General features: G+C 41.1%; 1 protein-coding gene across 2 annotated transcripts; it reads left to right on the forward strand.

Annotated features, from left to right (window-relative positions):
• The first annotated feature begins 5,588 nt into the window (after positions 1 to 5,588).
• AP3S1 (adaptor related protein complex 3 subunit sigma 1) lies at positions 5,589 to 51,637 on the forward strand. Of its 2 annotated transcripts, XM_072140960.1 has the most exons (7): positions 5,589 to 5,855; positions 9,628 to 9,719; positions 13,936 to 14,047; positions 27,931 to 28,002; positions 33,613 to 33,720; positions 41,966 to 42,007; positions 50,843 to 50,982. In XM_072140960.1, exons 1-6 carry the CDS (start codon positions 5,787 to 5,789, stop codon positions 41,999 to 42,001), a joined length of 489 nt encoding a protein of 162 aa, XP_071997061.1. In that variant the 5' UTR covers positions 5,589 to 5,786; the 3' UTR covers positions 42,002 to 42,007; positions 50,843 to 50,982. The 2 variants fall into 2 exon arrangements, with proteins under 2 accessions (XP_071997061.1, XP_071997050.1); XM_072140949.1 differs by lacking the exon at positions 41,966 to 42,007 and having other exon boundaries at positions 5,591 to 5,855; positions 50,843 to 51,637.
• Positions 51,638 to 72,089: the final 20,452 nt, after the last annotated feature.

A 72,089-nucleotide genomic window follows, 5' to 3' on the forward strand; every position in this document is an offset into this window, starting at 1 on the left:
TGACATGTCTACTTAATTCTTTGGGTCGGTATGATTACGGGGATACCACATTTGTATAGGTTTTATAATGTTTTCATACATTTAAAAAAATTAAAACCTCCTGTACAAAATTTTTTGGGGGGATTTTGCCATCTTCTGGCGCTAATAACTTTTTTATACTTTGGTGTACAGAGCTGTGGGTGGTGTCGTTTTTTTGCGGATTTTGATGACGTTTACAATGTTATCATTTTTAGGACTGTACGACCTTTTGATCACTTTTTATAGAATTTTCAAATCTTTTTTTAAAATGGCAAAAAAGTGCAATTTTCGACTTTGGGCGCGATTTTCCGTTACGGGGTTAAACGCAGTGAAAAACCGTTATCATATTTTGATAGATAGGGCATTTTCGGACGCGGCGATACCTAATGTGTTTATGATTTTTACTGTTTATATATATTTATATCAGTTCTAGGGAAAGGGGGTGATTTGAATTTTTAGGTTTTTTTATTATAACTTTTTTTTTTTATTTTAATTTTTATTATTTTTCAGTCTCCCTAGGGTACTTTAACTCTAGGGTGTCTGTACGATCCTATCATATACTGCCATACTACAGTATGGCAGTATATGGGGATTTTACTACTCATACATTACAATGTGCTGATAGCACATTGTAATGAATGGGTTAACCCGAAGTAGCTTTGTCACCGCCGCCATCTTTTTGAAGCCGCCGGCACCTTTGCCGGCGGCGATCAGCAGTAAAACGCCGTAAAATCAGCAGTAATAGTAGTAAACGTACTATTACGTCACATGTCGGGAAGGGGTTAAAAACAGACAAAAAATGGATGCATTTTCAAAAAAGCTAAAAACGGACTAAAAAGGGGTTCAAAACGCCACGTGTGACACCACCCATAGGTGCACATTTACTTACCCAGTCCTGCAGAGTTCACGAAAGTGCATTGTCCAACAATCATGCACAGTGCCACGACTCACTAAGATCGTGCGTCTGATATCCTGCATGTGTCGCTTCCCCGCTCAGGTCCAACGGAGTTCTCCTTCTTCTTCCTGGTGCATGTAAGTGCTTGAGCTTGCGACACACTTTGAAAGTTAAATCCAGCGCTCAGTCCGAATTAGTCAGATCGTCTGACGGCACGCCCCATAATTTCTGTCGCATGAAAGCCAGCTAAAACAATCCCCAGTTAAATACCTGTCCAGCAGCGCAAATCCCGAAAACGTCAAAAAAACCAACGGGAAGTCGTGATCCCTCCATGATTGTCAGCCAACAAAACACAACTGCAAAGAGTCCAAATTTGATTGAGGGTACATGGCCTTGTGAAAATGGGACATAGGTTTTTATTTGCAAATGTCAAAACTGTGAAATTTGTGCTGGTTACTCGAGTTGCGAAATTCCAGAAGTAGCAGAGAATGAATAAAGCTTTTATTGCTCACAAAACGGATGATTGTTGCTCTTCTGACATCATGTGGCCATCCCCAGCATTACATTCTTTTTGACAATCATATTAAACATAATATAATCACAATGTAACACATGTACAGGTGTAGATTTTTATCTTTGACAGTGTTTGACTATGAAATAAGCATTTAGTCCACACATTAGCCCTGGGAAGGCATTGTGTGCAAACAGCCTCACTCAACAAAATAGTATACCACCCGCCCTCCTTTAATTTCAATTACCGTATTACCGTTTTTAATGTTGCTTTGCAATACAGTGGGGTGTTCTGTAGTTAAATATGGGTGGACTGTGTTCTTTTAGGATTATGGACTTTATAATAATAATATATTTATGTTTTGAGCTGTTAAAAGTGAGCCTTATGTTTATCGGGTTATATTGATTTATGTATAAACTACATAGCTGTAAGGTAACCCAGAATAAAGTACCACTGCCTTATTTGTCCAAGATATTGTAATTTTTTTGGACAATAGATTTCTTTTGGACCAAAAATTTAACATTCACAATGGATTAAATGACAAAAACTCCACAAATTTTGAGACCCAATTTCTCCCGAGTTTACCGATATCCTATATGTGGCGATAAACTGCTGTATGGGCGCACGACAGGGCATTCAAGGGAAGGAGCGCCATTCAGAGCAGATTTGCATTGTCATATTGTACAGCCTTTTTTTTTTTTTAATGTGGCTTATTTTTTGCTATATAACATGCACTTTTTGGGTTCATCATTTTGATGAGATTGATGAAATTTTATTACTGTTTATTTTATTAATTCTTTCTTGGTGGAGGAACTGAAAATCATCACCGATAATTTTTTTGGCCGTGCACAATACAATAAAAATAATATGTTATTGAATGGGTAACTACAGTTAAGGCAATATGTCATTTATATAGCTTTTTTGTTTTTGGCTCAAGTGTACTGAATAACAACTCATTGGGGCAGATTTACTTACCCGGTCCTGTCGCGATCCAGCGGCGCGTTCTCCGTTGAGGATTCGGGTCTTCCGGCGATTTACTAAGGTAGTGCACCCGGTGTCCACCAGGTGTCGCTGCTGCGCTGAAGTACGTTGGAGTTCACTGGAGGTCACCATCCGTTGCTGGGTGCAGGTAAGTCAAGCAACACATATTTTTTTCAAAAAATAAGGCGGATTTTCCGATTTCCGTCGTGTGCATGCCGTCGCGAATGTGCCACAATCTGATCGCGTGCACTATAACCCGGGGCAATTCGGCGCAAAATGGTAATTTTCAGGAAACGCGCCGACAAATAGCGTTTCGGGCCCTTAGTAAATGACCCCCATTATTTCTATTTGCTGTATATGGTAAACTAAGAAAACTAATAAAATGTTTTTTTTTTTTTTTTTAAAGAACTAATTTGGGGATAATCTGGTTTATTTTAGCCATGTTTTCAGAGGCATATTTTTTTATTGTTTTGCTTCACAAATCTGGTTAAGGGTTATTTTTTAAAACCTGGTTAAGGGTTATTTTTTGTGAGAAGAGTTTTTAGAGTTTTTCGGGGGACGTAACTTTTTTTAAATAACTTTTTAGAGCATTTTTTGTGAAGAGCATTAATGAAAAATCATCATTATTCTGTTCAATAATGATTCTGTCTTATTTTGCAGATTGTTACAGATGCAACAATACTATATAAGTGGGAATTTTGTGTATTTGTGTTTTTTATACTTTATTAGGTTTTTCAATGTCTTTTTTTTTAAATGTTTTTCACTGACTACAGCAGTGATCAGGCAGTCCAGGGCACTCGTCAGACCTTGAGACTGCCCTGAAGAGGATCCCCTGGTAAGCGGCACATGGGGGTCCGATCCCCAAGGGGAAGGGAGTGGGGCGTGGGAAGTGCTCCTTGCAGTATAACAGCCTATGAATCTGCAGTATAGAGGGGCTTTGGTAATGCCCTTTGGGCTCATTAACATAATTCTAACAGTTTATTTAAGAAGGAAGGAGGCCATGAATGACAAATATAAGATTATCACAGTCACAGTACCTGGATATATGACTAAGTGCCCCTGACTTATCCATGCTTCATATTTATGGTAGATTTCCTTTTATATGTGTTATTATTGTGTGTATTGACACATATGATTCAATGACAAAATACGTGTATAAGTATACAACTTATACTGTTCTGATGTACTCATTGTCAGATAAAACTATTGTCATGATAAAACTAGTAATATTCTCACCTGAGCCATCTATCTCCCAAGGACAGTTAGTTAATGTGATGAGAAACCGTGGACACTTCTTTAAGAATTATGTTTATAAATGTTTGAGTTTGATAGATGTAAAATGACGCAATCCGCCATTTATTTATGTAATGTATCAGCCGGGGGAAGGGCCTTCCTGACACTCGATGTATGACAGGTGTATTAGACTGCAGTGGAGAAATCACATTTTGGTGTTTACCCAAAGCCTCTTACTATATTCAGCAGGGCAGGTAACACCGTGTGCCAGCTATTGATAACTTCCCTCATAATTAGAAATGCAAAAAAATCTATTTATCACCTAGTTAACTGCCTGTATCTCTGATTCTTTAGCTTAGAGAACTATAAGCCTGAAGTGATTTGGAAGATGAGATTCTTAACATGCATAGGTACTAAAATTCCAAATCTTTGGGCATCTGAAGTTACACCCTGCAACCTCTATACTTTTTTCTGCTCATTTGCATAGGAATTAAGAGGTGACTTTTATAGGTAAATGGGTGAGATTTCACATAATAAGGACATTTCAAACCCTACATGAAGGGTCTAGTAGTTTAATGGGGTTACAATCTGGTCACAGCTCTGCACTCCTAAACTACTTCCTTCATGCTGCTAGCATAGTATATAGCATATATGGGAGATTGCACCTCAAGAACAGAATCGTTAGGTGAACGTTGGAATTCCTTTTCATGTCCTAATTGGTTTGAAGCCAGTGTTTTTTTTTCTCTACATATTAGGCCGAATTTACATGAATGTACTGTATGCGGCCATTGCCTTCTAGGGGGCACATACGGCCGTGTGAATGCGGCCTTACATCCACATGAATGTAACCAACGGCAATTATCATAATTCACTATATAAAAAAAGGAAACCTTTCACCAGATTTTCCCCTTTTAAAGGGAACCTACCACCACAAATCTACCTATAAAGGTAGATTGGGTGGTAGGTGGATCAATGGGACGCGAGGATAGCACTTTTAAGCCGCATAAGTAAATTTGCATAAATGTCTAATAAAAGTTAACAAAAAAGTGTGGGGATGTGAGGATTAGCCCTTAAAAGGGCTATCCTCACGTCCTATTGATCCACCTACCACCCGATCTACCTTTATAGGTAGATTTGTGGTGGTAGGTTCCCTTTAAAACTACTTATACCTCATGTAATGAAATGTCCTTTCTAGAATTTCCTCTTTTTAATGTGAAATGTTACCAATTTACATAAAAAATATCTCCAATAAAATCATGTGAAAATGAGCAGAGAAGAGTCATATCTGCTGTGGATTAGTCAAGTTTAGAGGCTGGATGGGGAGTTTCACTTCAGACGCCCCTATCATTGGTTCCATAGTATCAAGATTGCTTTTGGTGGCATATCTTTCAGACTGCATCGTTCTTGTGGTTATATGAGATACTGTATCTCTGGTTTTGTACATCACAAACCTGAAGCCACCTGAAAGATGAGAATCAGATTTTTAACCCCATAAAGCAAGTTTCTAGGTACTAGAGAACCAAAGATAATTGGTGTCTTAAGTGACACCCCTTGCAGTCTCTAAACTTGACTCATTTCAGGCAAAATATGACTCTTTTATGCTCATTTTCATATGGCTTTGGAGATTTTTTTTGGAGAGAACATACAAACACAACTACAGTATTAGTATGCTCCTGTGAATTCGGGTGGGCAATTCACTGGTAAAATTGCACAGAATGCACAAAGTGTGAACATGAACTAAAAGTTGACATAAACATTTAAAGAGCTCGATTAAATTGTCTTAGACGCCCAACAACGAGGGACTACCCTACGCAGAAGAAGCTTCCATTCATCCTGTCATTCATTCATTCATTCTTATCGCCGAGGCTGAACCTCTTACACATCCGTCGCTTCATTAATGACGTCACGAAGCTGTCTTGGCCATTCTGCTTATCCCAAGCTCTTGCCAGTAGCTCTCTGATTGGCTCGCCTCGTCGTCACATGATTCGAGTGACGTGTCCCGGGAAGTGGCTGATGTAGATGTGCTGAACCGATCCGTAAATTGTAACGTGCAGCGCTGGAGACCCGGGCGGCGATCAGCAGATTGAAGATCCGTCCTGGGGCGACATCCCGGTCCTTTCTGCTGGCAGATCAGCCTCCAGCGCCATCATGATTAAAGCCATTCTCATCTTCAATAACCACGGCAAGCCCCGGCTGTGCAAGTTCTACCAGCACTACGTAAGTGACGTCACACCGAGCCTGACACCTGCAGGAGGCGGGTGAGAGGTCTGGGGATGACCGGCAGCAACGTCCACATCATGTTCTGCTACCGGTGACAGCTGTCACTATCCACTGACATCATAGTGGTGGAATTACAAGTCCCAGCAGGGCAGATGTCAGCCCTTTATCTGTGTGATGGGCTATGGTTTCTACATGTGGCAGCTCTGGTGCTAGTACTGCTGTCATATGAAGGGTTCTGTGGCAACCAGTGCATACATAGAAGCCAGCACTCAAGTGTGAACAGCTCCCTAAGGAAGCATCAGATCAGATCTTTTAATGGCGGTTCCATAGAATGTACATGTCACAAGACCCATGTTTTCTCAGCCGTGGTCTAAGCACATGATTTTATATTTATCATTTCACCTGAATATCAATGTTTTAGTGCAAATAAACTTAAATAACTTTGTGACTACCAGGAAAATACTATGTACAAAACTTTATTCCAAAATGTCTTTGTTCCAAGGAGCATTGACTGATACCAGAGAACAAAACCTTGTCTTCGGCTGCTTAGTATAGTTAATCTGACTTGTGAATTTTGTGTGTTGGTGGTAGGCAGCCTGCTAATGATTGTGGCCTGCAAAAAGCAAACAAACATCGGACATGTAGTCTTTTGTTTGCGTCCAATTTAGCATCATTGTTTGAGCAGACAGTAGCAATGGCTGTCTGAGCTGCTGCTGGAATAGGACCTGCTCTGGCAGTTACCTCATACTCAGGGCTGTGAAAACCAAAGACAGAATCAGGTGGGAGAAAGAATTGATGCAACATTGCTTCCTGAATTTTAAAGCACCCCCCCCCCCCCTCCATTCACCAGGACTTGTGTGAAGCTACTGGCAGGGAGGCAGGTAATGTAATAATGTATAATATTCTAAAACTACAATATATTTGAGAAAAGCGTTTTTTATAATGAGCAACTGTACTGCAACCTGCCATTATTAAAATGACGTTTGTGCTGACAGGTTCCCTTTAAAATCCGTTTTGTCACAGTGACTCTGGTATTATGATATATTTGACACATAGACTGCCTGTAAGTTTCTATTTGTTTTATTGGCATATTTGGCTACAAAATTTTATAGAATTTAATTCACACTTATAAAAGCACCAGAGAACTTACCTTCTATCATTGTGTCTACTCGAAGTCTGTGACTTTCTCCACCAGTCTCATACAGAACAAATGAAGCAGTAGGGCACATACACCACCTCCTGCTCCTTATGATAAGAGATAAGTTGTACATTGTCCAACCATGGAGACCACAACCAATCACAAGAACAAGGGTCCCTTATACCTCATTCTTCTGCGCAAACGCTATTCCTCTCCATTCATTTCTATGGGATGTGTATTTTGTCATAAATGCCCCATTTCCCTATATTTCTGTATATGCAGCTGGAAGCATTGGGTTAATGGAGGGATTTTCTATTATGTTAGTAATCACATTGGGGCTTATTTGCTTAGTGTTGCGCTGCTCACTCTTGTCGCACTTTGCAACATTTTCAATTATTGCACGGCTTTGACAGGTATTTAACAGGTGTATGCTCTGGGATTGTGTCGCACGCAATTAGTTTCAGTCGCTGCTTCACTGGCTTCCATGCAACACAAATTGGGGGTCATGCCGTCGGAGATCCGACTGATTCGCACTGGGTGTGGGATTTAACTTTCAAATTGTGTCGGAAGCCAGTGCACTTACATGCACCATGAAGAAGAAGGTGAACTCCGGGGGACCTGAGCGGGGAAGCTACACATGCAGGATATTGGGTGCACGATCTTGGTGAATAGCGGCATTATCGTTGGACAATGCACTTTCGGTGAACTCCGCGGACAGGTAAGTAAATGTGCCCTATTGTGTAATACTTCTTTCTTCACATGCTGTAGAGTGCATATTATTTACTCTGGGAAAGGGGAAGTGTGGTCTGTTAAGTAGTAGATTTATCCATACTGTGGAGTGATTTTATCTACAGTTACCCGGCAGGGGATGTAACTGGAAAACATTTTCTCTAACTCTTAATCCAATATGTATCTGGATAAATACACAAATACATTCCAAAATGGCTTACGCCTGCCTGCTGTCTCTCACATGACCCCGTGTAATGTGATTTAGTGACGGATGGTAACAAAGGCTGCGTTACATAATGAGGAGGCCAGGAATGCTTCTCGCTAGATGATGACTCTGTAGTCTATTGATCAGTGAAGAGCAGCGAGCTTGTCCCTCATTTGCACGTCTATTCATTGTACAAAGATGAAAGGTTGCCTTGTATGCCCTGGAATCATAGACCAGACATTATTATCATACTCCCTTCATTAAAGGCATTTTATGGGATCTTCTAGGTCAGTGATGGCGAACCTTTTAGAGACAGAGATCCCAAATTACAACAAAGGCCCACTTATTTATCGATGAGTGGCAACACAGGAATGTAATTAGTAATTTGGATGAAATTTGGATGATCATTGTAGCTTCCCTCCGGGATCCCATAAACAGGAAAAATTGTCAGGGCTGGAGCTACAATGATAATCCAGATCTGTCCACACCTTCCCACTCCTCCAGTAGTCCCAGGTAGCACTGTTTCTTTAAAATAGCTCTGTGCACAGCAAGTCTTGGGCTGTCTGGGACTGCAGGAAGATATTTGGAGTCATCTCTGGTGATGGCCTGGGTGCCCACAAAGAGGGCTCTGAGTGCCACCTCTGGCACCCGTGCCATAGGTTCGCCACCACTGTTCTAGGTAAAACTATAAAGCTCAGCTCTGGTGCATCTTTAGTTGTCTATTAGAAAACTGAATATACATTCATTTTATATAGACTTATGACCTGTATAAAGAAGAAAGAATAGACTTCAGGAATGAAGCTACACACAATTGCCCTGAATAATATCTGCAGAATTTTGGTTGTATTCAAAGGATTTCATTGTGGACTAAAATGCCAAATTTTTTTTTCTAGCGTAGATTTGCAGCGTAAAATTCAATCGTGTGGAAATTCCTATTAGGCAGTGGTGGCTAACCTATGGCACAGGTGCCCTCTCTGTGGGCACCCAGATTACCCCAGCACAGGGTTCGTCATGCAGGACCTCCTACTACAGTCCCAGGCTGCGTGGGATGTGCGTTGTTCAGTGCTATTTTAAAGTGACTCCTGCCTGTAACTGCAGGAGGTGTGGATAGAGCTGGGGTATCATTGGTGCTGCTGCTATTCTACCTGCTAAGAGGACTCTGGAGGGAAGCTTCAATGATGATCCAAATTTCCCCTCCTTACTTCTACTTTATGGTCTCCTCTGGTCACCTATACAATTGAAAGCTGTGACAAAGCAGGGTGCAATTAGTTGCTGCTTTAATTACTGGTTTGTTACTTTGCGAAATATAAATGTGTTTTTGTTGTCGTTTTGCTTTACTGTTCTACAAGCGGTATATAGTCGCTGCTCTGGTGAATGCACATGGGGCTGGTGGGACCTAGTCACCAGGGACAGGTACCAGCAGTTGTTATGCTGTGAGTTGAAGACTACTATTAGTCATCTATGGTAATTGTATCAGAGTGCACATAGAATAAGTCATTTCTAGGACGTCTTATACATCACTGCACATTTTGTAGATCTCAGATCTGCGCCTCTGTGGGGTTTTGGCTGCTAACAGGAAGCTTCTCCTCTTCTGAAGAGAACGTGTGACGGGTCACCATTGGTAACGCTGCTCTGTTTTCTGCCTCTGACCTAGTTTTTATCATGCAATGTTAATTTCTATTCATTTTTCTTTTTAGAGTGAAGATATACAGCAGCAGATTATCCGAGAAACATTCCATTTAGTGTCTAAAAGAGATGAGAACGTCTGCAACTTCTTAGAAGGAGGATTGTAAGTATATAAAAACTTGTGGCATTGGTAAAAGCTTAAAGGGAACCTATCATCAGGGACCTCATTTTCACTAAAGACAGGTTACAGAAACCCATTACAGCTGTAGTGCAAATCTGCCTTTCTGCTTTTTCTAAGCATTTACAATATATCTGTATTTTATAACGTACATTGCACCCTGACAGAATCAACTGTGTAGTCCCAGTGGTTGGGCTTTCATTTGGATGCATTTCAAAAAAACAAAACGGGACTTGTCTGTGCTGCAGTCTGCTCAGCTCTTGTCCCCGACCTTTGGTCCTGTGCAGCTCCTCCCTACCCTACTGATGTCAGCTCACCAGGCTGTGAGCTCTGTGAAGAAGCAGGAGGGAGGAGCTGTACAGGAGTACAAAGGTGGGGGGCTGAGAGCCGAGCAGTCTGCAGCACAGACAAGTCTCATGTTGTTTTTTGAAATACATCCAAACCAAAGCCCAACCGCTGTGACTACATAGAGGATTCTGTCAGGGTGCAAGGCATATTTGCAATGCAGCTGTAATGTTACCTGTCTTTATTGAAAATTAGGTCCCTGGTGACAGTTTCCCTTTAAAGAAAATTCACCATCAAAATCCATCATGATAAACCAGGGACACTAACTCATAGCTACAAACATATTTGTTATCCATGGCTTCATTCCTTCTAAAATAAACTTTTGAAATAATGGTAATGGACCTGAGGGACTCTGATGGGTGTTACCAGTGATGAATTTTCTCTGGTTGCTACAATAAACAGAGCGGTTATCCCCTCACCCCTGTACTTCCAGCTGCTGCTAAATTACACAGGCAGAAGGAGAAAGCAGGGGAGGGGAGACATGTTCTGCTCATTGTAACAACCAGTGTTGGCTAATGGCCCACTAGAGCCCCTCAGGCTTATTCGCATATTGTTCAAAGTTGATTTTAGAAGAAAGAAGGAGTTCCAGGCTCTGTGACATCTCCCTCATTGTGTCTTTTTATACATCTCTCCTCTTGCGTTATTCCCAGATATGGAATGCCCTGTCACTATAAGGCTGGCAGCACATGACTGAACAGTCAGTCAGTGCAACACAGTTCGTTTTTCACACACTGACCACTTTTGTGTACCACCAGCCTTATAGTGACAGGACATAACATTTCTACCACAGTGCAAGGTGTGGGCATGGTCTGGTAATGGGGTGGCAACGCTCGGCCAAGGACTGTGGCTTTTTTATTGTTTACACTGGCCTCCGTTTAGTAACAGTGGTTAAGGTTATTGCAGCTTTGTCTATTTCACTGGACACAGCTCCTGCATTTAAACCTTGATACTTGTGCGATACTTTTATACTCCAAATCCCTGTCTATCCTGGTATTGAACCATTTTAACTCACAACCTCCACTCTCTACCTGCCGTAGAGATGGATCTTCTCGGAGATCTCTCTATATATCACTACGTTGTCCTTTTTTTACCATATAATTAAGTTGGATTAATAAAATAATAAAAATAAGCCGTAATTTTAGCACAAAAACTGGAAAAACCTATTGACTCTAGTATAAGCCGGGGGTGGGGAATGCTTGGGTCACAGCCCTGTAGTATATAGCCTGCCAGCCCCCTGTAGTATATGGCCCCATGTATTGGTATCAAGTATCGTGATACTTCTCCGGGTATTGGTGTCACATCCAAAATTCTGGTATCAGTGCAACCCTACCTAGAAGTTAGATGGCCTCCTTCATAATGTGGTTTCACTGCTGGCACCTTTAAGAAAAAGCTTAATATGCAGGGAATGCCATATCCAGCCATACAGCAGACACAGGCAAACATCCCTATTACAGGCAGTCCCCAGGTTACGTACAAGGTAGGTTTGTTTAAGTGTAACCCCAGCCAAATTTTTTTGGGTCTCTGTGACAATTGGATTTTAAAAATGTTGGATTGTCATAAGAACCAGGACTAACACTAAAGCTTCATTACAGACACCTTTGATGACTGTTATAGTTGTTTATTGTAGCCTAAGGCTAAAGTACAGTAACTTTCCAACATCCAGAGGTCCGTCATCTGTAAGTCGGGTGTTCTTAAGTCTGTATAGCCGGACCACAAAGTGGGGGGCCATTATTGTAGAACAGATAATAGGACATATGGACGGGGGGGGGGTTTCTCTTAGGACACTTGGGAGAATTAGTCAAGAATGGCGACATACTCATTTCTTATTTTTGACTTCTATTGATGTACATGATCTATTGATCTACTGTGAGATGGGGCCTTATTAGTTGAAAGAAACAGGGATCTTAATACTTACACTCCATATGACATCTGTTTTAGATTTTATATTTTCATCATAGACGGACCCTAATGGACCACATTAAGTAAACAATAATCCATCTTTATTTTACTTAATATCACTTTCACATTGTGTAGCAGCCAGGAACTTGTGCCAGACAAGCACTTTAGATCTCTGCATTTTTTATTTTTTTTTAATATTGTCACCTTTTTCAAGGATGACTGTATCTAAACATCAGTATGATATATTTTCACATCACGGACACTCTGATTGAATTGCAGAACAAGGACTTGTTTGCAGATTATATCTTGTTGATGCCTCCATATTTGTGGAAATATTGTAAAGTTGTTGTGGAAGGAAACTAATGAGACGTGTTCTGCAAACTTTGCGAAGTTGGGGATACATGGATGCTCTTTATAAACCAGACATACTCTGATATACATGCTTTTATAGCAATTTTTTAAATATATACTGTATATCAAGTATAACCGAGGCAAGTTATTTGACCTCAAACTGGGAAAACAAAATGTATTGACTTGAGTAAATGCCTGCGGTGAGAAATGGATTGGACGCAGCCTTCCCTCGCTAATGCAATTTCCAGCAGCCTTCCCTCGCTAATGCAATTCCCAGCAGCCTTCCCTCGCTAATGCAATTCCCAGCAGCCTTCCCTCGCTAATGCAATTCCCAGCAGCCTCCCCTCGCTAATGCAATTCCCAGCAGCCTCCCCTCGCTAATGCAATTCCCAGCAGCCTCCCCTCGCTAATGCAATTCCCAGCAGCCTCCCCTCGCTAATGCAATTCCCAGCAGCCTCCCCTCGCTAATGCAATTCCCAGCAGCCTCCCCTCGCTAATGCAATTCCCAGCAGCCTCCCCCCGCTAACAGGAATGCCCAGCAGCCTCCCCCCGCTAATAGAAAAGGAGCAGTGGGGGGTGCTGAAGGTAAGTACTAAGTTCATTTTTTTTATATACAAAAGTTTAAGCCAAGTGGGGCTTTTTATAGGGGTTAGCCCCTATAATTGATTAGATTGTGAGCCCCATGGGGACAGGGACCAATTTGGCAAACTGTGTGCAGCGCTGGGTAATCTGTGTGCACTATATAAATAAAGGAATTTTAAATTATTATTTATCTGAACTTTCTACTAGTATCTGACACATAGAGAATGAGAGGTGAGACAGATCAGAGATGAGATCCACGAAATGCATATAACACACAATGACATACTTCAGCAAACATTGTCAGCTCTACTGCATCTGACCTAAAACACACAGAGTGCCTCCCCCACCCCTGGATAAAGACCTTATTTTATCTGTAGCTTGTAGTGTAAGGCCGTCGGGAAGTGCATGTGTCTGAGCTCGTCTTGTAATGCAGGCGGGAGGTTCTGGAGGCAGAGAGGAGAAGCTATTCATTATAACAATCTGTCATACCTGACCATAATCGTCCGATTTACAGTCCGCTCCCAGGGCAAGTGAATACACGAGGACTGGTAGAGACCGGTTGTGAAATGCTGTATTTTTGTTAACACATTCCCTAATTCAATGTTATTATTTTGTTATTCTGATTATATTTAAGAATCTTGCAAGAAAACCCCTTTAAACACAAAACATGTGCTGAAAAAAAGTAGCTTGTGCTTGAATACAGGCGGTCCCCTACTTAAAGGGGTATTCCCATCTGTGCATTTACATGTAATTGAATTTCCCATATGTAAACATTTCTTCAATTGGATGTTATTAAAAAAATGTTGAAACTCCAATTGTCAGTGGGGCAAGAAAATTTTTTGTCTGGATCTACAATTCTAAAATATACAGTTTCGACTTGCATACAAATTCAACTTAAGAACAGGGACTGCCTGTATATATGGTAACTTGGAAAAGGCTTACTAAAGTAATGGTTATCTCTGATTATATAGAAATAATAGTATTTTTATATTCCTGATTTGACTTATGTGAAATGTATTTTTAGGTTAATAGGAGGATCTGACAACAAGCTCATATACCGACACTATGCAACATTGTACTTCGTCTTTTGTGTGGATTCTTCAGAAAGTGAACTTGGAATTTTAGATCTTATTCAGGTAAGTGAGGTTTTCATTTAAATTTCATCTAACACCATGATCAAGGATTGTAAGCCAAGCACACTTACATACCGGTGTGTTCTCCCTCTGGCAGGATCTACTCTTCTTTTAGCTCCGAATGACCTGGGTTTTGCTGTAAAATGCCTGTAAAATGATGCAAATGAGCCAGAGGGGCTCTAGGCTCCATAGCTGTTAATGTAGCCTGGAGCCCCTCAGACTCATTTGCATCATTTTTAAAGTCTTTTTTTTTTTCTTAAAAACAAGGGCATAGGAAGGGCATTAAAGAGAGAAGATCCTGCCACTGGGTGTATACACCAGTATGTCAGTGTGCTTGGTTTACAATCTTTGATCCTGTTGGTATAAGGAAATCGCATAGGAGATGTCCATATATCCATGTGCAATGACAACCATTTTCCCATCACCCCTCGCAGCTTGACATTATTCTAAAGCTGCAGCAAGGAGGAGCTTTGGAAACGCCTCTTGGAGCCCTTTGGGCTCAGTAGCATAATTTTAAAAGTTGATTTTATAAGGAAGGAGGCCATGGATAACAAATATAACCTCAGCCACAGTGCCTGGATTTATGATTATGTTTCCCTAGTTTATCCAAGCTTGATTTTGATGGTAAAAAAAAAATTAAGAAACATTTCTGTGTCATCCAGTGTCTGGTATCTTATGAGCTTCATATGTGAATTCTGTGATAGTAGAGGAGTGCATTCAGGACCGAAAAAAGTGAGTTATACCTCATGGTAAATGCATTACCAGAACCTCTCCGTGCTTTGGCTTCAGAGTTTTTTACACGGTGCGGAGGCATGTCACCCCTCTCACTGTGAGATTACATTAGGAAGAGGGAGGAGGGTGAGACAGCCTGTTACAGCCTCCGTACATACATCCCCCATAGACCGGCAATGACCGCACAGAGTGATACAGTGCCACACACATGCGGCACCTTACCGCTCCATACATGGGGAAAAGATATCTTTCCCCGTGTTACGGGCCTTACGTAATGCATTGCAATGTTGAGGAGGGGTCACCCCTCCTGCTCTCCATCGCGGTTGATGTACGCCTGTCCAGCCGTAGTCATGCAGGCAATCGTCAGTGTGCTTGCGGCCACACAGTGCCCGAATCTATGAGTAAGTGGGTATATATCTCCTCACCTTGTGGGCCCATCTCAGAATACCACTTTAAGACCAAAAAGTTTTATAGCATAAATGTTGCAAATGAAAGGGACTTCTCAGAACCCTCATAATGAAGAGACCATGGTCCGCATGTAACATGTCCTCCCCTGCACATAGTACTGCGCCTTTTCCTGGAGTTTTTCCATCACTATTGGGTTATATTGGGAAGCTGGATTACATGGTGGCGTTAATACAGTCAGTAGAAGCCGCACTCTGGATATTCTGTCTATTACTGTTGAAGGTAATTATGTTGTATAAATGGCATTCAGAAGCCGGGTATTGATCCCAGGTTGTCATATCAATTTACTTGAGACGGCAAGGCTGAAATATTCATGGAATAATAGAAGACGGACATGAAATATTCATGTAGGTCTGACCTAGTTATTTAAATATTCTCACTGATAGCGCACTGTATGGCGGGCCCTTCCTGCAGCATTACATTGGTGATGGATGATTAACTTACCTCATCTGACACTCAACACAATGTTGTATGTAATGATGTACCTGTGCTAGCATGGATACTAAAGTGTTAACCAAATATGCAAATGTACCTCAAGGCTAATGTAGTCAGCTCTCTTCTATAGCAGTATCAATAAAGCGACAAAATAGTATCTCACCTTTCCTCACCTGGACGGTTTTACACCTACATCCCTATATTCACTTCTATCGTACCTAGAAACATGCTTTTGGTGCCATATTATAGGTAAAAAAAAATCTCATCTCATCTTTGTAGTTCTGGGAGCTCCAGAATGGAGTAATGGGTGGGAACTGGATCTCTATCTGCAGTTCATATTTCCAACTATGTCTTTTAAAGGGTTTTTCTCATCTGGATATTCACATTAAAGGGGTATTCTCGTCTGGGCATTCACAATCAGTTTCATTAAACTGCCATATATAAACATTTCTTAAATTAGATTACATTAAAAAATTACATTTATGAGAAATTATCGTCACACAGGTAGTCATATGGTCCCTTAGAAACAAGACTGTCCTTGGATACGGCCACCTCTGCTGGAGGGATTGCCAAAAGACACAAATGGTGTTTGTATATAAAATGTCTGGGAGTTATTGCAGATCTTACAGCCGTCCTGTGGTTATGAACGCTGAATCCAAGTGGCAAGGTAGGGCTCAATAGCGCATGTCTGGCAACTGCTGCCAAAATGTGAGGTGGTCGTATCCGAGGAAAGCCATCTCGTTTAGGGACAACATCCAATTGAAGAAATGCTTACATATGGCAAATTAATTTAATAAAATGGGAATGCCCAGATGGGTATACCCCTTTAAATTTAAAGGACATCTACCACCGGGATGAAAGACTGTGTGCAAATGAGCCCAAGGGGCTCCATGCTCTATTAACACCTATGATTCCTGGAGCCCCTCAGGCTCGTTTGCATTCAGTCCTTCATCCTGGTGGTAGATGCCCCTTAATTCATCTGCCTGAACAAACATTGTTTTCAAATGGATGTTATTTAAAAAAGCGTACCTGTGTGAAGATAACTTCCCATGAATAAGACCACCACCGCACTCTTCCAGAAGTGGTGACATATGCACTATTGAGATTCCTGACCACATGGATTTCACATGCATTACTACAGGATGATTGTGGGACATAAAGTAACTCCCGGCCAATCAATTTGCAAAACCAATTTTGTTTCTTTGCAGGGGAGGCCGCTGCCGGGACATGTTATCAGTGAGGGGAGGCCGCTGCCGGGACATGTTATCAGTGAGGGGAGGCCGCTGCCGGGACATGTTATCAGTGAGGGGAGGCCGCTGCCGGGACATGTTATCAGTGAGGGGAGGCCGCTGCCGGGACATGTTATCAGTGAGGGGAGGCCGCTGCCGGGACATGTTATTAAAGAGCAGCAGCTTAATTTCTCACTCTAGGCCTATACTAGATATATACTGGTAAATTTTTTCCATTTTTTTTTTTTGTGGTAAAATTAGGTACATTGCTTTACACTTTATAGGGGACATTATAGGTGTGTGAGGGTTGCTATAGAAAAGGTTTTATAACTTCCCCTTTTCTGTAGCCTTCTTCTTATCAAGACTGTAAAAGGAGGCTAAAGAAAAAAAGGCAGCTGCAGGAAAAGGGGCATTTTAGACCAGTGGCTGCAGGAAATGGGACATTGTATGGGTTGGGGTTAGATAATGGACTATTTGTGGGGCACACAATTTTATTTTCCAGGGACCATGGTAAGAAGTTTACCCGGCCTGGTCCCTGGTAAAAAAAAATTTTGGGTGCAGCTGGCCCCTCGATAGAAGAAGGTTGGGGAACACTGTTGTAGACTCTTTTTAGGGATGTATTCTTATATGTCCTGTTGAATTCTACGTTATGAACAGTAGATGGAGCCAGAAACCCTGGTAATTACATCCTGCATCACGTTTTCTTGCTTATTTTAGACGCAATGTGAATTCTAGAAGACCGGTACTTTTCTTTCTTTTTTTTTTTTTTGGGAATCACACCTTTGATGTGTTTATTTAGGGATGTACTGATTCTGAAAGCATGCGTCACATCCTTGTGTTATAGGTTTACTAGCACATTTACTAATGGTAAATGTAAAGCAAGGAATGAGAAGGTGGTATCGCGGGTGTTACAACACAGATCATTAGTATGGAGTCGTTGAAAGAAATCCCTTTTTTTCACATTCGTCTTATAGAGAATAATTGACCTATGATGTACTTTTAGTTCACTGATTATAACAATATTCCGACACGTATCCAGGGTTGGATTTCACACACAGTTTTTTTTATGTGTCCGATTCATGGAGAATGAGAGCATGTCCTAGTTTGGGCTGTTTTGGGATGAGTAAAAAAATGCAATTATACCCAGGTGCAGAGGTTGCACTAACATTTTTCCAGAAGGGTAATAATACTCCTTTCACCATTTTTGAGGAGTATTTTTACCCGAGGAAGAGTATGGAATTTTCAGTAATACAAAAATATAACTCCTAGTCGCATACATTGTTAATAGCCAGTCCCAAACCCCCTACCTCCCCACGCTGAGCAGGCTGGGGCTGCCACCTCTAAATTTATTTCATTTATTTTTGGGGTGTTGAGGGTATAACCCTTTTTTTTTTTTTTTACACTGTTTATTTTTTACTAAAGTGTATCTAGCGATAGTCCTTCCGAAAAACATAAGCCTTCTGAACACTTGCGTTCACTAACTAGCAAGATATGTTTGGCCGCAATAAAGTTACTACTTACTGAGCACAAGTGTTTTGGTTCGGGGAGGATTTTGTTCAATAGAATGAGTTTCAATACAATGTGAACACAGCCTTAGGGTCTTTGAGATATTTATTTTATACCTTACTTGAAATGCCTGGATCATTGTACAAGCACCATCACCTCCTGTGTCCCCTCCTACTTCTCATAGATTGTAAGCTCTTGTGACCATTGTACAAGCACTGTCACATCCTGTGTCTCCTCCTCATAGATTGTAAGCTCTTGTGACCATTGTGCAAGCACTGTCACATCCTGTGTCTCCTCCTCATAGATTGTAAGCTCTTGTGACCATTGTGCAAGCACTGTCACCTCCTGTGTCCCCCTCCTCCTTATAAATTGTTAGCTCCTGTAACAATTGTACAAGCACTGTCACCTCCTATGTTCTCCTCCTCCTTCTCATAGATTGTAAGCTCTTGTCGCCATTGTACAAGCACTGTCACCTCCTGTGTCCCATGCAGTCCACCCATGCTTAGAACCTCAATCATAACCATTTTGTTCATTACAGGCAGTCCCCGGGTTACGTACAAGATAGGGTCTGGAGGTTTGTTCTTAAGTTGAATTTGTATGTAAGTCGAAACTGTATATTTTATAATTGTAGATCCAGAAAAAAAAATTTTGGCCCCAGTTACAATTGGAGTTAAAACATTTTTTGCTTTAATGGGACCAAGGATTATCAGTAAAGCTTCATTACAGACACCTTACAGCTGATTATTGCAATCTGGGACTATAGTAGAGCATCCAGAGACTTCACCAGAGGTCAGAGGGGTCTGTCTGTAACTATGGGTTGTCTGTAAGTCGGGTGTCCTTAAGTAGGGGACCGTCTGTATTGAATACGTATGAATCTTATATCAGGCTCCTGTTAATTACCACTGTTAATTAATTGAACTCCCTGGGAATAGGTCAGCCACACAAACCTGTGAGAACACCAGAGCAGGCACAGGACCACCACACCAGATGACAACAAACACCTTTGGAATCAAACGCTCCTCCACTCTCCTTCTGCTAGTGCACATGTGCAGCTGTATCTATTAGAACTAGAGAGACGGGTCAGGAGGGGAGGAGGAGCAGAGACCCCAGTAGTGGTCACATGTCCTGTCCTCCTGCCTGTGCTTGCCCCGCCCTTCTTTCGTGTAATCTAATTCTCCGGCTGCTCCCTATATGCTAGTGACACTGGACACAGAGCAGCTGGGAGAAGACAGTGACAGCTCTGTGCTGAGGGGGGCGTGGCCTGAGCTCCTCTTCTGTGGGGGAGGAGCAGATACATCTCTGCAGTGTAGTGGTCAGTGTGCAGTGCACGCTCTGTGTCTACTCTGTGTCTGAGCTCCGCTGGCAGCTCTGTCCCTTACACACTAACAGGCGGCAGCTGCACATCACTACTGCCGGGAGCCAGACACAATTACACAGCGCTTACACAATTACATCACCAAGCGTGGTTTTTTTGAAGAGTAACTCAGCCTCTGCATGCGTCATAGATGCTTGTAGAGGCGTTATCGCGATCTCTGCCCAGGTGCATATTGTCCGTGAAGTTATATGCCTGAAACATACCCCTACTTTTACACATGGGGGTTATTTATCAGGGCTTAAACATCAGAAAATTGGCATAAAGCCCTGAAATGTTTGCAAATGCCTGGCGATCCCCCAGCACTTGTGGTTATTTCCCCCTTTTTGTCAGCTCTCTGCTATTGAAGGAGGCATGAAGGGGTGGGGGAGGGGGTGAGTGAGGCTTGCAGTACAGTGGACTGATGCAGAGTGTTGCATTGTGTCTAGTAGGCATCTCATGGATCTCATCATGTCTGATCTGTCACATCTCTCTTTCTATGTGTCGGATACGAGTGAATGTTCAGAAGGTAAATAAAAGTGTACATAAACCTGTACCCTGATCTAACCACATTGTCAGCACACAGAACTAGGTGGACCATAAAATGTCTGCTGAGAGAGTCCACGTCCACACCCTAGGATTTTGCACTGAGCAGCCTAGATAGTGATAGGAGCTAAAACTGCAATAAAACTGAGTAAAATTGTGAAGTAAAGGGTTAAACATGATCTTTATTGTGTTACTATCACTTGGGAATTGAAATTTGAAATTTTTCATGGGAAAACGACTTTAATTAAGCCAAAGTTCAGTGTGACAAAGGCCCTCTAGGGTACAGCTCCAGGTTAGCATGTGTAGCAATTTGTTCAATAATGACTTTCTCTCTGGCATGTTATCACCAATATCCTAGACTTCCATAAGCCAAGATTGCTATACTACTTTTTTATACTAGGTTAGGACACACTAGGTTAGGAAACACTAAAAGTGAAGCTGTTGCTGTGCTAAACGTTTTAACTTCATACACTGGATTAGTGGAGGTCACCTGGGCACCTACCAGTAAAAAGTGCTGAAATATTACATCACTGTATGGAATGACGTTCATGTGGTCTGCATGTAGAGAAATCCATTGTCATTGTCCTGATGGATAATGGACCTGGAAGTGACATGGAAGTGAATGAAGAGGAACTGCCACATTAACATGGGACACTCCTAGCAGCAATCTATAGGGGTGTAAAGGAACCTGTTAGCAGAAAATGATATAATAAACCTGTAAACATCTAAACATCTTCCAGATCATGTTTTCATGACCCAGAGTTGTGGCATCATCCAAAAAAGTCTATTTTGATTATAAGATGTAAATTTAAAGTATCATGTCAGAGGATTTAAAACTGAAGTGAAGCTCTCCCCTCCTTAGAAAATACCCTTCACTGTGATTGACTGCCCTGTGTCCAGAGATGTTAGTAACCGGATTTTCCAAAGTCTTGTGCATGATATCCATCATAGAGGAGGGGTCGTTTTGAGGTAAGAGAGCTTGACATTAGCACTTACCTCTCTGCCTCAGTCACTTTATACAACTAATTTACATCTCACTTGAAAGTTGATTTTCTAGATGATGCCACTACGCTGGGCCATGAAAGAAACATCATCTGGGAGATGGTAACCTCCTAACATAGTGGTAGTGGTTTATTAGGTAATTTTCTACAGACAGGTTCCCGTTGAGTGTCTGTTGTGCCGAAAACCCCATTAAAACTAAAACCTTTGTAAATGTGAAGCAGGATTCAAATGTGGTCTGCAGTTTGCTGTAAATTCCTCACAAGGGGTCATCGTTTTTTTAGGCACCTCCTGTAAAACGATCATAACAACCAATTTATTTCACATACAGCGATTGGTTTCTATGAGCAAAGGGGGCAATGGTGTAGAGCATTTTGATAATTGAGTAACTTCTCTGCAGAGTATGTGAATGGGATAGTTCCGGGTTTGGCTTTGTGCTAAGATCTTCCATTAAGAACTGAAGGTTCTTAACACTGACATTAAAGGACATCTACCATCAGTTTACTTTATAGAGTTATAAAAGTTACGTCACCTGGGCACCTCGGGGGAGCCATATATTTAAATTTATTTACTCCCCCCTTTGCGCTATTGGTCCTGCCTACCTCCCCTAACATTGCATAGAGCAGGGTGACGTAGCCTGAGTGTCCCCAGGGTAATTAGCTTAACTTTTATAATGATATAGATAGATGGATTGAGAGTCATAATAAAAGAAGTCCTGAGGAACTTCTTACTAGGACACATCTACCATCGATGTCTAAACTCCTCCCAAAATATAGTCTTGGCCATCACAAATGTGCAGCTTCAAAAATGAACACAGAATTTCCTAAGTGCTTTTCATCTTTAAAACAACACATTCCATTAATGGAGACTGTCACAATATGATGAAGTGCTTTACATTTTCTGTGTAACTGGTGAAGTTCTGAACTACAATTTTCAGTCTACCTCTTGGATATGTGTCAGAAACCTCCATAACTCTGGCAGGTAAATGTTGTAGCTTGAATCTTTGTTAATAGGAAACTTCAGTCTTCAGTGCTTCAGAGCATTGGACATTTTCACCACTTGTAAGGAGAAGAATAAAAAATTGTACAGCACATCTGGATGCCCCTTGTCCAGGGACTCATGCACAATGGCACCGAGCCTGTAGAAATTGGTGATTACATACTCCCTAGGTTGGGGTCAGTAAAAATAAAAATACATGAAATAGAAAACGCTGCACTCAAAAGAAAGATCCTTGATGCAAAGATTTACAGATTTAGAAGAAGATGATGGACACTCCAGCGTGGACAAAAATAGAATAATATCAAAAAATATTTGGGGAGAACATATTAAAACCTAACGTTTAATCACACGATTAAAAGGCCATGTGCACATGGAGGAGAGAAAGCCATTAAATGGTTTTAATATGTTCTCCCCAAATATTTTTTGATATTATTCTATTTTTGTCCACGCTGGAGTGTCCATCTTCTTCTTAGTTTTACTTGGAGCGGCCCGACTCCTTTACTCCGTGCGACTGGCTAGATACGGCAACGCTTCCATTGTTGGTGAGCTGAAATTTTTCTCTTTTTTTGTTTTTGTCAATATTTACAGATTTACTTTGGTACATAATTATAATTCCTTTATTTATATAGCGCACAAAGATTAAGCAGTGCTGCACAGAACTTGCCAAATCAGTCCCTGTCCCCATGGGGCTCACAATCTTATCAACCTACCAGTATGTTTTGTGAGTGTGGGAGGAAACCGGAGGACCCGGAGGAAACCCACACAAACTCAGAGCGAACATACAAACTCTTTGCAGATGTTCACCCCGGGACATGAACCCAGGTCCCCAGCGCTGCAAGGCGGTATTTCTAACCACTAAGCCACCGTGCTGCCAGTCGCTGTATAGGCTCATTGCACTGCCTTGTAGGGTCAGATGCTTCTATGGAGGAATACCTCTAGACATGCATAGTCCAAATAAGCATACCACATCTTTTATGCAGTCCTTCCTTTAAAGTGTAATCCACTTTCTACAAAATTTTATGTAACTGATAATACTGTACTTTATTAAAGAAATATGTTCCTTTTCCTTTCTTTTTTTCCACTGCATTTTTTTTCTGTATTTAAACAGTTTGTGTAAATCGGCTTTCTGTCCTGCAGCCACTGACAGTTGAGAGATAAAGGCCCACATTTACCAAAGCCTCTGCGCCAATTTTCTGTCGGACTTTGGACGTTCTTTCTAGTGCAAACTGCTTGCACATGTATTTAAGAAGCGGCTCATTTGTGGCGCACTCTGCATTATCCCCGACCCAAAACAAAATTCTGCATTGAAATCGGCATTCCGCTGCATACAGTATTTTTCGGACTATAAGGCGCACCGGAGTATAAAGCGCACCATCAATAAATGCCTGCTAAAACGTCTAGGTTCATATATAAGGCGCACTCGACTATAAGGCGCATCTGATTATAAGGATGAATGACCAGCAGGTGGCAGACCTGTGCACAGTTTAAGGCAGCTGTTGTCTGTAAGTACGGTTCATATACAAGGCGCACTGGACTATAAGACGCACCTTTGATTTCTGAGAAAATCAAACGTTTTTTTGTGCACCTTATAGTCCGAAAAATACGGTAATTGGACCGTGCAACACATTTATTATGCAGAGTACGACAGGATTGTGCCTCACGCCCCTTGTTAAAGGTGCACCAAAAGAAATTTTGTGCACCCTGTCGGAGCAGTGCAGGGAGCACAAGATTCTTGAAGGATGTGCGCCACAATGCATCTGGTGCACCCTGCACACTGCACAGGCAAACTATAGTTTGCACTGCTTTTGATAGATGTGGACCAAAGTGTCTAATGACTCTTTACAGAGAGTCCCTGGAAGGTGTAACCTCCTTACAGAGCTGAATCATCAAGGACAAAATATTCTCTAGGTATGGAAAGAATTCAATATTAGCCTTCTTATCTATCTGCAAAGGACAAACCTCAGATGGCTTTCGGATGCACTGCTAACTACAGGAAGAAGAACAGAAAAATGAAATATATTACAAAAGTTTACTATGATCACCTACTTTACTAATTTTTGAAAAGTTTTAGTGACACTTAAAGATTCTTATTAATCATTACCCTGCATATGAGATTGTATAAAATATATTACCGGTACATACAGAGCTACAGAAGACATGTCACCTATACACCTTTAATGGCTTCAAACTTTAATGGCAACATATGGACCCCATAATACCATCTAGATGTAACTGTATGGCACCTTATTCTTTCCTTAGGAGTAACAACACACGTGGATATCCAGTCTTAACACACACTTGTAATGCAGTTATGTTCACGGGACATGGAGATCACACATTTCTAATTAAAAGAGCTTTAAAAGAAAAAAACCACAGGCCGTCTGTCTCTGCAAATACACAGATGTCATACATTACATGCCGACTATCTTATCTTTCATTTTTCTGAAGAAAACAAACCCCACGGTTTCTCAAATCTTAGCAAGTGGCTTAAAATGCAGAGTGTCTTCAGCAGATGATTCATTCACATAGCAGATAAGCCTTTCTTCTCCGCCCATGGCTTGTTTGTTGGGATCTGTCTGTTTTTACATCTGTTCTGAATTCTATTTGGATTCCATTTTACTATTACAACAAGCTGAGATGTTTTACATTTTTGTGGGGAATTGATATTCTAGTAATTCTCCGCGCTGATGGTTACTTTTCTTCTGGTTACTTTTCTCTTGGCTGTTACCAAAAGAATTGTAAATGTATCCATCATAACAGGTCATTATCATGCTGAAAAAGCCATGCTAAAATATATATTTGTTAAAGTGACATCACCTTTTAATGTAGTTAGCAATTATACAACCAGCATTTTTAGGGGAAAGATTCAATGTAAACTGTATGTTGTCCCTTTAAACCCCTGTATCTTTTATGCTTACAAATCACGTGGACAGACCCATAGGCACAGTTGTACAGAGAAGGCAGTAGGACCACCCACTGGACTCTTAAGCATAAAAAGTGCTGGGAAGAAAACTTTTCCAACAAAACTATTTATTATAACTCTTCTAAAGAAAAGTTCTGTTCGGGTTAAAATAAGCTCAGTAATATGCCAAACCCTTAAGTAGTCTTCTTTCCATCTCGTAAGCTAATGCTATATGACCTGTGCAGTTACTAAATTATCAGTGAGGGTTTAACCTCTGTGTCCCCGACTAAGGCCTCATGCGCACAACTTTGGACGTGAGCGAAGACGAGCTGCGACTACCCTGTTGCCTCATTTACTTAGTGTCAGACTGGAGTTCCTTGGGCCTCCCAGATAAAATTATCCTGGGGGCCCACCGTTTACCAACCCTAAAACATAAACCCTAGTAGCCTTCAAATTTGGTTGTCCTCTGCCAGACCTCAAGGGTCCTGTATTGGGTTGGAGTCTGGGGCCCACCGGAGGATACTCTGATTCTCTGGTGGGCCAGTCCAACACTGTTTACTTACATTGGGCACACTCACGGTTCGTTGCTTGTGAGGCTCCATGCCTCACCGCCCAGGTGCTTTTTGACTGCCTCCTACTCTAAGAGATCTGATAACTTGATCAAGTGTCTAATGACGTAACACTTAAGTCTTTGGCTAGATTTCTGAATCCTCAAGTTTATTATTCTCTAGATATGCGGGTATATGCACACAAAGTTCTCATGGGAGATTTATTAGAAATGTAGAAATGTTGAGACCACAACTGTTCTAGTAACCCATGGCAACCAATCAGAGCTTAGCTTTCATTTTATAAAGGGCTCTGGGAACAGCTCTGATTGGTTGCCTTTGGCAACTAGAAAAGTTCTGCTCCCAGACACTTCTGATAAATCGCCCCCCTTATCTGTGTAAAGGACTGCAGGAGAAAGAAGAGCAGAAAAGCGGCAGAGCGAAGCCGTATATTGCAAAGTTTACAAAATTAACCCACTCATTAATTTCTGGGAAAAAATGCTTTCACTGTTGCTAGCACTTTACTTGCAGTGTCTAGGGCTAGTTCTAGTCCTCTACTGAGCTGAGTGACCAGAAGCACAATATACAGGTGTCCACACTTCTCACAAGGATTTACCATAACTGTGAGATTGAAATAGCATTTTTATGGAAGTTTTTTTTTTACTTGTAAATCAATGTGTTTTAGTTCAGAAAATAAACAAAATATTTAATTTGTAATACAATTTTTAATTGTATTGTGCTCCATTGCCAGCAAGAATGTGAACAATGGATGTTTTCATTCTGGTCTTCATGACTGAATCTGGGAACAAAGCCCAGTCACAAAAAAACACCATTATGTACCCAGAGCATTTAATAGAGACATAATAAGTGTGATATAAAGAACGGCTACATGAGAGCCATTGCTACACTTGGCAGAGAGGTAGGAGAAACTGTTATAGAAGTGATACCAGAAAAAAGGGGTTAAACATGATACGTTTATTGGGTAAAATTATTATACTTTTACATAATTTATAAATTATCTAGATGTTTATCGTGGGTTTGGATTCTAGTTGTTTTCCCCCATAGATGATCTGAATAGTTTCACACTCAGTTGTACTTGGCTAGGAGTTAAGTAATTCTGTTATCATATTTATTTCATTGCAAAAAAATGTATCAGATTGGGTGAGGCAATTCTCTTTTTATTTGGAGTGGTTTTATTCCCTTTTTACGAATAGTATAAAAGACTTCCTTGTAATAAAATCCACCTTGGCCTTGTGTTATCCAGCTCATCTCCCTGACCCTATGCTGCGCTAGTCAGGAGAGCAATACAGGACTTTGGATACTCACCTTTTCCTGGTCCCCAAAGCAGCAGCAGAGTGCTGCTGTTTCGAGGGAGGGGGGGAAGGGTCCCTCATACTTTTGCACATACATCGGGGGAGGAAGTGGGAGGCATCGGGGGCACCGCGACTAGTGGCTGCCGGGTGGGGGCACCGCGACTAGTGGCTGCCGCGTGGGGGCACCGCGACTAGTGGCTGCCGCGTGGGGGCACCGCGACTAGTGGCTGCCGCGTGGGGGCACCGCGACTAGTGGCTGCCGCGTGGGGGCACCGCGACTAGTGGCTGCCGCGTGGGGGCACTATTGCACATATTGGCCATCAAGGTTATTAAACAATAAATAATGTTCAGCTTTGCGGTTGCCCTCAAATAGCTGATTGTAATGGTAATACTGTACAAATGTAACTACCAAACAGCTCAAGCAGAAATATGTATACATTAATAAAATGTCATACGGCCCTTTTAGGGCAACCACGAGGTTGATGTGGCCCCTGATGGAAATTAGTTTGACACCTCTAGTGTACATAAACACCTAGGTTATAGCTGATTAACTTGTCTGACAATGTATTGGTAGGTTGTTATTTTGGATATCTAGCCATTTTCTTGCAGCACAGGGGCAGCATGTGTTTGCATGAGGGGAGAGGGAGGAGGAAGTGGAGTTTTAAGGGCAGTTTGAAGATAATAATAGAGCCCGGTATACTTTTATATACTTTTAGAAGTGAGTGGAAGCAGTAATGTAAATTATAAAAGCACATTGGGAAGTAGTATTAAACAGGCTATGGGAACCTGTGATTAGGTGACAACATAAAAACCTGATTGACCCATAAATATCTCCCCAATTTCATATTCATTCATATTTTACAGGTATTTGTGGAAACCCTGGACAAGTGCTTTGAAAACGTCTGTGAATTGGATTTAATATTCCATGTGGATAAGGTATTTATACTATAAGTATTATAAAATCTAATGGGGGGCTTATTGTATCACTTTAGCTATTCCTTAATATATTATTTGGGAAAATGCAAATATATTATCCAGGCGGGGACAAGGAAAACATTGCCTCTTGGTTACCTTACAAAGCAGCACCCTTAACATCAAGCTTGACTTTTTCAGGAAGACTAATGACATGATGCAGAATTAAAGCCAATCCAGTATAACTACTCCAGAAGGAACTGATTCCCAACTGATTCCCAACAGCAGAGGCGTGACTACAGCCGTAGCAGTAATAGCAACTGTTATGGGGCCCAAAGGGGCAGGGGGCACCGGCATCAGTACAGAGTAGGGAACTGGTGTAGCTGAGTGAGAGGCTTTTGACTAGGTCGGGAAGTACGAAGACTCCTAAGGGAGACCTTGCCAGTATATTTTTGAGATGGCAGTCAAAAAACATTTGTCCGGGCTTTTTAATTGTCAGTGTGTGGCCCTAATCCAGGCGATGGTGGCTAGATTGTTATAAAGGGGTTAGCAGTGTTTCTCCGGCCCAGACTGGACAGTGTAGGGGAATTTCTATTTTATGACCTGTCTTTTGCTTTGTTATAAAACTACACAATGGAATGTCTACCTTGTTCCTATGATTTGTTCTCCATTGGGATGACTATGCTGTTATCAGTACCAGCAAGTACTAACCCCTTCCAGAAGTGCGTCTTAATAGTATGGCGCGCGTCAGGTGCGGGTGCATGGAGAGGGTTCACGGCGGTGTGGTGCTGCTCATATTGCAGCAAAGACTTACCGATAACACTTACCGATCGCAGGTGTTATCCCGTTGATTCAAGAAGATCGTCAGGGTGTGGCGATCCGTTGCCATAACAGCCTCGGGTCTTCCGATGACCTGAGGCTGTCCTGTTTTAACCCATTCATTACAATGTGCGATTTGCACTAATGAAAATCTTAAACACATTAGCTATCACAGCATCACAGCTCCGTACACCAAAGTATAAAATAGTCATTAGCGCCAGAAGATGACAAAATCAAGAAAAAAAAATGTGTACATAAGGTTTTAATACATTAATTTCATACAATTTATGAAAACATTATAAAACCTATACAAATTTGTTATCCCCGTGATTGTACCAACCCAAAGAATAAAGTAGTCATTTTGGGCGCACACAGTGAATGCCATAAAATCCAAACCCACAAAAAAACGGCGCAAATGTGGTTTTTTTTTCACCATTTACACTGCATTTGGAATTTTTTTCTCCCAGGACACGGCATGGAATATTCAATACTGTCGCTATGAAGTGTAAATTGTTACGCAGAAAACAAGCCGTCACAGAGCTCTTTACGTGTAAAAATAAAAAAAGTTATAGATTTTTGATTGTGGGGAGTGAAAAATCGAAAAAGGGCCCCGGTCGTTAATATTTGGAGAGGAAAAAAAGTTATTGCAAGTTAGACATTCAAATCAATAGTGCAGATCGCTCCTCCAAAGGGATATTCTTTATAGCAGCTCTCAACTCCTCCTTCATCACAATAGGATATATTAACCTCATGACGTCCAGGCCTTTTTTGATTTGGCATTTCCCTTTTTTCACTTCCCACCTTCCTATAACTTTTTTTTTTTTTTTCCATGAGAGCTGTGTGAGGGCTTGTTTCCTGCATAAGAAATTGCACTTCATAGTGATGGTATTGAATATTCCATGCCGTGTACTGGGAATCAGGGAAAAAATTCCAAATGCAGTGAAATTGTTGAAAAAACACATTTGTGCTATTTTCTTTTGGGCTCGGATTTTATGGCTTTCACTGTATTACATGTCTCCTTTATTTTTCGGTCAGTACAATCACAGGGATACAAAATGTAAAATATAGGTTTTATAATGTTTTCATAGATTTACAAAAATCAAAACTTCCTGTTCCTAGCCTTCATTTGACACTAATAACTTTTTTTCATACTTCAGTGTACGAAGCTGTGTATGGTGTTTTTGTGAGATCAGATGATGTTTTCAATACTATCATTTTGAGGAATGTACTGCCTTTTGATAACTTTTTATTACGTTTTTTATATGTTGCTAAATAGTGAAAAAGTGGCATTTTCAACTTTGGGTGCTATTTTCCGTTATGGGTCAAACACCGGTAATAACCGTTATTATATGTTGATAGATCGGACAATTTGGGGCTCAACGATGCCTAACATGTTTATGATTTTACTTTTTACTTTATATAAAATTCTAAGGATGAGGATTGGCGATTTAAATTTCTTCATTTTAATTTATTTTTTTAACATTTTTTTGCAACATGTGGCAAACACTCAGTGTATACAGAGGGCTCAGCCGTGAGCCCTCTCCATAGACCTGAGCCGACATATGACGTACATAAGTCACATGTTGGTAAGGGGTTAAAAGCTTTTATCCACACAGATATATTTGTATTAGAGATCTTTTTTTTGTATATAACATTGTGCACAAGACCCCAATCAATTTTCTAATCTTTAATCGGGGTAATATGCAAATTTTCTAAAGAGGCTACTGGGGCGTGGAGTAGTGAGAGCTGAGGCTACGCGGTGCGGCTACTCCACGTCCCAGTAGCCTTTTTGATCCTCCTACCCAGACATGTTCAGCACTCCGCTACAAGGAGCTGTGCACACTTGTCTGCAAAGCCGGAGTTCTGCGCATGCCCAGAACACAGGCCAGCGGCTGCGTAATCTCTGCTCCAAAGACGAAGCTACTGCGCATGCGCAGAACTCCTGCTTCGCGGACGAGTAGTGGCACGCTGAAGATGTCTGGGTAGGAGGATCAAAGAGGCTACTAGATAGATCCGTAGTGGTAGGTTTCCTTTAACATCCAGATATTTTATAAGAATGGATTGTTGTGTTTTGTTTTTCGCAATATAAGTTCTGCAAAATACTATATCACACAGATCAAATCTTTCCCTCACTTCCGCTTGACTTTCCTGTCTATCGTGCTGCCTCTTGTGACACAGATGTGAAATTCTTGTTTATAGTATAACTTTCCACCAGTTGTCGGTGGAGCCAGTAGTTGAATGTAAATGAACAGATGCCAGATGGCTCTATTTAACTCGGATGTGCAGGAATGAAGTATAATATTGTTCTCTTTCTTTGTTCTGCTCTTGAATCTTTAATTTGTTTTTCTACAATGAACTCAAACGCTTTACATACATTCTGCTTATTGGGAAGAACACTGGTGACAATCCTGCCCTCCCAAAAGGAAATATTTATATCTTGCTACAATAAACAAGTGAACTTTTAAAGTGAAATTACAGTAAATTAAAAAACACTTTCCCATTGTCGGTATGTCCAGAAACCAGCTGGAAAGACTGTTATATAATATACTGGCCATAAGTCAGATCACTCACATGTATGAGAAACCAAACGTATTGCTTACACATTTATCTATAATAAATAATCTATATAAATAAAGATTATTATTATTATTGTGCCATCCAACAATTTGCCCTTTAAACCTTACAAAAATGAAAACTGTGTTGGCTAGTAGCCCCGGAGATCTGTGTTTTAGCAGGAGGACTGTGAACAAGGCATGTATATTCCAGGATTGTCGCTAGAGCATTCTGATGCACTAGGACAGTGATGGCGAACCTTTTAGAGACAGAGTGCCCGAACTGCAACCAAAATCCACTTATTTACCGTTAAGTGCCAACGTGGCTTTTTAAGCAGTAACTTGCTGCTACCTGTTCTTCCACTTCTTTCAATTGTATCGGCTGCCTGAGGCCACCAATACAGTTGAAATAAGGAGGGCAATTTCAGACTTTCATTATAGCTTCTCTCCAAGTTGCCTGGGACAGCAGGAAGATTTGATGGATTTGGTCTTGTTTGGTGAACTCTGTCCTGGTGTGATGGCCTGAGGGCCCACAGAAAGGGCTCGGAGTGCCACCTCTGGCACCCGTGCCATAGGTTCGCCACCACTGCACTAGGATGTGAGATCTCATAGTACCTGTTCTGAGTCAGATTAGTGGCAGCCTTCTGTTTCAATATTACAAATCTGATGTAAATACTTTTATGGAAAAACTACAAAAGTGCTTAAAGGGAACCTGTCACCAGGGACCTCATTTTCATTAAAGACAGGTTGCAGAAGCTTATTACACGTGCAGTACAAATCTGCCTTACTGCCTTTTATAAGCATTTGCATTACATTATAATTGTGTGTTATAACTTATCTTGCACCCTGACAAAATCCTGGGGTAGTCACAAGGGCTAGTCTTTGGTTTGGATGCATTTCAAAAAACAACATGTGGCTTGTCTGTGTTACTCACTCCTCAGATCTTAGCCCCCACCTTTGTGCTCCTGTATAGCTCCTCCTCCTGCTCCTTCTCAGAGGTCACAGCCTGGTCAGCCTGACATAAGTGGGGGAGGGACAAGCTGTACAGGAGCACAAAGATGGAGGCAGTCTGCCGCTCAGACAAGTCACATGTTTTTTTCTGAAATGCATCCAAACCAAGGCCCAGCCTCTGTGACTACCCCAGGATTTTGTCAGGATGCAAGAGTTAGTTATAACACCCAATTATATTGTAATGCAAATGCTTAGAAAAGGCAGAGAGGCATTTTTGCACTGCAGGTGTCGTGGGCTTTTACAATCAGTTTTTAATGAAAAAAATCTGTTTAAGGAATAAGACCTTTAATGGCTTACTAGAATAATTATATGCTTCCAGGGCACACAATATCTCATAAATATAGGCATGTTGTCCCTTAGAAACAAGATGGCTTCCTCAGATACGACCACCCTGCACTGACCGCCTGGATTCTCCCAGACATTTCATATGTACAATTTTTTTTATTTCTTTGTGCAATCCCTCCAGTAGTGGTGGTCGTATCCAATGACATAGTCTTATGACCATATGACTACATTTATGCTAAATTATCTCAATACAGGTAAAACATTTTTAATAACATCTGAAGAAATGTATTTTAATTAAATGAATTGTGAAGGCCCAGACAAGAATTGCCCCTATAAGTTACCAGGACATAAAGGTTTAAAATAACCAACTCCAGATGGATTTTCACAAGAAAAAACACTATAGGCGGCCCCTATACAAACCTATAAGCAGTACAAAATTATGTACAAAACCTCAACAGATGACTCCTAGTTACAAATGACTCCTAGTTACAGATGACTCCTAGTTACAGATGACTCCTAGTTACAGATGAACCTCCTGATGCTGATATTTTACCCTCAGTCTGCAGAGTTATCAAATGAGGTTTTATTATTAATCCTTATTCTAATGGCAACTCTGCCTTTTATACAAATGCAATTTAAGACAAACCTATAGAACATATCCTGTATGTAACATGGGGACTGCCTCTATTAATCTCCTCTTGCTCTATAATATGCTCCTTGCAGACTCACTGCAATTTCCATGTGTTAGGTTCCCTTTCGAGTAACCAGAGTCCTTTAGTGATGAGGAGCAAAATCTGTGTGTACGTGTTTGAAGGCTCCTTCATGGGACCTTGGGCTTTCAGAGCAGTTACCTATTCAGCCTCTGTGGACAAATCTACTACAGATGTGTACTGTATAAGGGGGAATAGGGGAATCAACATCCTGCAAGAGACCTTTGTTCCTAAATTTACTTCTGTTTTTCTGCTAGGTACACAACATACTTGCAGAAATGGTGATGGGAGGTATGGTTCTAGAAACCAATATGAATGAAATAGTAACTCAGATCGATGCTCAGACCAAACTGGAAAAATCTGAGGTAAGAATTTACCATTGTATTGGACTTCAAAAATGATATTATTGAATTATTACCAGACTCCACCAATTATTGCTTTAAAGTTTTATAGCCTTCATCTAAAACAGGTCACAGTGATGAGCTACTGCGTCCTGGTGCATCTGATGTAGTGCCACCTGCTGCCCTCCATAGTCATAGGATCAGATCACTATGAGAACACTCTGCCGTCGTTCTCTGCTCTGGTTCACTAGAGTACTAGTGTCCTAACGTAAAGATATTAATCTGCTTTGCAGTAAGTACAATTTAAAATCATTTTGTTAAAGGGGTATTCTGGGAGAATGAGCATCTGATACAAAAACCCATTGTGCTATAAATAATTGAATATAATGTTATTAGTCACAAAATGGAGCTTAAATAGTTTGATTTTATGTTTCACAAAATGTTAGGGCCTCTCTTAAGTAGGCAGAGTTATCACCAAGATGGCTGCCACTGGAAACTACAAGTCCCATGATCCCTTACTTCATAGTAACAGCTCCTCCTACCTCCTCTTCTCTGCTCCCAGTGATATAACAGAACTGACTGCCTTGCTCTGTTACCATAGTAATGATGTGTGTAACTGCCATCACTGCACATTACCTCACTGAGATGTCTCTGCACAATACTGGTCATACTGGATGCACTGCAAGCAACTAACTACAGCCAAACATAGTGATAATCACATGATCTGCCCAGGCAGGTGCAGGACATGTGATGTGAACATGTGACCAGCAGCCATCTTCTGTCCTGTGTCTGCTCTGCACGGAGAAAATCAACGGACTGATTAAAGGGCCAGTAGCAGTTTAATTCTCCATCATAGTGTATGTCACCATGTTTTTCTTCAAATAACTAATTATATATTAGCTTATATTTTAAGGAGCCATTTGTATATGAATTATGATGGTTTCTGGAATACCCCTTTAATTATTGAAGGTACACATTACAGTACATGCAAATGTGAAACATCTTGTATGCAGTGGCCTCTCTCTATGAATCTAATACATGTTGCTTTTTATTTGGCTGATTAATGACAACATAAGCCTAAGTCTGATTATGAGAAATCCTGAAGCCTGTAGTACAGTGGTGGTGACACGGGTGCCAGAGGTGGCACTAAGATCCAGCTCTGTAACCCCAGCTCAGAGTTTGCCAGACAAGTTGAGTGACTTAGGGCACCATCCTGCAGTCCATGGTAGCCCTGGATGTCCTGCGTTCATCGCCATATTAAAGCAACACTTCTTGGACTTCCAAGTACTTCATGAGGAGCAAGAGGTGTGGACAGGTCTGGATTACGATTGGAGCTCCTGTCCCATGATTCTTCCTGTTCAAGGGGAACCTGGAGGGAAGCTACAATGATTCATCTGAATTTCCCCTCCTCGCTTCAACAGTATTGGTGTCCTCAAGACACTCCTCAAGATGGACCGCTGTGGCAGAGCAGGGAACAATAAGGCGACACTTTGTGATAATAAGTGGGTTTTCTGCTGTAGCTTGGGCACTCAACCTCTAGGTTCACCATCCCTGCTATAGTAGGTTAAGAATCATGGTAATTGTGTATGAACTGTACAGTTTTCATGGTAAAAGCTACTGTGATTGGGATGAGCAGAGAGGCATAATACTGACTACATGGAAATGTATATTTGTGAAAGAAATGGTGACCTGTCTGCTTGTCCTTACAGTCCCCCCCCAAGTGCAGAGTTTGTAATATTCATAAGTTGTAGACTGGCCCCACCTCCAGCTTCTGATTTGCAGCTTTCTTCCTATACAACAAAACTGGGAGAAAGCTGTCAATCAGAGTAGGCGTCTGCCCCTAATGATGATTCCATACAATAGGCATACTACTACTAATAAAACATGGGGCTGCTGCTACACAGACAGAGTTAGGGTACATTCACACGATGTCTGTGGTGCCTGGTCACATTGAGTTGGGCACACATTGCTACACCGTGTCCGTGCACTGAGAAATATAGGATATGCCCTATATTTCACCGTGTTACCGCAACGGCCCCGCACTGCTCTATTGGGAGGGGAGGGCAGGGGTGAGCAGCGCTCATCCCTCCTCCTCTCCGACGCACTGATGCGTAAATAATCCAGTAGGTCAGTTTGTCATGGAGTGTCTGTTAATCTAGTAAGGTCTTGATGATTCTCATTGCATTTACAAAGAAAGCTCCGGACTCTAATCTGTATGGTCCTGAAGAATGAGGACTCTGCACCTCCTATAATAGGCTTACTTTACCCCAGAAAATTAGGACACAATTCTTTCGGAATAGCAGTATTTCGGTCGCACGGAGCTTTTTGGTGTGAGCCCCATTTTCTTAGGCCACGCCCCCTTTGTCCAGCTAGTCATAGGAAAGCTAGAAAACTCACCCGTTCAGTTCATGTCTTTCACTGTTAAAGTAACAAAACTGCACCTAAAACCACTTATAAACTCCTTGTGATGCAGTTGTAACTGCAAGGTGTGACTGCACCCTCACTTTTCACCTTCCTATTGAATAAATCATGAGCACATGACTGGCTGTCAAGCTAAATCCAGGCTTTAATTTGAGGCCAAGAATACATAGTGTGAAGTTAATGGGTAGGTAAGAGGGTTAGAAGGACCAGTAAATGTACTATTATGCTAGTTGTAAAAGGGTACCTGCATGACATTACAAATCCTAAATGTCAAAAGGAAACCAAGTAATTGAAAATACATGGTCATGGACTAAATGGTTTGAGAGCTTCTTCTGCCTTTTCGTGAGATGCCAATTTATAAAACTTATTTTCACATTGATTAAAATAAAGTAATAATTCCTTATATTACCGACTTCTACCCTACACTGTATTAAAGGGGATTTCCGGGAATTCTGCAAACCCTGTGAGGGCCAAGGCATGAGTGGTCAAAAAAGTAGTGTAGTCACCCGGCTCCTGGATCCTGAGGTACTCCACTACTTTTAAGTCTTTTCACTGCCCGCCAGAAGTTCCCTGGGGGGTCACAGGAGTCGATTTGCGTTGTCATTGACTGCTCGAACCATGGACATCACCTGTTATGTAGAGGAAATGGAAAGTGAAATCTTGTGGTCCGAGGTCCCTTATGGGCTGAAGGGGGTCCCGTGCCCTCTAGAACTTGCAGTTGGGCTCAGGTGCCAAAGATCCGAGATACTGGGGCACAGTCGAAGCAGGATAAGTACTCTCTCTTTTTTTCCACCCCTGCCCAGCCCCCATTTAGTTTTTTTTTAGAATTCTAAATTTATTTATCCAACACCTATTACAAATTTATTCAGAGCTCTACTGTAAATCTGTAAAACTGAAGAATAACTATGATCAGTTCTGGGCCCAACCTAAACCCCTGTTTAAATGGAACAATAGTTAAGTGTACACCTTGTCACTCCACTGATATTTCAAGACTGGTGTTTTGCATTTGGTCATTATACCAACCCATGCCAGCAAATGATGTATGGAATTTATTACAAAGCACAGCAGTCCCTGTGCTTTATGGCAAAAAGGTGATGAATCTGGCAGAGGCTAGTGGTTCTGTCCATTCCATGTCCTTGCAGTGCCTCCCGTTCTGATTTAAGATGGGCATGATAAATGCCACCCAGTGTGTGTGGGTCTGGTGGATCAGTGCGGTGAGTCCCATAAACTTTACACATAGCAGCAGTACCTGGTGAATTGTCGTTGCAGTCAATACTGTCAATGCGAAGAAAAACCTGATGGGGCATCGCAAGACCATATAGCAGAGCTCAAATAGACCTTCCAGCAGCATCAGAGATTGTAGGGATGGCACCCGGGTGAGACATCTGTGGTGGTGCTCAACCAGAGTCACTCGCCAAATCAGATGAATCCAAGCCATTACTCTATGCACGCCCCCTCCATTATGACCACTCCCATAGCACTGGTTGGAGGGGCATGCAAATGTGACACCCCCCTCCGACCACTACCATAGAAGTGTCTGTGACAGGGGTGGTGTGCATATAGTAATGAATGCACCCCCCCCCCCCAATCTGCCAGAAAACAGCTGAACGTGGGGTTTCACAAGAAGTCCAGAACCCTGCTGCCATGCAAGGGGCTTTACAGAAACTTTACCTGGATTATGTACACTGGATTGTGTTCGGTGATATAATAGATATCCCCTTCATTACTGTTTAAATATCTAGAGAGAAAATTAAGTTGGAGCTTAGAGGAGTTTAGGCACTATACAGTAAGTACAAGATCCTGAAAGGGTCACCTATAGTGTACTTACCCTGGTAAAGTTTTGGGATAGTGGCTAACCACCTCTTGGCTCCTACTAAATTTTCTCTCGAGATATTTTAACAGTAATGAATGGGATATCTATAGCGCCGAACATAATCCAGTGCACAAGAGTTTCACTCATTACTCATTGTTTTTGCCACAAACAAGACAAAAATGTTTTTTTACATATGTTAATATTTTGTGCTGATCTTGCATTTATTTTTTCTGCATTTACCACATTTTGAAAACCACATTAACACCTATAAAAATAGAGATAACAGAACAAACCGATCTGCTACGATGAATGTGTTAAGTCATCCCTAAAGCGTTGTTATCATGTATATGTATGTGTATACGCCTTTATTTATTATAAGGTGCTAGCTCTCCGCCATTTACTTCCAAAATATTCAAAAACACCTACTTATTCACCATTTCTGCTGATCTGTGCATGCCTTCCAAGCCTTATATTATATTTGTATATTGTATAAATTATTTTTGGTATTTATGTCAAATTTCGTCTTGCTTGTACTAGAATCTGCCATATATACTGTGAAATATGTTAAAGGAAACCTAGTTCTTAGAAAATAGTTCTTACATACAGATACATAGCAACAGCTCAGGGTGAGCTGGTGCCGGAACATATTTTCATTAGTAGAATAAAGCCAGTATCAAAGATTTATAAGTTAACATTTATCTCAGCGCACACAACTAGGGCACGGCGCACCATGCGAACGCCCGTGCGTGCACCGGATTCTGAAATGCTGGAGAGCTGATGAGGTCACCAAGCTCTCTGGCACACTTGCGCATGACACGCACCACACTATTATGGTGTGTGTTGGTTAGGGGTTAAAGGAAACCTACCACTTGAAGTGGCAGGGTTCAGAAGAAAACACCGAGCACCAGCTCAGGCTGAGCTGGTGCCGGTGCTTATTTTTGTTAGTGTTTTAAACCGCGGTATCGCGGTTTAAAACACTTTTTAAACTGTGTAGCCGGCGCAGAGAGGTACGCGCTCGGCGCTTACCATGCGCGCGACCGTGCGCGGCTACATAGGAAGTGAAGGAGAGCCGCGCGCATGGTAAGTGCCGAGCGCGTACCTCCCTGTGCCGGCTATACAGTTTAAAAAGTGTTTTAAACCACGGTATCGCGGCCTGAGCCTGAGCTGGTGCTCGGTGTTTTCTTCTGAAACCTGCCACTTCAAGGACCTCTACCACCAGGATGAAGAACTGTATGCAAATGAGCCTGAGGGGCTCCAGGCTCTATTAACGCCTGGAGCCCCCCATGCTCATTTGCATACACTTATTCATCCTGTTGCTAAATTCCCTTTAATAATCTTGTTTTCATGGGAATACCCCTTTAAGGTGAAAGTTACTGTATTTTGAATCCATTAAATTGTAAGAACGATTTCTAGAAAAATACAACATATTAGACAACTTTTGCATATGTATGTAAAAAAAAAACCATCTAATATTATATATAATAATTTTTTTATTTTTAATATAAATGCCTGTGGCTTATGGGCTCCTGACTTTTATGGTGTGAAATTCAGAATTTTTGGCATTCTTTTCTTGTCCAAATATTTTTCACTTGTCATCAGATGTTATTGTTTGGCAGTTCCCTGGGTCTATACTGGGAATATTTTGCATGTGATACTTTTCAAAGCTATTGCAGGTTTCCATCAATGGACCTGTAATTCCCTTTACCCACAGTGATTACAAAATCCAAGCCCATTTCTATGTATCAGGGAAAACTGAACTAGGGAATTTCCAAATATGAAAAGTGAAACTAGATCAGCCACAAAAATAGGACTAAGACTTTGGAAACTAAGTCTGCAAGTGTTTTCATTATTTTGGTGAAACATCTGTCCTTGAAGAACCAGGCCAGCCCCTGGATTCCTGCATGTTCATTTCCCTGGATCTGAAGCCAAGTTGTGTTTATGTTTTTTGGCTTTTTAGTTTTCCTTGAAAACATTAATTGGAATTTCTTACACTTCCCTTAACATTGTGCTGCAGGAGAAGGTCACTATTCAGGCACTTATTTGGGAAATAGTTGTTCTCTAAAAAATAAAAAAAAAAACACTCCAGTAAATTTAATTTGTATATTTATTGTGTCTCTATTGTATCCTATTATATACTTTAGCAATGTTCCAATGAAATGATTCTGTTATTTCTTTCTATCTATTTGGGTCAAGTGATTTATTGGTGAGCCCCATCCCTAAGATATAAGTACCTTTCTCTCGTCTCTCTCATAAATCAAGCTCCTTTGATATGCAAAGGCATGGACAGTACCACATTCTCCAGCCTGGGGAGCCCAAACCCCTATCACAACTATAATAATTAATTTGGTGTCTAGTGTAATTACAGTGTCCCCCAGCAGGCAGAAATGGTACAGTCTGTAGCTCCCTATGTGATGCTGTGCTGAGGCATCATATAATTGATAACAGACCGTAGTGAGAAATCTTTCAATCAAGCTATATTACAATATTTCCATAATATGAGAGGGTGTACACACTTTTGTGACATACTGTTTATATTGCATTATACAAATAACCATTTTTCATTTTGGAAATGTTAGCTTTATATCTAAATTCTAGTCTGGTTATGTTTTAACAGATTAGACTACTATTTACAGAACATAGAACTGAATGGATCAAACAACAGAGAAGGAAATAATGTTTGTTCATATATTTTATGCTAAATAGAGGGTCTGGTTGCAGAGGTGTTTGATGTCTTGGAGAGCCTCCCCAGTAAGATCCCTATTGATTACCATATGATAGGAAATGTTCAGACAGGGCTTTCGGCATTGTATGTCTGTCTTCTGGAAATGGAGTCTATCCTGCTGGCAGCTTCTCTTTTCTATAGAATATTGTCCGGCCAAGCTAAAATGGATTTATTTTTCTAACTTCTAGCCGAGCAATGACAATAACCTTTTGTTTGAGACTTGTTATGAATTCATTAACCTTTTGGGTTAAACTTTCTCCCCGCATATACATTGTCATTCCTGGTCAGTTAACATGCTGCACAGTACATGAATGTGCCAAAACCACTGTGGCACTTCTCTAAGAGTTCTGTTGCAACATTGAACATCTGACAGCGTGTTTCATGGTACAGTTTATTCACACCATTGATGATTTGCACAGAATGTCATATTTTGAAACCTGCAACTGAAACTTGCAGACTCCAGCACTCCCACTCTCTGTCTATGAGATTGCTGGAGATGGCTGAGCACTGTGCTCAGCAATTTCCGATGCCCCCGTAAGTATTAAATAGAGCCACAGGAGCTGCCAGTGGACTCCATTGTTGTGAACTGTGGGGGATTGGGGAGTGCCCAAGAGTCAGACCCCCACCAATCAGATTGTTACCCCCATCCTGTGAATAGGAAATGATAATCAAACTTAAGGCATCCAATTTGACATTGGAGTTCAGTCACAGGTCAGTCCTATGAGGGTTTGATAGACCTTCATTTATACAGAGATGCAAAAACAATATAAACTTTTCATATTGTTTTTATTTTTTATATATGTTTGATTCTGAATACTCTGGGTTATTGTATTTTATTCTGTTTTATTGCAATTTATCTATTTTGCCGGCTCCTGTTTTGTTGCTTGAATCATTATTCCTGTCCTGATAATAATATATATATTTATATGGAATATTTTTCAGTAGGACAGTAGATTAGACTCCTATAGGTATAGGCTTGTACCGTATTTAGATTATGGTCAATACTGTAAGGATTGAGTTCACTAAAGCATAAGTTGGAAATAATGACAAAAGTTATAAGTTTTCCCATTCTATAGCTAAACAACTGCAGATTTTTTTACTTTTTTTTCTCTTGGCTATTTCCTGTTCTTTTTTTTTTTTTAATTTGCAACAAATTTGCTTAATTTTATGTCAACATGATAATTCCTAAACTCAAGCTTTAGTGACCCAGTCCCATGGATTTACTATCCTTTCTTTTCCCTACTCCTTACTGATAACAGAGGAAGACTTGTATATACCTTTCTTTTAGATTCTTCCGTTCTTCTCTCTTGCAGAGTTTTCTCTTTCAATCTCCCAGACAGGACAGGTAGACCAAGGTACTGCTGCCAAATATACCTGCCACTCTGAGAAAGGCAAAACAAAATGATGTCAATGACATTATATTTAGGCCAAAAATGCCTGTATGACCCCAAACCTATACAACTGCCAGCCACACTGCCGTTACTGCTGCTAATATTATTATTTTAGTTCTATTTACTTGTGCCGAGATACCGCAACATTTCATGCTTTTTCTTTTCTCCATCACCATTGCTTTACTTATGCAGTCTAGTAATAGTAATTCCTTCATTTATATAGCGCATTTATATAGCGCACCCAGCGCTGCACAGAGCTTGCCAAATCAGTCCTTGAAAACACCCCTTGCTACAGTTTTGTTACTACACTTTTGGTACTTATTCTCCACCTTTTAATTAAGACCCTTTGTCTTAATTAGGATATCTTTATTTAATAAACTGGCATTGTATAATGGTAGGGAAACCACTATTAAAATGAACAATTAGAGAGGTACTATCAAGGTTGGACCAGCACCATGAGCCCCATTGTTGATTACAAATCCTTTAAAGGGAACCTGTCACCACGGATCTCATTACTACTAAACACAGGCTGCAGAAGCCTATTACACTTGGATTGCAAAGATGCCATTCTGCCTTCTCTAAGCATTTTCATTACAATATAATTGTGTGTTTTTACTTGCCTTGCCCCCTGACAGAATCCTCTGCTAAGTCAGAGGGGTTGGGCTTTGGTTTGTATGCATTTCAAAATACATGTGACTGGACTGTGCTGCTCACAGTTCTCAGCTCTCAGCCCCCACCTTTGCGCTCCTGTACTTCTCAGTTCTCAGCCCCCACCTTTGTTTTCCTGTACTTCTCCTCCTTCCCCCACTGATGTCAGCTCATCAGCTCTGAACTTGTGAATGAAGAAGCTGGAGGGAGGAGCTGTTCAGGAGTACAAAGGTTGGGGCTGAGAGCTGAGGAGTGAACCGCACAGACCAGTCACATGTTGTTGTGTTTTAAATGCATCCAAATCAAAACTCAACCCCTGGGACTACACAGAGGATTCTGTCAGGGTTCAAGGTAAGTAAAAACTCTCTATTATAGTATAATGCAAATGCTTAGAGAAAGCTGAAATTCATATTTGCAATGCAGCTGTAATGGGCTTCTGTAACCTTTAGTCTTTAATGAAAATGAGGTCCCTGGTGACAAGTTCCCGTTAATTTCATGAAATTATAGTACAAAAACTCTCCAACACTTCAATCATACTCATAGAACCAGCCACCCTGACTGTCTTCCATTGTTATCCATGGCCTCCTTCCTTCTAAAATCCAGCTTTTAACATAATTTTAATTAGCCAGGCTTTTAATTCTCAGCCTATTACACTGTCACCCCGCACCCGTTCTGCCCTTGTACTCCCCACCCCTCTCTTCCTGCTAAATTCTCAGCACATAGTGGTGGGGGGAGTTCCAAGGGAGCAGGAGAGAGGGTTAGACCGTGCAAAAGCCTGTGAAGACCCCATTAGGGATCATTTTCAAAGTTGATTTTAGAAGGAAGGAGGCCATAGATAACAAATATATGAAGATTACAACATGGTGCCTTGATCTGTGGAAAAGTGTCCCTGGTTTATCATCCTTGATTCTGATGGTAGCTTTCCTTTAACTCTTTAAAGACAGGTCCTGGATTGTTTTATCTCTTCATAGAGCTGAATCATTAAGGGTAATAAATTCTAGGTATGGATAGAGTTAATCATTAGCCTCCTTCTCTATCTGAGGTAGTCTGGACTGTGAAAGCTTTTATATTCACTGCTTAATGTAGGAGAGAGTAGAAAAAAGGCAAAAAGAAGCTGCTTTAATTAATGACATATACAGGCGGTCCCCTACTTAAGGACACCCGACTTACAGACAACCCATAGTTACAGACGGACCCCTCTGCCCACTGTGACCTCTGGTGAAGCTCTCTGGATGCTTTACTACAGTCCCAGACTGCAATGATCAGCTGTAAGGTGTCTGTAATGAAGCTTTATTGATAATTCTTGGTCCAATTACACCAAAAATTTTGAAACTCCAATTGTCACTGGGGCAAAAGAAAAAAAATTGTCTACAACTTCCATTATAAAATATACAGTTTCGACTTACATACAAATTCAACTTAAGAACAAACCTCCAGACCCTATCTTGTATGTAACCCGGGGACTGCCTGTATTCCAAAGTTTACTATTATCATTTCTGAAATAAAATATTCAAATGTAGTTACTCTAAGTTCTAGATTTCTTTTTGTCTCCTGTTTAATCTGTTCCTCACCTGTTTACAAGTTGTGGGAGGTATCACATTTTTTTAGATCTTTAACAACCCCTTGAAATACAAACTTTTTTTTAGCTACATAGACTTTGTTTCTGCCATTAATGATATATACTTTGAAGAACTGTCTCTTTAAGACAGGGTTACTTCTTGCAAAATAGGTATAAATTCACTTTTATGTATTTTTTCTGATCATAATACATCATAAGGTCCCATTTAATTCAGTTTAGTCTACCTGTGAGTTTTGTTCCTGGGGAAATAGATTTTATGTCGGGCATACTTTAGTATCGTGTATCATGAAAAAAGACAATGTCCATCAAGTTCAACCAAGGAAGGGAAGGGATTGAATGAGGAAGGGATTTAGGGGAAACAATTCTATATAACATAACCATCAATGTTATTTAGGTGTAAAAAGGCATCTAGACCCTTCTTGAAGCTCTCTGCTGTCCCTGCTGTGACCAGCGCCTGAGGCAGGCTATTCCACAGATTGACAGTTCTCATAGTAAAAATGCCCTGTTGCCTCTGGTGATAAAACCTTGATTTCTCCAGACGGAGACAGCGCCCCCTCGTGTTTTGATTTGATTTAATCTGAAACAACTTACCACCATATTTTTTGTATGGACCATTCATATATTTATATAAATTAATCATGTCCCCTCGTAGTCGTCTCTTTTCCAGACTAAATAAATCTAGTTGTTTTAATCTTTCCCCATAACTGAGACCCTCCATACCCCCTATCATTTTTAGGGCTCTACGTTGAACCCTCTCCAGCTCCAGGGCATCCTTTTTATCGACCGGTGCCCAGACCAGGACAGCATATTCCAAGTGAGGCTGAACCAGTGCCTTGTATAGTGGTAATATTACATCCCTATCACGAGAGTCCATACCACTTTTGATACATGACAAGATCCTACTGGCTTTAGAGGCAGCTGCTTGACATTGCATGCTGTTATTCAACTTATGATCTACTAGTACCCCCAAGTCCTTCCCAACAAGGGACTCTTCCAGATTTACTCCCCCAAGGAAATATTTTGCCTTTGGATTATTAGCCCCCAGGTGCATAACCTTGCACTTATCCAAATTGAACCTCATTTGCCAAGTGGATGACCAAACACTCAGTTTGTCCAAGTCACCCTGCAGCCTGCTTGGTGCAGTACTATAAATCTTAAGATATTGAAAGCATTTCTCTGGAAGATTAGTGTTGATATTCATGACAGATCACAAAATCACAACCTTTTTCTACATGGAAACCATAAAAGTTGTTGTAACAAGTTTTCAAGTTATTCCACAGGGTTAGAACAGGTACCCAGGCACCCATGAGACTGGGTCTCATTCTCACTTTAATTGGTAGAACATGCTGGTTCTGTCGCTCCATTCAATGATAAGGAAGCTAGGGAAATTTCTGAGCGCAGTGCTCTGCTTGCAGTTTATAATACACCCATATTATTGAATGGAGCAGCACGATGAGAATATACTCCAACGGATTGCTGGTGGTCCAATTCTCGTGATCAATAGAAGTCCCAGCAGTCAGACCCTCAGAAATCGGCTTCATATTAAATTTTAAAAAATGAAAATTCTTTATATGCTGGAACATTATGTGTGCTAGACTTGTGCTTATCTTTATACTTTATAATATATACGGTTTGTAGTCTCATTTAATTTTGACCTATTTTGTTACAACTCATTTTTATTATTTTGTGGTTCTGGCATATCAATTTGATCTAGTATATATCACCATCTCCCCACATTACTATCCTTGTGGTTCCATAGCTCTAAACAAAAGTGTCTGTGCAATCAGTTTGACCTCATTCAGATAAATCGACAGACCTCATTTTGTTTTCTTTCTCAAATTCTTTTTGTTTTGGAGTCATTGAGATAGCGTCTCATGCTTTACCTTTGTACGTGTCTACATCCCCACTTCATCCAGGCTTCATGATCCAATTAGAACTATTCTGTTCCTTTCTCTGATTTATATGAGAGTTTATTTGATCTTATATTGACCAAGAAATTGTTTGATTTAAAGAAGCTTCACCTATATAATACCTAATTATTTGCTGTTCACTGTCTTTTTCTGTGAAATGAATAATTGTAGAACTATTTTGGTATGGTTTATTTATGATTAATATTAAAGACATTATCCAGGCATACGTTAAAGGGAACGTACCACCACGATTCTACCTATAAAGGTAGATCAGGTGGATGAATGGGACGTGAGGATAGCCCTTTTTTGGGCTAATCCTCACATCCCGGCTATCTTTTAAAAAAATGTAATCCGCGGATATGTAAATTTTTTTTAAGCGGCTACTGGGGCGTGGAGTAGCCCGACATGAGGCTACACGACGCAACTACTCCACGCCCCAGTAGCCTCTTTTCTTCGCCTACCATTTCATCTTCGGCGCGCAGCTCCTCGTAGCTGTGCGGCCTCACAGAACGCTGGGGACTCGGACGAGGGTGCGCAGCTTCACTTCTATGGGCTCACGGCACACGTGTGGCACCATACCGCTCCGTAGCCCATAGAAAGATAGGACATGTCGGATACGGCGCCGTGCGCTGTATATGGCTATGTAGAGGGGCGGTGTGAGCTGCGCTCATCCCCTGATCGTCCCCTGCTCCTCCCAGCAGCGCTGATGTATTCCCGACGTACTACAGTACGGCGGGCATACATCGTCTGAATGTAGACTGAAAGTGTGAAAATTTGCTTTCAATAGCTCAGTAAAGCAGAACCTTATCAGTACAGTAGACTTCCACAAGCTCTTGTTTAATATAAGCCTGATCCATAACGGGATTATATTGGTCCAGAAGCCAACCCAAGTAGCATACACACAGGGTGTAACAAAAAGGTCAGAGTGGTGGAATACCTTGCAAAATACGCATCAGATCGAAAAGCTTAAAATGTATGTGTCAAATATGTTTCAAAAATCTATCCAATGATTGCAAACTTTGCTTCCTAACCCTACCCCTTAGGGGTAGGGCCGGGGGCAACTTTAAAATATTTATATTTAAAAAAACTAAATTTTTATTGACAGATGCAATCTATTGACAATAGCAAAAAATCTAAATAACTCGAGAAATACACATTGGATCGAAGAACGAAAAAAATATGTCCCAAATATTTCTTAACAAATCTGTGATACCAATGGTACTAAAGTTGACCCTGTATTTTCACCCCCCGGGGGTGAGGTGGGGGGAATTTTTTGTAATGTAGAAGCTACAGTATAACCCAGGAACAAAAACATGGAGGTAGTAGTTTTCTGTTCTCTTCAGGGTGCTGGTTTAATAAGTCCTCTTGTCTCTCACACTTTAGAGGGCTTAATTTACTTAAATGACCTCATTTTTTTTAATGTATTAAAAGTTCTGCACTGCTTATTTGATATGTAAAGGGAAGCTTGCTGTTTATACCTCATCAGCCTGTCCATAAAATGGAGGGTCGTACGAACTCTATCTCTCTATGAACAATCGTGATCACAGCATCATCTGTCACCAAGATTGAAAAAGACTTAAGTTAAAACAATGTAATTTTTGTGGAGAATCTGCAATAAAAAGATGGGGGTTCCCATTTAAGACTTTTAAGTTGAACCCCATCCCACCCGCTGGAAGTAAGATAGAGGGCCAGGGGCTGAGTTTGGTATAATTGGATAGATTTTTGAAAAATATTCAACACGTATATTCAACACTCGACAAAATGGTACACACAATAGAATGTATGTACAGTTGAAAGTCATTTGCCTTGTGCTTGTCAATAAAGATGACCGGATTCTCCCTACTGTCATGTTAGGTGACTTGCTTTTATTGTAGGCATAGACACACCCCTCCTGCCCCTAGGTGTGGTGGGTGCTAGAAAACCTCCTACCTGGATCAGACCCAGGACCTCAGATGACTGCTCAATTAAGGGGGTGGGGGGGTCATTAGATTATAGTTCTGGTGCCATCAGACCCCAGTATCTTTTGAGACTGAACATGACCCACTTACGCTCTATGCTCTCACTGAGAATTCTGTGTAACTCCTCATCCAAGGCTTCCAGAAAAGATTAAGACCCAGGTGCATATTTGTTCCACAGCTCCATTCCCATAAATGTACCTGGTATTCAGATGGGGTGGAACATAAATACATAATGACCATAATCATAATTAGGGCACATATCCTTTATGTTATTTGGGGGCGGGATTCTATGAAACACCCCCAGTGCCACTTTGCTCTAGGCCTTTGAAGCTGTAACTTCCAGAGTGTAACCTAGCGTATAAATTCGAGCATAAGCCGAGCCAAGTATAATCCGAGACCCCTACTTTTACCACCAAAAACTGGGAAAACCTATGGTTTATATACATACATACATACAGCCAGCCAGCCCCCTGTGGTATGCATAAATAAAAAAAATAAACTTAATACTCGCCCTCCGGCGATACTGATCATAGCAGTTTCATAGTGTGTGCCAGCCGGCAGATCGCATGAACACGCCAGCCGCGCTAAATGTCCAGGCTCCGGAGGGTGATTATTGAATTAAGGGTTTTTGTTTTAATTGACTTGTGTATAAGACGAAGTGAAGTTTTTCAGCACATTTTTTGTGCTGAAAAACTCGGCTTTTACTCGAGTGTATATATATAGTATTCAAAATAAGGGTACATTCACGTGGCTGTGTGCTTGCCTTGACCAGATGCCAGACAAGCACAGGGCTGGGTGGAGGAGAGGTGAGGGGTTAGCGCTCTTCACCCCTCCTCCTTCCATAGGCAGAAGAGCGTCTACACTGCAAATCCCCCTGTGTATAGGGCAATAGGACATGTCATATACTTTGTTGCACGGCCTCCAGACTTGGTCACTGCATGGTGATGCACCATGTGCTGACTGCCTCGTGAATGGGAGCCATAGAGGTCTATGGTCTGCTGTGTTTGGATCGCAGGACGGCCATGTGAATGAGCCCTAAGGCTGGGGGACGTGAGGCATAGTGGTGACATATGTACTGGCACTGATGAACAAAAGAAAAGATCTAATATGCCCCCCCCCCTTCTGTATATTCTTATATATTCATCACAGTCCAATCTTGGACAACCCCTTTAACTAGCCATAAACTACTAGCCCCAGACCACTCCTTTAAATCTAAAAATGTGGTTCTATAATGAGATAGTAATCAAAGACTTAGATGTTTGTCATCTATCATTGTTCTGACTATTGCATCTTCTGACAATGGAAGAGTTTTCCCCCTTCAGGTCTACGAGGTTTGTTTCCTTGTAAGGGAAGGTTTTATGTTTATGTGGATTATTGTATTTTATTTATGTTGTAGGCCCTTGCCTTGCAGAAACTCTACAGGTAACCTGGTACACTACATGTTAACATACCTAAATGATAACTGTATTAAATGATTGCCGCTTTAGCTCATTGTATTGATTCGCTTCCTGCAGAGTTCTCGTCATGATCCCCGATTTTCATACGTTTCAGGTGTATTTACTAAAGTGCTAAAAATTGTTAAACGATACAATTGTCAGCTGGGTATATGTATTGTTTTTGCCTAAGTCGTTACATCTTTTTCTCCTCAAGGCACAAAGATTTAATTAAAAGGAAAATATGATCTTGTTGTCTCGTAAACCTTTGACTGTAATAGTTGTATTATTTTTTTGCCAAGATCAGAGCAGCTCGGAGTGTAAGTTATGTGACCCTTGTAGACAGGGAAACTAATAGACATCGGAGCACTTCATAAGCCTTCTCATAATCACATTAATGTTCAGATTGACATTTCATGCGTCCTTTTGTCTGTGTGCCATGTCTAATACTAAATTTCATATTAATCCATTTCATGCAATCCAGGGACTCCCTGCAACTATTAAAGAGAATCTGTCAGCAGACTTTATTGGGTCGCAGCTCTTGGAGCACTAGAGTCATACCTTGCTGCATATTTAGTAGGACAGTTCTGAAATATTTAATGTTTCAAGATTGTAGCTGGACTTGGTGAGATATGTTGGTATGAGTTCTCTTCATTGAAGGGAACCTGTCACCTACTAGAATCCCACTAAACCAGCAGCACCTTCGGGGTGGGTATGATATATCCCTTCTAAATTGATACCCGTTCCAGCCTTTGAGCTGGACCCTTCTCTGGCAAAATATGACAGTTTTCTACTTATTTTCACATGGCTTTAGAGGATAATTTTTTAATTATAGGCAATAGGGTAAGAGCCTACATAAAAAAGGCAAGTTTACAACGGACATTGCATACCCTACGTGAGGGTGCTAGTAGATAAGTTGTGTAAAACCTGACGCAGAGTTCCCTTTTTTTGCTCCACAGCCCCTCTCCTATGCATTAAATTGCTCCGCAGCTCCAACAGTAGAGATCTACCAGAACAGCAGTGTGAGGACTATCCCTTTTTGATCAAAGTCCAGCTACAGTCCGGGAATATAAATCCATATTCCCAGTTCTGATTCTACTAACAACACACACAAAGTTATGGTTACACTGATCTCCAGGGCCAATATCTAGCATGATTTGCAGGTCAAACTGTATGACAGATTCCCTTTAAGCTCTATGTGAAATAAAGTGAGTGCGGATGAATGGAGATTAATCTTGTTCTTCTATGTTTTCTGTCTATTCTGTACGCAGGCCGGATTAGCAGGTGCTCCAGCCCGGGCGGTGTCTGCCGTAAAGAATATGAATCTTCCCGAGATTCCAAGAAACATTAATATTGGTGACATCAGTATAAAAGTACCAAATTTGCCTTCTTTTAAATAGCATTCCTTTTTCTTCTTCAGATTTTTTTTTTTCAAGCTGAGATATGTTTACCAAAAGAAAATGCATCTTAAGTGAGGGAACTGCTAGGGTTTTGTGTAAATTGAAATGTTGGATGTGAATGTTGCCCTTTACTTAACATTGCTAAAAGATCAAGCACCTAACTGGCTGCAATGTGTTTCTTAATGGCGTAACATCAGTTTAAGGCATGTTTCTGTGTCCTGGCTGCTGCCGTGTTCAGAGAAAGTGTTAACGTTAAAAAAAAGAAAAAAAAAATGACTTTGTTAATTTTCCAGTGTTGCTATGTTTTGTATCCTCTTGAAGTGCATAATTTCTATTATTCTCTAATGAATCATATATGCATCATTCCTATCTGTTCCTCTGTTGTTGGGTAGAATATTTATGACCATATTTAGAATGAATGAATCATCACCAATCACATTTTTCAATTCATTTCAAAGTAATGTTACTGGTTGGTTGTTCATTGTGTCCGGGGAATGTGTCTTATTCTAATGTTATCACAGGTTTGTTTGTTTGGTTTTTTTCCTTTTTTAGATTTTGGCTCAATAAAAATTAACTATTTTAACACTGTAATAAATTGCTGAAGTTTTAATGTTATGATTTCAAGTGTTAGATGTTCTGTAAAATAAATATTTTATGACTGATAAAGTACTTGTACTAAGTTGGTTAAATCTGCAATTGAAATCTAAGAATCTGTTGCCTCAGTATACAAATGCTCATATACATACAGGCGGTCCCCTTCTTAAGAACACCCGACTTACATACGACCCCTAGTTACAAACGGACCTCTGGTAATTGGTAATTTACTGTACTTTAGCCTTAGGCTACAATAAGCAGCTATAACAGTCATCACGGGTGTCTGTAATCAAGCTTTATTGTTAGTCCTGGTTCTTATGACAACCCAACATTTTTAAAATCCAATTTACTAAAGTAATCCGCTCCCAAGCCCTACCCCAGTAATAGCAGTTTTAATCCACTAGCTTTATCAGAACACACTGATAAAGCTAGAAAACAATGCAGTACATAGCCCTCAGAACAGCGGTCTGGGGTATTCATGGGCGGGCTCCCCTCTCCTCAGCTTCTCCCCTGGACCGCCCTGCCCACAGCAAACACCGGAGGTGACTGCCAGGCTTCATAGGGTAGTCACCGCCACCTCGGACAACTATTACTGGGGAAGGGCTATGGATCTGCTTTCTTTAGTAAGCAGATCCTCGAGTGATTATTTTGGGTGACAGGTCTTCTATAAGTAAGGGTCTGCTTGTACAATTGTATATAGTCACTATTACACAGCAAGGTTGTTTACTCCACTTAAAGGGCATATGGAAGATGCTGTTTCTACACCTGTGTACGGATCACCATTATTATCTTCTACCATTAAAATGTTAATAACCGATCTGTTAAAATCTACATTGTTTACACCATTTGTGTTAGCACTTCCGCTACTTGAATATTAAATTGGATGGCGCTGTGCGCTAATTTATTGATCGCAAGTAATAAAAGCCTAATGAAATCTATGCCGACAGACACTTATGGAAGCCAAAAAAGGTCCACTGAAGATCACTGCCATTTTAATAGATCCATCAGATTTCCATTATTATTGTTTTAGTAACAATAGATAATACGGAGGTCAGAATGCAGGTGTGGACTGGGCCTAAGAGTAATACTACAGCTGAAAACTGTACTTCCAAAACAACATAGTAACTTTGGCATGAGCCATTGGGTAATAAAATAGAAACTGTATAAAAACAGCATTGCCCAACGACTGCAGAAAGTGCATCCATCCTAATGATAATAGGGCTTTCACTGTAAGATGCATCTGTTTCTTAGACACACTTTATGGGCAAATGTAACGGGACGTGGATTTAGTTAAAATCCTGAAACTATCCTTCCATTAGGTCTTCACAATTTTTTTTTAAATGGTTTGTAAGTATGGATCATAAAATTTCTTTTTGGATATTCTACAAATTCAACTTTAAGTGGTATTTTTGAAAAGTGGAAGTGATTAAAAAATCTGCACATCAGCCATAAAGTGGTAGACCATATAAAGTTATAGTAAAGTTATATACTGAGGTTTATATTTAATAAAACATTCTACTGACTCTTAAACTGCAGAGTTCCAAAATTCTCCTGACAATAAAGGGGCTGTGTAAATATGATAAAAAATATAGGTGGCCTGGGGAGTGTATACAAAAATGTAACATACTTCTCCGTCTCTGCTGTGCTCATTTGTTAAGAGGGGCAGGCACGTTTGGCTTTGACAACTTCCCCTCCAGGCCACCTCATGCTTTTTATCATACTCAGACAGCATCTTCATATAACTTGTCTGCCCAGGGCTTCATGGCATGGGTTTCCATGGTTGGGTAGCTGCATGCAACCTTCACCACTAAACTCATAGAAGTGACAAAATATTCTGTAGCATGACAAGTCACACTTTTCCTTCTGCTGAGTCTGGGTTTGGAAATTTCCCTACTAACCCATCTAAACTGGCATTTCGACAATTTACTGAATAATTAGCTAATTCTGGAGGGGGGATAAAACTGCTGAAAATGAAATATGAAAATAAAAACAAAATGAAATATATAGCCACCTTATTCATATGCTATAAGAGTGTCATAGATACTCAAAGATGTCATATTAAAAACTTGGAGGGATATGCATAAGCAGCTACTCCTTTTATTTGGAGAGTACAAGAGACCCTATCCAATCACCAAATAAGCAGAACAACTGTAAAAGGAGATACCCTTATACCTTTCATGTATCTACTTTAAATGAAACCTGTCCGTTCTGCAGATAAGCTAGAAGAACAGGAAAATATGCATATATGGTGAGTGACACTTTAGCTTAACCTTCCAACTTCTACAAATCTCATTATAATTTAGCGGGGTTCACCAGTCTTTTACATTGCCTATGTGCATTTACAGTCTCTTAGATAATCCCTGAATGTTCATCAAGTGATTAAGCAGTCTTGCCACTTACTTTTGTACTTTATGCAGACCATCTGTACGTTTTGTTTCTTTACATCTCGGAGCTCTGCTGAATAGGTGGAGCTGCAGCAGCAGGGTCATGACTCATCATGCTTCCTCCCTCTGTCTGTGTGGGGACAGACTGTGAGGAGAGAGAGACCTAGAGAAGACAACAGCTGTGTCTGTATGCAGAGGGCAGCATACGGAGAACATGGAAAGGCTGCAGCTTTCAAAGGAGACAAAGAAACAGGTACATTTACATACAGAGATATGTCTAATAGAAGAGATTTATTGAAAAGTGACCAACCCCTTTAATCAACACCTACTACTGATTCTTTACCTTTCATAGTTTATGATCTGCAACAAAGTTAACATAAATGACTATGTTCCATTTGTCCTCAAGGTTTAACTTCTACCTTAGGCTGGCTTCCCACTGTGTGCTTGGATTGTGTTTTTAAATTGATTTCAAGAGCATAGGGAGAAGCAGTTCACCTAATGCCTACGTGTTTTGTGATGAGTTTCTTGCAATGGCTATTTCAAGACGCAATCCAACTCCATTGTGGGAATTCAGCCTTAGGCCTCGCGCTAATGACCATTATGGGGCGCCGTGACCCCATAAGAGGTCTTATGCATTAGATCATGTTTCGGTGATCACACTGGGGCAGATTTACTTACCTGGTCCATTCGCGATCCAGCGGTGCGTTGTCTGCGCTGGATTCGGGTCCAGCCAGGATTCATTAAGGTAAGTGCAAGCTCTGCGACAGATTTTTTTTTTTTTTAAATGCGGCGGTTTTTCCGAATTAACAACTAACTAACTACTGTTATACATCGCTATATACAAATACGGTGCCTCTTGCCAATACAAGCAGCACACACAATATCACAGTCACAATCATTTTTATGACGAATTTGATAAGACATAAGTCCTACTGTCCGTAGATTTTTAATAAAATTGTCTGTTAGTGTCATTGATTTTAAAGAATCCAAATAAAGATATCAGTTTTAAAGGGGAACAAAAAAAATCCTCTCAACTGTAAGGGATTAGCTCCGGGGATCGTCGTCTCCTAAGCAGACGACCAGCACACACAGGGAATTCACACAATGTGAGTAAGGTTAAGACTGGCCTCAGCCAGCTTTATTTGGCAGTACACAAACTCAAAACATAAAATAATACCTAAGCCTCTCCGGCACTAACTAAACATCGAGGTTCCCTACCTCACCAGGTGCTGGCCTACTGCCAGCCACCCCAAAAACACAGTAACAGTTCACTGCCACCGCTCCACAGGCCTTTGCCGTAGCCTGTCTCTTCCCCAGGGTGGAGCCCAGTGTGAAGTCTGCCCCATGTATTAGTGCAGCCCCTCCAGCTGAAAACTAATCAACTTAATTAGACAGACCCAACTTTTCCAGGTCTGTCTTCTACTCAGCTTTTCATAAGGCAAAATGCACATTTTATGCCCAAAAGCTTCTCTAGTGGCAGCCACCCTGCCACATATCCTCCCCCTGTGATCAAGGCCGTAGGCCTGATCAATAAACTTAATTCTCCCTCCGGGGTCAAAGCTCCTATATTGGGGTCTAATCCCTACGATTCCTAGAAGCACTGTAGAGACCCTACTATCTACTACATCTTCTATACCTGGAAAATGACAGCTTTTTTCCTTAACTGCAGGAGACACAGACAGCTCAAAATTAGTCCCAGCATCTCTTCCTTCACACAACTGATCATCTTCAATCATGTCTCTATTAACAATGATAGATTTTCTTCTCCTCTTTCTCTTGCATTTTACTGGAGACTCCACATACCCCTCAGGGCTTGGCATGGTTAGGCCCCATCTCTTCATCACCTTGTGGATGCCGTCACACCGGTTACCATCCACTGAGGCATATGCACTGTGCTTTTTCCCCTTAGCATTGCACACGACACGCACGGGTTTGCCCGTTTTCCAGTCTTCAGCTTCGGCACCTTCTTTGTCATTGAAGGGGGCATTACCGTTCAGAACCAGGGCACGATTCACATTGGTGAGCTTCTGGTCACATGTCTGCAAAGCTGTGCGCTTGCTACCTCTGAGATCACAACCTCCGCTCTCGGTGTAGGTGAAACTCAACTCAACATCAGCATCATCCTCATCACCTCCAGCTAACACTTCGGACTTCGGACCCAAGTCCTGGCATGGACTTTCCATAATGGCAGCCTTAAGCTCTTCATGGCTTGCACTAGGTTCCTGGCTGACCTCTTCCTCGGTCAGTCCGTCATACGCCTTGCTGGCCAACACCACAGTCTTCACCGAGTCTTTCCTGTGTAGGAATTTCGAGGGCTCTGTTGACATATCAGACACCGTCTCCTCACATCCACTGCAGTCATCACCCGGTATATCTTCAAGGCACTTCTCACCATCCAGACCATCTTCACTTTCGCTCTTCAGATGATCAGGCAGATCTACTGTTGGGTGCAGCTGTGCTGGAGTCTCTGTAGGGCCCATCTGGGTATTCCTCCACTTGCCCAGAGAATGCTGGCATGCACTATGACAGAGACGAGACGACAGAGCTTCCACACGTACACAGCAACTCGGCTGGTCCCTTTGTTGTAGACTTGGCGCCACTTCAACCTTCTCCACAGGTTCAGCAGGCTGAGACAGCTCTTCACCTGTCTTCGGGGGGTAACCATTAACCCATTCTTCGGATTTTCCCAAGACTGTATTCAGACTACTGGTTATAAGCGATCCCACTTGGGTGGCCATCACGGTTGAGACTACAGACTTAGTCACACCCACACCGCCTTGTACTGCACCAGCTTCCCAGCCCAATATACCGGACATCGCACCTGTAACAGTGTCTCGGGCACCAGTCACTGTATTTGTCTTCAATACGGCTTTTCCAGTTGGCTGCTGAAGAAAAGCCAGGTTGGACTCCTGTTTCCCCAAACCTTTGCGAGCAAAGTCATTACTTGTGGCAACCGGTGGCTCCAGAATGCCTATGAGAGGCCTTGATCCAGTCACTGTAACGTCAGTCAAGGGCTTCTCCTCCTTCTCAGCAACATCACGATCACTGCGGATGCATGGGCGACCTTCCCTCACAGAGTTGTAGACTGCACTCACCACACTGCAGGCAGAACTACCAAAGGGCTGGTGCATCACATGTTCCACCACCTTCTGGGGATCTGGGGTCCCCTCATCCTTAGGTGTATGATTAAGAGTGGCGCTTCCACCCTGTTCACACACAATTTCAGTCAGCACGCCATCATGCGTATTCTGCGGTTCATCAGCAGGTGTACAGGGGTCTGGTTTACGCCTGGTCTCCTTCCTAGGACACTTCTGGTGCCACATCACGACAGAACACACCTGGAGGTCGGCATCACCATTTTGGCACTTTCTTTTGTTCCCCGAACACGTACACATGTGAACCTCCCATTCACTTTTCTTTGCAAACACTGTATCACAGAAAGGACAGTACGAGATATCATTCTTCAACTCATGTTTCTGTAATATATGTCTCTTTAGATCATCTTTTCTTCTATAAGACACGTGACAATTGTAGCATTTATACCAGTTATTCCGCAAACCAGTATTCACATGACGCTTCAGTTTATTGATGCTTCTTCTGGCCTTGTTCACACACGAACTCAGTACATCAATCTCCTCAGAAGCCTCAGGTGTATCGGATGTCTGGTCTCCCCCTGACATTTCCTGAACACTGATGTGAGACTCCTCCACAGGTGACTGACACAGGCTATCCCCACCTCCTGCAGGTTCTGAGCGAGTAGCTGCTTCTCTAGGGCTCTGTTCACACTCACTGTTTGTGTAACTCTGGGCTGAAGGGAAACCACTAACAATCAGGATCTCATTATCTTCACCTGCCCTTGCTATGGCGGTATCCCTATCTGAACTGCCATTAGCTACATTACACATCTCAGGCTCGCTACCTGTGTCATTACAACTCACAACCTCTAGGGGCACCTCTGAGCTAACTCTCTCAGTATCTAGGGCTGCACCTAGTTCACACTCTGCATAATTCTGAACAGACATTGTAACGCTATCAGATGTTATCGGCATTGCAGAATTGTCACATGTTACAGGTAGTGTCACATAATCACAGTTAACACTATAATCACAGGTTAGAGGCAGATTATGCACAACATTACACGTTTCTGGTTTAACTTCAGAAATTAAGGCATCACAAATATTATCATCATCACATAGTCCATCAGACTTTATCAGTCTCAGTGGCAGAGTCTCCTTCTGTGGGATCAAGACCCCTTGGTCACAGTTCAGACTGCAACCTGTTGAGACTCCACCCACCATCACCTCAGGTCGCTGAGACTTCTCCAGATCGTCCTTTGGGGAGATTGGGACTGTACCCGATGTCAGAGGGGTCTCCCAGGAAAAGCAGCTATTCCCACTACTTGGAATACTTTTCCACAAGTCCCAGAAAAAAGGGAGTTTTTTTCCCCAGGATGAACTCCACCTCCAGATCTGCACAAATCTCCAGCTTATGTGTCACAATCGCAATATCACTTTCAAAGTCAATCCAGACAGTCTTACCCTTCCCTGGCTGATACTTCAGGAACAATAAGATGTCCGGATTAACTCTGGAGACATCCTGAGAACAGTCCAGTTCCACCATCAGCGGGATTCCACCCACTATCATCTCACAGGTCTTGACTGGCAACTTCTCTGGTCTCCTGACCAGAGGACAATGAGGTGCACTGACCTCACATGGCACAGCCGCATGCTGTCGCCGTTGGTTGCCCCTAGCAACCACATCTTTGCGCTGCTGCATACACGCTGCAACACGTGGCCACTTGACCGCAGGACATTCCGCCACACACCGGTTCATCCGTAGACATCTGCAAAGCTGCTCCCGTCGGTTGCCCCCGGCAATGGCACATAGCAACCTCTCCTCAGGAACTGCAGACCGATCACAGACATCTCGAACCATCGGCTGGGATCCGCTCGCCTTGGCAGTTGGGGTCTCCATAACCCGAATGGCTTCTGGCATTCCAAGGTCCTCCCACATCATCTGCCGCCAGCGTCTCTGGAACTCATCCATCGGACCCATGGTGATTACTCCCACAGCAAACAAGCAGTCTCTGTATATCTCTCACACCAAGACAAATCTTCCCGTGACCACAGCGCCTCCAGCAGCAGGAACAACAGTCTCTCACATGAGGGTTACTGGCCCTTTAAATCTCGCTGTGTGTGCTGATTTCCATGCCACAGCATACCGCCACCATATGTAAGGGATTAGCTCCGGGGATCGTCGTCTCCTAAGCAGACGACCAGCACACACAGGGAATTCACACAATGTGAGTAAGGTTAAGACTGGCCTCAGCCAGCTTTATTTGGCAGTACACAAACTCAAAACATAAAATAATACCTAAGCCTCTCCGGCACTAACTAAACATCGAGGTTCCCTACCTCACCAGGTGCTGGCCTACTGCCAGCCACCCCAAAAACACAGTAACAGTTCACTGCCACCGCTCCACAGGCCTTTGCCGTAGCCTGTCTCTTCCCCAGGGTGGAGCCCAGTGTGAAGTCTGCCCCATGTATTAGTGCAGCCCCTCCAGCTGAAAACTAATCAACTTAATTAGACAGACCCAACTTTTCCAGGTCTGTCTTCTACTCAGCTTTTCATAAGGCAAAATGCACATTTTATGCCCAAAAGCTTCTCTAGTGGCAGCCACCCTGCCACACAACCTTTTGACCAATCGGTCTTTGTAAGGCCATCTCCAGGCCTTTTTTGTAAAAAGTAATTGAATTGATGAGGACCCAGTCAAATAACTCATCCACGATTTACCTATTGGAACGAATGGTTTAGTTATTATATTACTATGATAAGCCATTACCTGGTTAAGAATTGTATAGTTAAAGGGAGACTTCAAGTTTTCACCAATAAACCTAATGACTGGTTCCCACAGAAGTCTTCTTACTGTTTCAACCTTTCAGTTTTTATTATAAAAATTTGTGGCTTATATCTTTATTAAATCAATTTTAAATCCATAGCTCAAATCCATAGATCTTTATTAAATAAATTTTTTAAAAAAGTAGCTGGTATCTTGCACCAGGGACTTACGGAATCACAATGCGCATGGTTTCTCTTCTCCAATGTCGAGGTGGTGTGGGGGTGTAGACAGGGGACTATCATTGAACTTTTTGCTCATTAAATACTTCAGAAAAGACAGTATCTAGAAGTAAGAAGCACTTAATCTTTTGATGATGTGTTGAATACACATTTTATTACTCTTGTACAAAATGTTTTATAAAATTCTTCATTTTGTAGCTTACACGGGTATCTTTACAACATTCGATGTGACTTTTGAATTAGGTGGTACTCGAAATAAACTTTTGTCTATATCCAAGGGGAAGAAGGGTCAAGAACTAGGTCCACACAACTTTTAAGAAAGAAGATGGATCACAGGTTGCATTTGTATCATTTTTATACTTTTAGGAATCTCTCACACACATAGCAATGAGAAAGTCACAAAGAGAAATGAATATGATTGAGGATGTGGGTAAAAAGGTTCTAGACGGTTGGAAGATCATGAGACCAGCAATTATAAATCAAGTCGGAGAGGGACTCAATTCTGTACTAATCTGCCCTCTGTGCCTTAAATCTTCCTCTGTTTCTGCCATGTAGATGTAAGACCAGGACAGACCTCTGTTGTCTAGTCCAGTTGTTCTAGATCTTTTGGGATAAATCCAAGCTATGTGTCACACAATTTCATTATATGATGACCCTTTACAGCCCATGACCTACCCTTTTCATCATCTTGAGGCCAGTGGGAACGCATAATACATACCCAAATTATTCCTGAATATCTGTTTAGGTACTAAATGCTACAATGATTGCTTCAATCTACTTTCCCCATAATGCAATATAAGAGGAAACAACTTACTCATCTACTTAACTTGGAGGGGTTAACATACTGCATTAGTGGTCATATGAGGAGGGGATGCAACTGATGGTACCTTTCACTTTAACACAATGGTAATGTTACAACGGCTAGCTATTGTCTTACACCTATGGTTTTCTTGCACTGTTTATCCTCTTATGTCTTTAGGTTATTGGTAGGGTCTGCGTACCCATCATTGTTTGTTTTGTCTGTAAACACAAAATTTTATTAAATTTGTTTAAAAATAGAGAGAAATTAATACATTTTGCCATCAATATTGATGACTTTGTAGCAACACTGTTTTCTAGCAGATCATAGTAGAGTAGGTAGAATAAAAAAGCAAGTTAATCAAGGGTATCCCATATTTCTACACAGTTGATCTTAAGGAGACAAAAAAGATACACTGCCATGCCATGCCGCACCATTCACTGTGTATAGGACTGCTACAAATAACAGCGCCACGCCTAGTTTTTATTTTTAGAAATGCCATTAAGAAGGAATGACACATGGTAGACTTGTTGCTCCTTTTATTTGCGGGATTGAACCGCCTCCAATTCCAATGTTATCCCCTATCCTGATGGGATGGCAGAGGATATTGGGGCAGCCCCATTTATGGGGGTTGCTGCTTGCATACCCATCCAACCTTGATGGCCTTTAGTTAAAGTTCTGCAGAAGATACCATTTTTTTTTTTTCATGTCAACAACAGCTAGTCAGCTCATTGTCAGTGGGCCTGTTATTTGACTTATTACTTACATACAGTTAGCAATATTCTGGCATGGAATAATAGAATAGCTTTCAGCTTTTGTATACCTTATATTGTCATTACACCGCTTAAAAACCTTGACCATTCACAATTTGCACTGTATGTTTGCATGCTGTGTGGATGAAATTAGTTCATTTTGCTAGAGTGGTACAGCACAGTGGATAAGCTGTGAGGAAGTGTACCTTAAGAACAAACCTACAGAACCTATCTTGTATGTAACCCGGGGACTGCCTGTACTACAAGTATCTCCGATGTGGGCACAACCTTAACACCACTTAACAAGTTCATGTTGAGTCTATAAAATATGGAACCCATGATGACTGTATTTCCCAGACTGTCTCAGTGTCATAGTCGAATGTTTTTTTTTAGTTTGGTTCTGTAGTCCACAGTGTCCCTAGGGACTCCTTGCATCATGTAGAGTATGGCTTTGTGGTATGATGTGGTGACGGGTCCCAGGCAATGTTCAGGCCAGGAATACACTTGTGTGAAGGGGGCTCTTTGGTGAATCCTTTAACACGGATGCAAATCTGCATATATTACCTGTGCATTTTACTACGATACCCTAAAGGAATAAAATTCCTCAATAAATTTTCCAGTGAAGAGTGTTTTTAAAATTCCATCCACTTGTGGTATACTATTTTCTATAGAAGATACTTGGTTGCAGAATATGGCTGGACATCCAAACTTCTCATAAGCAAACTCTACTGCACTGGATTTACATGAACAGCCATGTGTTTAGTATTATACAATAATCAAAATTAGATTTTTATATATCTGCATTTTATTCCTTTTTTTAAGGTTTTGTTTTTTACTAGCACTATTTTCCCTAGAAATGTATATGGTTGAATGTTTTTTATTGCTTTTTAATGTCTCTGATATTGTTTCTGTCTCATCATCTTGTGAAAAAACCATCTGGGTTGGCCGTATTAAAGTGCTTATTAAACCTGTGCTTTTAAACATTTAGTCCATAATATTCCATGAAGTGTAAAATTCTGATCTCTACATGTTTTTTTATATACTTCTGTGGTTCTGCTTCCCTTCCTTAATTCCTAAGTCTTTCATAAACCTTAATCTTTTGGATAACCTTTTGGAAAACCATAGGTATTTTGCTGACATTTTTTCATATTGGAAAATAATATAGTCCTGAATTCTTACCAAGCTATCCCACATGATGAACACTATACAAAAGAAAATATTGCTAGTGCTGGTGTTTTTTTATAGATCTCAAAAAAGGAATAAAAATTCATAAAAAATGCTACAAAATTAAAAATATAGCTTGTACTGCAAAAATCAAGCCCTTAAATGGCTCTAAAAATTTGGCGATGCAAAGATGTTAATTTTCTTTTAAAGAGTGCAGAAAAAGTAAAACAATAAAAAATATACAAATATGAATATTACCATAATGGTATCTATTTACATGTAAACACCATTGAAAAAAAATTACAGAATTAGTGCCACCCACACCTGTGATCAGTCCAGGCTGATAATGCTGGACTGCATATAACTGCCAGGGGAAGGGTCAAGTTCACTATATATTGCAATACATTAGTAGTGATCCCCTAGGGTTCAAATACCAATGGGGATATAAAAAATAAAATGGTTAAAAAATTTCAAATCAGCCCCCTTTCAATATGATGGAAATAAAAATAAAACATAATCTTGCACATATTATATATCCCCACGTCCCAAATGCTTGATGCCAGTGTTGAATCGAAAATTACCTCCAGTCTGAATCAACACTTTTTTGCCATTTTGCCACCAAATTACCAAATACCATATAAAAAGCAATCAAAAGGTCTCACAGTCCTCCAAACGGTATCAATGAAAACTTAAAGAGAACCTGTCAGGCAATTTAACACCCCAAACTAAATGTATTTTCATAAGCTGCCATTAGAAAGCATTGCCCTTATCCTTACATTGAGTCCAATGAGCCGTTATCATATTCAGCTGTCCAGCTTATTCATGAGTGTCAGGCACAACCACACCCCCCAGTGCTTGACTGACATCCTCTATAATGATGTGACACTCCTGGTGCTGGCTGCCACTATATACTTCCTGATACTGGTGTCCCCTGCAGCCTGTGTGTATGAGATACTACTATACACAAGACTGACAGCCTGTATAATGATGTGACACTCCTGCTGTTGGTTCCTCTATGTGCTTCCTGATGCCGGGGCCCCTGAGCCTGTGTGTGAATGAGATATTCATATACACACGACTGACAGCCTGTTTAATGATGTGAGGTATAATAGTGTAATGGCTCCTCCATGTGCTTCCTTGTACTGGTGGCCATGCCTCCTGCAGCCTGTGTGTGTGTGAGATACTCCTATACACCTGACTGACAGCCTGTATAATGATGTGAGGTATAATGGTGTAATGACTCCTCATGTGCTGCCTGGTGCTGGCGCCCCCTGAAGCCTGTGTGTATATGAGATACTCCTATACACATGACTGACAGCCTGTATAATGAAGTGACACTCCTGCTGCTGTCTCCTCCATGTGCTTTCTGGTGCTGGCGCCCCCTGAAGCCTGTGTGTATATGAGATACTCCTATACACATGACTGACAGCCTGTATAATCATGTGACACTCCTGCTGCTGGTTCCTCTATGACTATGTGCTTCCTGGTGCTGGTGGCCACGCACACTGCAGCCTTTGTGTATGGAAGCAGCCATGTGTATGCAGCATGTCAGGTTATCTGTGTCTCTAGCTGACATCTAGCTGATATCTGTGTCTCTCACAGGCAGTAGATATAGCACAATCACTAGCAATGCTTTACTATACATTAAATACAGGCATGAGCAGGGGGAGGAGAGGGGAGGGGTAACGGGTGACATCACTTTCTCTTGCCATGTGACCAGCCTTATTTACATAATAAAGAAAATATGATTTTATAATGATTCATGTATGAATTGACTAGATAAAGGCTGGGATGGATCCTTGTGAGCCACTCCAACAGATAGCGGTGGCAGAATTAATTAGAGACCTGATGACAGGTGTTTCTATAAGCATGTCTAGCACAAAAATACCAAAACTACCTGTTTTCCACCCAAACAGTCATCTACTGCTCCCAGTAATGGTCACATCAGCACTATCACTGTTGATCAAATAGCATGTCCATGTTGGAGATGGACGAACCATTGAATGATCATGTAAATGAAAGCATATTAGTTTTAAGTAGGGGTTATTTAGATTTGAAATCAATTTCTATAAGACTAGACAACACAATTAATGTTTCCAGAGCTGGGACCCCATATTTCAGGGAAACATCACATTGCTATATATTTTATGTTAAAGAAAACCTGCCATTCAAATTAACCAATCCAAAATAAATACTTCATTAAAAAACTGTTTTTGAAAGGCATTGCCCTAATCCATATATTGAAAGTTTCCATGGCTGCAATGTTAAAAAATCAGTTTGTAAACTTAAATGCAACTCACCTAATGCGAGTCCAATCACAGTAAGTGCTCCTGCGGCCCTGCCTCCCTGTTCCCAATTGATAGGTCTCACTGCTACCACATAGAACTAGGACTTAGGGGCCATGTGCCAATATTTAACTTCAGACATATACAGCCCCCTTTAGTTTTCCATGCCTATGTGAAGGGAAATCAACCTTCCTCCTCACCCCTCCATTAGGAATTCTCTTCAGTCTGGCTAGCAGTGTCAGCAACAGTGAGGAGGGGGTTGCTTAACGTTATACTGTAGCTCTCCCAACTCCATAACTGGAACCAAGGACATGAATGAAAGTCTTTTTTAGAATGCTGGCTCTAATCGCATGGATAGAGGCGTCAATGGAACATGTATGAAGACATCACTGGTGACAGGTTCTCTGTAAGTGACCAATGTAAAACATGTATCCTTGTGGCTAGTTGTGGGTGTCATAAATGTGGAACCCGTATTTCTGATAGCCGTATTTTTTATAGGAACAATGATTGCTTTTCATCATGCATCGTTATGCATCATATGCCTACAAACCCGGACACTACTATGAGTAGGTGATCACCACATTTAGCACTTCAGACCATTACAGGCCAAATTAATACAAGTTGTCTAAACAGACAAATTATCAGCCACTTCCTTGGGGATTTATTCTGCATTCCACGCTATTAATCTGGTCCAATAATTCACTGCAAACATTACCTTGGAACAGATACGATGAAGGCTTTATGGCTTTTTCATCATTGTGGTCTCTACGGCTTTATGGTACTTAATGTGCTTTATAACAGAAGAACAATTTGTAATGCTGAACTATGAGAACAGAAACAATATCTTAGCCTCCACCTAGAATTCCTGTGGTGATGATAAAATTCTTCTTTGTGTGTTTCTTTGAAATGCAGATGGTTGTTATAAATGAGTTATGAACACATGGATGCTCTTTGTTATCCCATATTTTGTTATTATATAAAGATTCCCAAACATTCCACAGTTATTAGTATCATAAGGCTCAGGCGAGTGGCGAGCACCAGGAGAGACAGCATTGCATCTCTCGCGAAAGTTCATTTTCTTTTAAAAGTGAAACATGTTTGTGAAAAGTTTTGTGATTTTTACCAGGTTATGGCAAGAGATTCATATTCCTCTAAAGTGGACAAATTGTCTACAAATCAGTAGCGCAGTGGGGCTCATTTACTTACCCGGTCCTGTCACTATCCCGCAGCGCGTTCTCCGACGTGGATTCGGGTTCTGTCGGTATTCACTAAGGTCGTGTGACCGATATCCAGTAGGTGTCGCTGCTGTGCCGAGGTCCGCCGGAGTTCATCTGCTTCTTCTCGGTGCATGTAAGTGCTTGATCTTGCGACACATTTAGTTTTTTAAATGCCCCGGTTTTTCCGAATCCGTCGGGTTGTCCGAAGGCCAGCCCACGATTTGCCAAAATTCGAATACGTGCGTCAAAATCCTGGCGGAATTTGGCGCAAAAACAGAAAAATTCGGGAAACCCGACGAAAAGTGCGGCCGCGGAGCCCTTAGTAAATGAGCCCCAGTGTGTTTACATGAGGAATTGCAATATTATTGGACATTATATGATTTATATTTTACATTTGTTAGCGCTTTTTCCCTCAACAGGTTCTGGCTTTTTAGTTTAACCTGACTAGGGGAGTTGAGACCAGCAGCTATGATGTCTCCCATACACTTCACCAAGACAGTAAAGGAGAATTGGTTATTAAAAGGAAATCTACCATCAGAGATCCAGGCACTGTGACTTTAATCTACTTATACAATCCAACAGATCCAGCAATGGAACAGACTAGGTTGTAAGGAAAAATCTAAAAACATCCTTTATTATGCCATATTTGAAAACATAATGACACCAGGGAAAAAGAAGCAACTGACACATTTCAAATCACTAGTTTTCCTACCACGTAATCTGTTCAATTACTGGATCTCTTGGATTGTATTTTGCTACTGACTTGATCTTTTTCCAGTGGCTTATGCAGGCAACTAAATAGGTGAGCTGATTAACATTTTTCCAATCTCTTTTTTTGGATTGTTGCGAGTCTTTTTATAATTATTATGCATGGCTTCCTTCCTTTTAAAATCAACTTTTAAAATTATGCAAATGAGCGTGAAGAAATCTGGAAGGTTTGGGTAGGGTGAGACGTGCTCCTGCACAGTGTAACAGCCTATGAAGCTACAGCCTAAAGGGGCTCTAGTAATTCCCCCATGAGTCTTTCTGTCTCATTAGCATAATTTGAAACTTGATTTTAGAAGGAAGGAGGCCATGGATAAACAAATATAAGAAGATTACCACAGTTACAGTGTCTGAATCTATTGAGTAAGTGTCCCTGGTTTATCATGATGGATTTTTATGGTAAATTTTCTTTAATTCTATGCTTCTAATTTAGAAGCATCAACAAAGCCACATAGAACATCATAGAAAAGTAGTCACCAAAACAGAAACAAATAAGACTGATATAGAAACTATCAGGCGCACGATCTTAGTGAATCGCGGCAGAGTGCATGATCATAGGAAAATGCACTTTCCTGAACTCCAAGGAATGGGTAAGTAAATATGCCCCATTAAATTCACCAGCTAAGAAGTATGAATCCATCAGCAATCTAATCTATTGAAAATAGGATGACTGGAGGCCAGTAATAGTTCTTGTTGATCCAAAACAATGATAGGTAGCTGACCTGTCCTAAATGCATGAACAACATAAACAGTGTTTTTTAAAAAGTGTAAAGCACCTCTCCACAATCTATTGGTGCTTGTCCTCTCTCACTATTCCACACATTGAAGTCGGAGTAAACCTCTAAGGACGGGTGGATGTGTACCTCCCTTCATGTACCTATCCTGCAAACAGCCTGAAGAAGGGCAACAAGATGTCCAAACCATTGTCTGTGCCTTCCACTTTGGGGATGTGCCTTTATCTAGAACTAATAGTTGCAGAACAATTTGTTTTTATTTATTTATTGTCAATGGAACCAAGATGTTACATCGGACATCATCCATGGCTTTAGTAATTTTTCTTGGACACATAAAGTGATTGATCTTATCAAGTGAAAAGATAATGGGGCTCATTTACTAAGGGCTTTGCGGACCGCACTTTCGTCGGACATCCCGACAATTTCCATTTTGCGTCACTGGGACAGGGATTTAAAAGGGGTTCTTGGTGCACGCGATCGGATTTTGGCGAAATTGTGCTGGCTTTCATGTGACAGAAATCGGGGGGCAGGCCGTCCGACGGATTTGGATAAACTGCGGAATTAAACTTCAAAATTGTGTCGCAAGCCAAGCACTTGCATGCACCGGGAGTAAGAAGGTGAACTCCGGCGGACCTGAGCGGGGAAGCGACACATGCAGGAAATCGAGCACACAATCTAAGTGAATCGCGGTACAGTGCATTCTGGACGTACAATGCACTTTCGGGAACTCCGAGGGATCGGGTAAGTAAATGTGCCCCAATGTCTTCTAGTTCCGCAGGGTTCTCAGCAATCACCTGAAGAGGGCACCACATTCCTTCTCATCAGCTGGAGGGCTGTTAAATTATGTGACAGTGCTAAAAGTGCAGTGATACTACATTCAAAGTTGGTCAAAGGTAACCAGCGCTGACTATACTAAAATCTCCCATTTAGAATGGAGGACCAGGGTGACCCGTTATGGCACTTGGTAGGTTTCTCAGCAACTGTATCCTTACAGATCAACCATTGGATTGGGCATAATTATTTCATTATGGAATGCCCATTTACTTTCATAGTATCTTATTTTCCATGTATTATAAACTTAGCATTCGAATCTTATATCAACGACGAATGAAGAGCTAGTAGGTGCAAAACGACTGTTGCCTCAGTGAGTTACCAGTTACTCCTATCCCTCCCCTACATCATGAAAAGTTTGTCTATAAGTGTATTTTACTTTTCTGGCTTCTCTTTTTTGGAACTTTTATATGTGTGGTAGTTATGGAAGATTGAACACCACAGATTCACTCACATAAGAAGTCACACTATACAGACCTATTCATGTGTTTACCAGGACAACATAAAGTTGCAGACTGAAGTAGTTCCACGGATTATTAATAGAAATAAACTGATAGTGCCGCTTATCTTGTTCTAGATTCCTACATACAACTTCTTATATAGGAATTATATATAGCACACATAAACAAGATGTGGTCCTGCACAGAAAATTTCCATCACAGTTGTGCTAGTTCCAACTATTCCACTCACAGTAATTTATTATACATTTTATTTGTACAATTCATGTGGAGGCAGAAATTGGTTGCAATTGGTGCTTTTCTGGTCCAAAAAGCTTTATTGAATCCATGCTAAGTGCACATTGTATTCATACCATGTACTGAATTGGCAAACTTTGAGGGATATTTTTAGATTTTAGCTATGGAAAAGTTTGTGTCAACCAAAGACAAAGCTTGATAAGCCATGTCTAGCTAAAGTTTGCTACTACTATAAAAAAAATAAAATAAAACAGGAGGATTCCACCATGTCCTTGTATGTATGGCACATATACAGCACCCAGGGACCTCCCGTCCCCCCTGAATGTGGGTGGAGGAATGTACATTAGGACAGGTTAGGGACAGGTCATGTTTTAAACAAATGCTTTTTTGATCATATCTTTTGATATTATCATTGCAACAGCTGTGCATATCATATAGATAGTAAAATACAATTACTTGATACAAAATTATGATTTTTACTTTTGTATTGAGCAACTAATTCCAAAGCCTGCCTGTGTGTTATGGATGTTCTAGCAGGCTGCAATACACAGTGGTGGCAGAGAAGGGCAGTCGGACCAAAAATGTCCTATGCCCTATCTGACACCTCTTTTGTACACACACATCACCTTTTTTGGCAAATGTTTTTACTTAAAGGAGTTGTCCACTTTCAGCAAGTAATTGATACTGTTTGTGTAATAAAAAGTTAAACATATTTTCAATATACTTCCTGTATCAATTCTTTATTATGTCTTCTATCGTTACTTTCTGTCATTCAACAGGAAACTCCATTGTTTACTTCCTGTAGATAAAAAACGACCCATGGTCATGTGATGTCACACAGGTGCACGGCTCATTTTACGCAGCTCTGATTACTCTCTGTGTCTCTAATACACCTGTGAGACATCACATGAACATGGACTAGTTTTCTATCCAGAGAAATTGGACACTGAATCCTCCTGCAGGGATCTAGAAAATCATGAGGAAATGATACGGAAAGTATATTGGAAAATTGCACAACTTTTTACTCCTGCCAGAAGGGGCACAGACCAGCATGTAAGTGTGCTTGGTGTGCAAACCTTTATCCTGGTGGTAAATTTCCTTTAAGTGTATTATATTATGACGTCAGTTTGCCATACTGATTGATTTTTATGCGATGCTGGTTATTGGTTAATTTAATTCTTATCCGGTAAACTGGCCAATGAATTGACAGTATATTTTCAGCTATATATTTTCCGCTTGTGCAAGTTTTTGCACAAATCTCTACTTTCTGGAAATTTTTCCACTGTAAGGGTAAATTACATTACAATCTGCACTCATTCTTGATTTTTTTACTCTATGGAATGTGAAAAGCCTCCATCAAGGCAGTGATTGTATTGGATTAAACTCCCATGTTGTCAGAATAAATTTAATCCTCATTTTAGTATCCAATGAACAAATGCACTCATGTCATACCAATTTAACATGGTGATTTCATTTTATACAGTGTTCAGATTTAAGTTCCAAGTTTTGTCAGATTATCAAACAAACACAATTGTATCATTATAATTTGAGATAGGCGAATCGATACTAACGAATCGGAATTCTGTTCGAATTTCAGGAAAACTTAAATTCGTCACGAGTTTATTTTTCCTCCTTTATTACCAAAATAGGTGCGAGCACAACGTGTTACATGTGGCAGAGAACTCTGGGAAGGAGAAAGGAACACCCTCGATCAAATGTGCAGACCTGTAAGCCAATCAGCGACCGGCAGGCTTATGTGATGTCACACAGCCCTATAAAAACAGGCAGCCATTTCCAACTGCGGTATTTCACACTGTATGTGCTGTCTGTAGCGTCCAGTTGTCTGTACTGTACTGGGCTGTAGAGATTTCTGCTCCAATCCCAGGGTGTCCATTTTGGGGGATCTGTATACCCCACATAGCAGTTCTTTTAAGTTGCTTAAGTAAATAGGAAGAAATCTGTGTAAAATCCACATTGTTTCTGTAGTGATTTGTGCTTCAATCCCAGGGTGTCTGTTTTGGGGCATCTGTATACCCCAAATAGCAGGTCTATTTTGTTGCCGAAGTGAATAGGAAGAAATCAGTGTGAAATCCACATGCTTATTGTACCTTTTTCTGCTTCAATCCCAGGGTGTCCGTTTTGGGGGATCTGTATACCCCAAATAGCAGTTCTTTTTTTGTTCCTGAAGTGAATAGGAAGAAATCTGTGTAAAATCCACATACTTTCTGTAGTGATTTCTGCTCCTATTCCAGGGTGACAGTTCATGTGCTTCTGTATACCACACATTTCAAGTTTTTTTTGGTAGATAAAGTAGATCTGTGTCAAATCAACATAGTTGATTAACCAATATGTCAGAAAGAGAGGTGGCAGGTGGAGCAGGCACAGGTCGCAGCACAGTAAGGGGACATTGCGGCAGGGGTGAATCTGTGAGGCCAGAACTGCCGTTGTCATCTAGCGGCAGTGTGTTGATAAACAACCCAAAGGTTGTCGATTGGTTGACTAGGTCATCCACTTCCTCCCAGATGACATCTGACAACCCCAGCCAAGAGTCTGTGGGTTGGTCAGATGCAACCCTTAGTTGGCATGGCCCAGGAGCAGGTCAGCGGCGCCCACTTGTCCTCAACCAGCCTCTGTCCTGTTCATTTCAATCAGCCAGAGATCTACTACGTGGTCTGACTGTACAGCGCCACTATACAGTGAGGATGAACTCCTTAAGGACAGTCAGCAGCTGCTTGGTAGTGAAGAGGTGGGGCAGACATCCACTGCTTTGTGCAGTAGGCAGGAAAGTAAAGATGTGCAGAGTGGCATGGGAGGTTATGT

Source organism: Engystomops pustulosus, chromosome 1 (assembly GCF_040894005.1).
Source record: "Engystomops pustulosus chromosome 1, aEngPut4.maternal, whole genome shotgun sequence".
Taxonomy (NCBI): domain Eukaryota; kingdom Metazoa; phylum Chordata; class Amphibia; order Anura; family Leptodactylidae; genus Engystomops; species Engystomops pustulosus.

Bases quoted from the DNA above. Each gene is read 5' to 3' on its own strand.
- AP3S1 (XM_072140949.1), top strand. From the start codon at position 5,787: ATGATTAAAGCCATTCTCATCTTCAATAACCACGGCAAGCCCCGGCTG. The intron at 14,048-27,930 runs GTAAGTGAGGTT...CATATTTTACAG, and splicing joins GAATTTTAGATCTTATTCAG to GTATTTGTGGAAACCCTGGA. The intron at 28,003-33,612 runs GTATTTATACTA...TTTTTCTGCTAG, and splicing joins TAATATTCCATGTGGATAAG to GTACACAACATACTTGCAGA.